The sequence below is a fragment of the Ranitomeya variabilis genome, chromosome 1, assembly GCF_051348905.1.
Source record: "Ranitomeya variabilis isolate aRanVar5 chromosome 1, aRanVar5.hap1, whole genome shotgun sequence".
NCBI lineage: Eukaryota > Metazoa > Chordata > Amphibia > Anura > Dendrobatidae > Ranitomeya > Ranitomeya variabilis.
In genome coordinates this window covers 721,424,883-721,495,018 of record NC_135232.1, presented here as the reverse complement: position 1 = coordinate 721,495,018, position 70,136 = coordinate 721,424,883, and the positions used below count along the sequence as shown (strand labels likewise).

The 70,136-nt window shown below is 45.5% G+C and overlaps 2 protein-coding genes across 6 annotated transcripts; one reads left to right on the top strand and one right to left on the bottom strand.

The window, feature by feature from the left end:
- Nucleotides 1-10,613: 10,613 nt before the first annotated feature.
- LOC143780714 (G-protein coupled receptor 65-like) lies at nucleotides 10,614-23,514 on the bottom strand. Of its 4 annotated transcripts, none has more exons than XR_013216513.1 (2): nucleotides 23,125-23,514; nucleotides 10,614-12,673 (listed from the first exon to the last, which is right to left on the bottom strand). XR_013216513.1 is itself a non-coding variant. In XM_077267572.1 (2 exons), the coding sequence occupies exon 2, from the start codon at nucleotides 15,293-15,295 to the stop codon at nucleotides 14,285-14,287; it is 1,011 nt and encodes a 336-aa protein (XP_077123687.1). In that variant the 5' UTR covers nucleotides 15,296-15,443; nucleotides 20,470-20,545; the 3' UTR covers nucleotides 13,284-14,284. The 4 variants fall into 4 exon arrangements, 3 of the variants coding, with proteins under 3 accessions (XP_077123687.1, XP_077123686.1, XP_077123685.1); XM_077267572.1 differs by lacking the exons at nucleotides 10,614-12,673; nucleotides 23,125-23,514 and adding exons at nucleotides 13,284-15,443; nucleotides 20,470-20,545; XM_077267571.1 differs by lacking the exon at nucleotides 10,614-12,673 and adding an exon at nucleotides 13,285-15,443.
- Nucleotides 23,515-31,626: 8,112 nt separating this feature from the next.
- Nucleotides 31,627-58,282, top strand: GALC (galactosylceramidase). 2 transcript variants are annotated; one of them, XM_077267568.1, is made up of 17 exons: nucleotides 31,627-31,786; nucleotides 32,510-32,578; nucleotides 37,785-37,848; nucleotides 38,867-38,980; nucleotides 39,048-39,187; nucleotides 39,705-39,743; nucleotides 42,582-42,712; nucleotides 43,829-43,984; nucleotides 44,123-44,247; nucleotides 44,391-44,518; nucleotides 54,117-54,206; nucleotides 54,287-54,376; nucleotides 54,448-54,592; nucleotides 54,856-55,036; nucleotides 55,309-55,472; nucleotides 55,553-55,629; nucleotides 57,002-58,282. In XM_077267568.1, the coding sequence occupies exons 1-17, from the start codon at nucleotides 31,670-31,672 to the stop codon at nucleotides 57,155-57,157; spliced, it is 1,986 nt and encodes a 661-aa protein (XP_077123683.1). In that variant the 5' UTR covers nucleotides 31,627-31,669; the 3' UTR covers nucleotides 57,158-58,282. The 2 variants fall into 2 exon arrangements, with proteins under 2 accessions (XP_077123683.1, XP_077123684.1); XM_077267569.1 differs by lacking the exon at nucleotides 42,582-42,712 and adding an exon at nucleotides 40,209-40,336 and having other exon boundaries at nucleotides 31,629-31,786.
- Nucleotides 58,283-70,136: the final 11,854 nt, after the last annotated feature.

Below are 70,136 nucleotides of genomic sequence, written 5' to 3'. Positions count from 1 at the left end.
CTTAGGGGGTCTACTTTCCAAAATGGTGTCACTTGTGGGGGGGGATTCAATGTTTAGGCACATCAGGGGCTCTCCAAACGCAACATGGTGTCCCATCTCAATTCCAGTCAATTTTGCATTGAAAAGTCAAATGGCGCTCTTTACCTTCCGAGCTCTGTCATGCGCCCAAACAGTGGTTTACCCCGACATATGGGGTATCAGCGTACTCAGGACAAATTGCACAACAACTTTTGGGGTCCAATTTCTTCTCTTACCTTTGGAAAAATAAATAATTGGGGGCGAAAATATCATTTTTGTGAAAAAATATGATTTTTTATTTTTATGGCTCTGCATTATAAACTTCTGTGAAGCACTTGGTTGGTTAAAGTGCTCACCACACATCTAAATAAGTTCCTTAGGGGGTCTACTTTCCAAAATGGTGTCACTTGTGGGGGGGTTTAATGTTTAGGCACATCAGGGGCTCTCCAAACGCAACATGGCGTCCCATCTCAATTCCAGTCAATTTTGCATTGAAAGTCAAACGGCGCTCCTTCCCTTCCGAGCTCTGTCATGCGCCCAAACAGTGGTTTACCCCGACATATGGGGTATCAGCATACTCAGGACAAATTGTACAACAACTTTTGGGGTCCATTTTCGCCTCTTAATCTTAGTAAAATAAAACAAATTGGAGCTGAATTAAATTTTTTGTGAAAAATGTTAAATGTTCATTTTTTTTAAACATTCCAAAAATTCCTGTGAAACACCTGAAGGGTTAATAAACTTCTTGAATGTGGTTTTGAGCACCTTGCGCGGTGCAGTTTTTAGAATGGTGTCACACTTGGTTATTTTCTATTATATAGACCCCTCAAAATGACTTCAAATGAGATGTGGTCCCTAAAAAAAATGGTGTTGTAAAAAAATTGCTGGTCAACTTTTAACCCTTATAACTCCCTAACAAAAAAAAATTGGGGTTCCAAAATTGTGTTGATATAAAGTAGACATGTGGGAAATGTTACTTATTAAGTATTTTGTGTGACATGTCTCTGTGATTTAAGGGCATAAAAATTCAAAGTTGGAAAATTGCGAAATTTTCAAACTGTTTGCCAAATTTCCATTTTTTTCACAAATAAACGCAGGTAATATCAAATAACTTTTACCACTATCATGAAGTCCAACATGTCCCAAGAAAACATTGTCAGATTCACCAGGATCCGTTGAAGCGTTCCAGAGTTATAACCTCATAAAGGGACAGTGGTCAGAATTGCAAAAATTGGCCCGGTCATTCACGTGCAAAGCACCCTTGAGGCTTAAGGGGTTAAATAAAAAAGAACCTAGACATGTTTGGGGTCTGTGAACTCGTAATAACCTGGAGAATCATAATGGCAGGTTAGTTTTAGCATTTAGTGGACATGTTAAAAAAAATTGTGGAATTGCACTTTTTTTTGGCAATTTCACAGCAGCTTTGAGATATTTCCCAGTACACTATATGGTAAAACCAATTGTGTTCTTCAAAAGTACAACTGGTCCTGGCAAAAAGCAAGCACTCATAAGGCCATATGGTCAGAAAACTAAATAAAGTTATGGCTCTGGGAAGAAGATGAGCAAAAAAACAGACACGCAATAACCCCAAGGTTGTGAAGGGGTTAACTCCTCCCATCCTCTGTCTATCTGCAGAATTGTCAGTTTTCCCAGTGTAGAGAACAGAGCAATGCTGCCATCTAGTGGTTATCATGTACAACAACAGACTGCTCAGCCATAATACAGGATCATTTATTTAACACGTAGTTCACTCTGCTTCTTATTGCAGTTTCTTTACAGTGCATTTTTTTCCCAAAAGTAGGAACCAAGTGTACAGCCCACACAACAGTACAGCAAAGCTCCAAGGGGGTGAAGGGAGACGTGTTGTACAACAGTTTGTCTAAGGATTTCCTATGGGGATGCACGGAGATCTAAAACTTACCACAATTACATCACAATCTGCAAATATTTCCAACTGCCACAGCTACCATGAAATCTTTTCTTGAGCGCGACTTTGGTTGGGACACAGGCTAGGTGGTCAATAAGCAATATGAGCGGCAGCTACAACGCAGGTAAATGCTTCATTGTATCTGGCACTGACTGCACTGTGGCAAAAAGCAAAGAATTCAACTTGTTTTATGTTACCCTATGTGAGATATGGGAAAATATATCTAATTGATATTATTTTGATATCTGATGGAATTCCCTATCAGATACAGTTTGGTCCAAAATACTTCCTCACAAACTCAGCCCCCACCTCACCCAAGCAAATAGGCCTTTGAAACGCTCTTGGAGGGAGGGGGCAAAAGGCATAGACCCTGTGTCCCCCAGCACCAAGTCCAGCAATTATCACAGTGGTGTGAACTCTTGTGCAGTTACCAGCCAACTGGGTTCCTTTGTTGGATGCAGGCTGATACGCAGACATATTGGCACCGCAGATCCCAAGGCTCTTAAATATTGAATCTAGAAAATGATCTATAATAAAAGTATGCAATATCTCTGAACTTAGCCGAGCACATAATCAGAATCTGCATTCCTTTCCCCACCAGCCCATACTATGAAGCCACCTCTAAAACACAGTGATATTGAGTTATAAAGCATAGCTAAAAGGAATTAAATATGGTAGCCGTATTTGGTGTCCCTGTACAGATAAAATGCAGCAGAACCCAGTGGCGCAGTCGCTGTCCCATGTCTGCCAGAGCTTCAGGCAGAAAGTTATGGGCATCCACGGTTCTGGTCGGAAAACCATACTGACGGTAGTAGATTATGTCACCCGGTACCCGGACTTGGCCACCCGTGGAGTGTTGGTCGTTGAGTACATCGTGTGCTTCTGGGACAAAATAAATGGCCTTGTGGCAGCTGGTGCAGGACAATATGGTCCAGGCTGACCAGAAGCGCTGGTATGACCAGAATGCTTGTGGAAGGACCTACCAGGTGGGTAAGAAAGTGTGGGTACTGGTCCCCATACCACAGGACAAGCTTCAGGCAGCATGGGAAGGCCCATACCTCGTGCACCAGTAGCTCAATGACGTTACATACCTGGTCACCCTAGACCACGCCCGTGAAGGAGGAAGGCCTTCCATGCGAACATGATAAAGGCTCATCATGAGCTGGAGGCCAGTGCCCATCCCTTGTGCAACATTCCCAAGGAGGGGGAGGCAACTTTCAAAAGGAGGCCACCAGCTCTCTGAGGACCAACGGTCCCAGCTGGTGGTTACTCTACACCCCTTCCAGGAGCTGTTCAGCAGCCTTCCCAGAAGGACTGAGTTGACAGTCCATCACTTGGACACTGGGGATCACCCCCCGATCTGGAGGTCAGCATATATAGGTCTCTCTTGAGGTGCAGCAGCAGATGCGCCAGGAGATTGATGAGATGCTGAAGCAGGGCGTGATTTAGGCATCCAACAGCACGTGGGTGTCGCCCGTGTTCCTTGTCCCCAAAAAGGACTGAACAACCCAGTTCTGCGTGGATTACTGGGGGCTCAACGCTGTCACGGTCACCGATGTGTTCCCTATGCCATGCATCAATGACCTGCTCAATCAGTTATTAGTTGAATAATAAAGATGGGAAACTGTGTAGTGTTTTATTTCATTAAAATACTTTATTCTGGCTGTGTTTTTTTAACCCCTTAACAACTACAGGATTAGTAATGGATAGGTGTCTTATTGACTTCTCTCCATTACTAAGATAGCTTGATGTTACCTTACAATACAAAGGTGACATCAATCCCACAAATATTACCCCATATGACACCACTACAGGGCAGTGGGAAGAGCGAGGCTAAGTGCTGGATTTGATGCATCTTAGAGATGCGCCATTTCTGGGGTGGCTGTGGGCTGGTGTTTGTAGTCGGGGGGGCAATATCCATGGCCCCTTCTTAGGCTATTAATATCATCCTGCAGTTGTCTGCATAGCCTTTTCTGGTTATTAATTATAGGGTACCCCACGTCATTTTTTTGGGGGGTCCCCCTATTTTAATAGCCAGTAAAGGCTAAATATACAGCTGCGGGCTGATACTCATAGCCTGGGAGGATCCATGGGTATTAACCCCTTCCTAGGCTGGTATCTCAGCCCCGGGGAAAATTCTTCCTGGACATGACATGACTCTGAGTTGTGTTACGCACCAAATCCAGCATGTTGGAGCCGGGAATTACAGTTCCTTTGAATATAAATTCACTTTTGTCATTCCACGATGTAATATTTTGGTTCTGTAACAGTCTTCTTAGTAAAAATTCTGCATTCTTTTTATATCGAGGATTTACATGACTTACAATTTCAAAAACATCTGTATTTTTATCAGCTTCAGAATTCAACAATTGTTGGTGATCAGATTCAGGAGTGCTAATGATCTTTAAAGTTGATAGTTCCTCTGCATCATGTTTAACATGACTCAAGTATCTCTGAAGTACATTACTATATTTTTTTTATTTTTCACATCATCCGGTATATCATGACGTTGTAAAATCTCAGCAATTTCTCCATCAAGATGTTGGATAACGCTCTGGCGTATGTTGGTTGTAATAGGGGGTCTTAGTTTAATTAGTTCCTGCTTGGGAACAAGATACATTTTCTCGTCGTGTTTCATTAATTACCGCTGAGAAGACTTGTTAATATCGGAATCGCAAAACCTAAAAGAGGCCCTATAAATCCTCAGGTCTGCTTTAGTAGACGCTTCTTTTTCTTTATGCTGTGGGATTTATTACTCATGGTTCTTATAGCATTACTCCACTTTTTTAGTATATTTTTTTGTCGCTCTTTCAGAGGAATTCGACCTTTTAAGATATTTAAAGCGATTTCCCCTATCGCTGTAATTAAATCATGACTGGCATAGCACAAAACAGATTTTCTGACAGAAGGAGATGCCTTCACCAGCGTTTTCAAGAGATCCCAGTTACGACGTATTCTCTCAGACATCTTTGCAACACTATGGCTACAGTGTAGAATGTCTGATTTTGTGTAAATTCACTTTTTAGAGGGATTTTTCTTTTTAACGTACACAGCTGGAAAAGCTGGAGGAAACAGACCCGTCCTCAAGCGAAGTTCCTCAGGGGTATCGGCTCTTAAGTCAAGCATCAAATACCCATAAGGTTCACGTATGGCATCCTCAAAAGATTCTAAGAAAAAGCAAGTTTTTCCCGGGTACATTTGTCGCACTAGTGTTTGTAATTTATCTCGAGGGTTATTAAAAAGGACCATCTTGTAGGATCGCTACTTCCTTCTGCCACAGGATGTTGCTTGGTTCCAACCCAGTCAGCTTTCTGTCTCACTTCCTATCTGACCCCCAGTTTTACCAGATTGTGAGGAGTGGCCTAATACATAGCACCCTTAGCTCCCCCTGGAGGCCAGACTGTGAAGTGTATTGGTGTCTGTGATACCTGGTCAGGTGAACTCCTTCAGTGTCATCAGACGTACCAACACCCCCCTTAGCGGCGTAGCATCAGTACTGCAACGACCAGGACTCTGGGGCGCTGCACTAGTGTCTTCGGGTATCTCACTGGTCAATTCTCCCAGGTAATCACCTAAAGGAGGACTCCACTCACCTTCTCTATGCACAAAAATAACGGAATCTGTGTGGTGATAAAGACACCTTTCCTGCACCTTGTCCAGTAGAGAGTAAAGCTCTAGTCTGGCACACGCTGTTGTAAAGCAGGCTATAAAAATGTTTGTGTTTCTGTTGACGGTGTGGTGTTCTTCTGTATATTTCCAATCAATTGTTGCGGTTTCATCATCAATAAAATGCAACATTGAAATGTCATAGTACGGTAAAAAAACATGTTGAAAAAGCTCATCGGGATTGCTAATAATGCTGGTACATGATAAATTAGATCTCTGGGCAAACTTTCCCCATAAAGAATTTAAGTAAAGTTTAGAGATCTGCCTCTTTGCAGGATTCAATCTTATATTTTCAGGTCGTAATTGAACACCTTCTTTTTCAAGAAAGGCGTCAATGTACTGTTGTTTCTTGTTGTCATCAGTGCACCAGCTAGGATAACCCGAGGCCTCCTGCTTATCCCTAAGATGTAATTTAATGTACGGCGCAAACAGATCATCACTGGTACTAGGAAAATCCCATATTTCATAGATGTGGGCTATCCTGTACCCTTTTTCTACGGCCATCTCAAGCTCTATAGTACACCATGTACCTGTCAGAGAGCGCTCTTCATCACTATGGCTGCATTCCTCTGTCTGTGAATTTACAGCGCATGTATAGCAAAGGGGGAACATTCATTTTTTGTTGAGCTTTACCGGAAGAACCGGAAAAAATAAATCCCTCGGTGGGTAGACCTTGACTTTGGCAATACCAAAATAATTTTTAATGAACCCAAACCCCTCACAGATAATATGAGGATGGCCTACAGGATATGTTTTAGTTTTGTTTACAAAGGGATACAGACTGGTGAAATGTAGTAATGTAGGGTCTCTCCAGATTTCAGGCTGTGATAGAGTTTAATGGCACTAGTACGACCTTCGTAAAGTGCATCGCGGGGGGTCTAACGGCTTGGGGAATTCCATTTGGAGGAGAAATGTTTGAAGATTAGAGTCTTTTTCAACCATTTCATTCCACTCATGTTCCCACATAACTCTCACTGTGTAACCGCACCACTGCAAGTAACGCTTTTTAGCTAAAAAGAGGTAATATAACTGTCCGTAGGTAGTGCTTGTGACCTTATTTGCGTCATTTTCATTATAACATACAGGGCATCCGTGGTAAAAACATCCCTGAAATTCAAAGGCAATAACCATCTAAAAAATATTTCCCGACTTGTTTTTCACCACCTCTCAAAGGGTGTTGAATGACTATGTTCTCTGTGTGGGCTACATACATGAGCCATTGTATATAGGGTAATGAGAAGCTTTTTTTGTCTTGTGATACTTATCAACCGGTAAAATAGCAATGGTCATTTTTGGTAGAAATTTAAACCTATACATCGTCATGCAAACAGATGCCAGGGTAACGAGTTGAAAGGGATCAATGCATCTGGACACTTTAATTTTTTCTTTTCTCGCTTACAGTATATTTTAACATTTTTCTGCGTCATGTCCATTACACGCTCCCTATAGAGTACACATGAGCGTCTCAGAATCTCAACATCTTGTTTACAATAAGCTTTTAGTTCAGACTTAAAGTCAAAAATTGTATTTACCTGGGTCTCATACCATTCCATTAATTCTCCTTTCTCACTAGGCGACATGTACTCCACCCCATAATATTTTACAGCTGGTAGAGGACCCACATAGTTTTGATTTTCTTCAGTGTTAAAAAAGTGTGGAAAATGCCCTTTTGAATCTGAAAAGCCCATAGCCTTCGGCAATTTACTAAGTTTCATGGGTATGAAATTTAGCGAGTCTATAAATCTTATTTCCAAATCAGACAGTGTCACACACAAGAGACGCCCACCTCGGGAAATCAATTTCACGCTGAGTTTTTCAGAAATCAGTTCCTTAACAATAAAGAATGAGTCGTATCTTTCACCATTGTGGGCAATAAATATATGACCTGAAAATTTACCGCTTGTAAAGAACTGTACAAAGTCATGTGTACATGATTCACCTTCAAATTCCCAGGAAGGCATACCATACAGCGTTGTAGCATAAATGTAATTTGGGATGTGCGTACCTGTCTCCTGCATACATTCAAAGTCGTAAAATATATATTGATCAGTTTCCTCCTTTGGTACATACCGCCGCATGTAACAAAGATGCCCATCAAATTCATTTAGGCGTATGTGACAAACAGGACAACACATCCCTTTACATTTATGTTCTGTTTCACCATCTACGGTCACAAAATGACATTTATCATTTATTTATAAATGTGTGTGGTGAACTAAGCACTCGCTCGAATGGCAAAACCCCCCGCAAATAGGACAGCGAGGTATTTGCTATACGTCACTGCTCTCCACACAACTCTCTCTTTGACAAGCTTTACAAAAATATTGACAGGAAAATGATTAAATTTGTGATGGAACGTGGAATTGCACCTTTCACAAAAGTAATCAGCCCTGATAAATCCCAAAAACTTTGAATAACTAAAGAAATGTGTCCTATGTAACACCTGCTTTACCTAATGACTCTACAAGCTGGGATTCTTCAAATGCCTGTGGCCTGTCTTGCATTGTATAGCGGCTTCTCCATAAACCAGTGTTTGCTGTGTATTGCTATAAATTATTATGTAAGAAATATTATGTTTTCATCTATATGATTGTAATAGCGAGTGTTGAGTGATAATTGATTTGATTAAAATAAAAATAACTTTTATCTGAAAAAAAATTGTTTAATTGCTCTGAATTGTGGATTTCAAGAAATGTGGTATAACTGATTGATTATAATTGAACAATGAAATTTATTCATACGTCTTTATAAAACGTCGTTGATTTTGTTCAATAAACATTATAACTTTTATCTGAAAATCGCGTCTCTCGTTCTTTATTTTACTCCTTTTTAGCGTATCAAATTGATAATAAAAGCATAATATCGAAGCTATACATAATAGAACCTATATAAATAATAGCTGCAGCAAAAACCTATATAATTATTGTCCCTATAAAATAATAGGCACAATCAAATTCTGATTATCGTATCAATCGCACTTTGTTTCACTTTGGAATAATTATTGGCCCTATAAAATAATAGGCACAAGGAAACAATTCTGATTAACGTATCAATCGGCTTATAAAACAGTGCACTTTGTTATCAATTTGTAGGAATCGTGCCAGTAATCAATTTAATACACTTTCATACACTACGATCGCCGTATAATATCTATTTTATTCCCTTTAATACACTACGTTAGCCATAAGATCAATTTGATACAATTTGATATCACTTTGATATCAATTTGAGGGCGGGGCACCCGTCAGATTTCTTTTTGATGAGACATCCATCCCCTTTACTACTCACATGCATTCAAAACTTGGTTATAACAGCATGTTATGCTACATTACATTGATTTATTAATGATTTACAAACGTGGTACCTTCCCTTTAATGTACGCCACCCCGGGGTTGGTTTCTGACCAGATATAAGCCTGTTGTCGGACGGGACTTATATCTAACGAGAAAGTGGTGGCAGCATAACACACTGATAGGCAGGTTTCACACGTCCTGATATTTCCGGTACCGGTAAACACGGTACTGGAAATATCCGTGTACATTTGATACATTCGTGTGGCACACATGTGGCAACTGTGTGCTGCCCGTGTGCTGCATCAGGACCACACGGACAGCTGCCGGGAAGCAATGCTATAGTAAGCGCTGTTCCCCTGCATGTGGTGCTGAAGCTGGCTGTCATCCGTTCTCCCCTGCTCGCCAGTCGAGCAGGGGAGAATGAATGAAAGAAAAAACGACATGGGGTCCCCCTTATATTTTACAACCAACCCGGCAAAACTCACAGCCCGCTTTTTTCAGCTGGCATTTTCCCACACTGAAGAGTTCAGTTTAGTTCAGGCCGCCAGGGAGCGCAGCTTCGGAGACATCACCGCTATTCACCAAAGCTCCTTTCCCAGCATTTCATTCATTCACCAGTAGTTTACAGCCAGGAGCGGTTGCATTAGCAGCACTCCCAGTTGTAAACTGTACATTCCCCTAGATGTGGATTACTGCGTGGGACTGGTATGGTATGTTGTTGGTTTATTATTTTTATATCTTTTCCAGGAGATCAAGGGCTTTGCTTGGAATGGCACACTAATACAGATGGAAAATTGTGTATATTGTTTTATTTCATTAAAAGACTTCTTTCTGTGTGGTGTGTTTGATTAACCCTTTAACTATAGGATTAGTAATGGATAGGTGTCTTATTGACACCTCTCCATTACTAAGCCGACTTAATGTCACCTTACAATAGGAAGGTGACATCAACCACTCATTACCCCACTTGCCACCTCTACAGGGCAAGTGGGAAGAACCATGCAAAGCTCCAGAATTGGTGCATCTAATAGATGCGCCTTTTCTGGGCAGCTGCGGGCTGCTTTTTTTAGGCTGGGGGGGGGGCCATATCCATGGCCCCTTACGAGCCTGAGAATAGCAGCCCGTACCTGTGAGTTTTGCAGGGTTGGTTGTAAAAGATAGGGGGGACCCCACGTCATTTTTGTCTTTCATTCATTGTCCGCTGCTCACCGGCCGAGCAGGGGACAATGGATGAAAGCCAGGTTCAGCACCACACGCAGGGGAACAGCGGCTTACAGTAGTGCTGCTTCCCCCGCAGCTGTCCATGCACACAGAGGACAGTGTACATTGTTCTACATGTGCGGAATGTTGGTGGACCTTGTGTCCGGGTAAAAAACGGACATGTCTGCGTGTTTTGCACATGGATACACGATCAGTCAAAACACGCTGACATCAGCATAGATCCATTCATTTGTGTCAGTGTCTTGAGAAAACAGTCAGTACGCATACCGGAGGCACTGTCGTGTGAAACTGGCCTAAGCGAGGAACTCTGACAGTGATGGCCGGGAGGTTTATATATATCGCCAGCCTGGATTGGTGATATATATCCCCCCTCATTGGGAGCACCTCAATAACTAAGGGAAGCCTCTCCAGCGATTATTTGACCTCGGTGCAGTTCCCTGACTGACCTGGGGTAAGTGATAGTGCCAGAGTGCCGATCCCTGCTGGGTCCTTCTCTCCCCTCCCCAGAGGTGAGTGAAGTTGACACACCACTTCCCTTGTGCGATCTGTCACAAGCCTCCTCCATGAACACATGCTCTCAAATGTTTATTTATGTGACCCCCCAATGGGGTTGTATCATTCATAAGCAATTCTTACATTCAGAAAGTCCGAATTTAAGAGAATGGGAACAAATGCTGTAAAAAGAGGCTTTATTTCATCTGGGTATCAGTGGCCATGTGAATACTGAAAGTACGGGCGCAGTCAGATAGCCGAGTAAATCGGACGTAGATTGGACTGCAATGCACTGACTGGCTGGTGGCTCTCCCAACCCAAGGGTGACACCTTCTTGTTGATGCAGCTGTCAAGTTAGGGCCAGGAGAACCGCCGGCCAGTCCGTTCACTGCGCTCCCATCTCGGTCCGATTTATACGGCCGTCTGACTGCGAAATAAGTGTAAGCTCAGCTTTCCGAACACCTGCCTGTTCATTGTACCGCAATGCATCGACTGGCTGATGGCTCTCCCGACCCAAGCGTGATACTTACTTGTCTATGCACCTGTCAAGTTCGGGCCAGGAGAGCTGCTGGCCAATCCATGCACTGCGCTCCAATTTCTACAGCCGTCTGATTCACAAACATATGCATGTTTCTTGGACCGCAATGCACCAAATGGCTCATGGCTCTCACGACCCAAGCGTGACAACTTATATTTCTATGCAGCTGTCAAGTTTGGGTCAGGAGAGGTGTCACGCTTGGGTCAGGAGAGCCGCCAGCCAGTCCGTGCACTGCGCTCCGATCTTGGTCCGATTTATATGGCCATCTGACTGCGTACTAAGTGTAAACTCAGCTTCCCGAACACCCGCCTGTTCATTGCACCGCAATGCACTGACTGGCTGGCGGCTCTCTCGACCCAAGCGTGACACCTTCTTGTCTATGCAGCTGTCAAGTTTGGGCCAGGAGAGCCATTGTCCAGTCCGTGCACTGCGCTCTGATCTCGGTACAATATATGGCTGTCTGACCGCGTCCTAAGTGTAAGCTCTGCTTCCCGAACATTCGCCAGTTCAACTCGGAGACTGATCTGATAAATACTCTTCACACAAAGATGAAGCTGTGGAGGGGTTCAAGACTGAAGTGAAGGCCCGAAATACCTGAACGAGTAGTCACCTGGCCCTGGGTGATTATGGGCCTGCATTGGGGTATCCCCCGATCTCCACACATTATGGAATCAATTGCAACACAAATCTACATTTAAAAGAATGAGCGTCAGGCGAAATTATTATTTATTTGTGATGCTGATCTCTTGAATCATCTTTTCCTACAATGACGCTCTTCTCTGGTGAATCCAGTGAAGCAGGAAAAATCCACAAATCCTGTTTTTCCTAATTTTTCAGCTGATATTCCAGAGCAAAATCTGAAAATCCTAAATTAAATTAAAAAAAATAAATAAAAAAGATATTAATATTCACCTCTGTTACCAATTTCTCAGCTCCCAGCAGGTTTCCACTACGGTTTTGGGGTCTCGCAGCCCCAGAATCATGTGACTGTCCCAGTGAATCAGAGGCCGACATGGAAACTCTGCTGGGAGCGAGACGTCAGCAGCGGATGAGATTTTATAAATGTCAATAGCAAATTTAAAACACGTGAACACGGCCGTAACAGTGATACGACCGCTGACAATTTTTATCCCCCAGACAACACTCCATTTTTCACTCCTGTTGGATGTTAGGACACAACATTAGTGCAACTTGCGCACCTGCACTTTGCATGGGCACTAGCGGCAACGGGGCCACTTCTATCTCCATGGTAGGTGAGATTGTGCATTATCAGGAGCTAAGGGCCCATATACTATTCTTACACAGGGGCCTTTGCCTGTGTCCGCCAGCGCATGCAGCCCTCACCGCATGGCTGAGATGCTGCTCAAAACCAGTCTTCAATCCGATTGGTAACGTGTGAGAAGTTTACAGACAGAACTGCTGAGTGACCACCGCCTGCGGCTCGACTGCTTTCTACACACTGCTCCTCCTCACTGATGTTTTTGTCATTTCCTTCTCTGTTTGTGGTTTGTGAATCATCTGAAAGCAGAATTACAAATGTCAAAGTCTCTAATATTACAACATGATAAAAAGAAGTTTTGTACTTACAGCTCTGTGAGCTGGGAATGGACCTGGTGACCGGCTATTGGTTCATGCAACTCTACCACAAGCATACTGGAAGCGTGCCCTACATATATAGTATATCACTGCCACACTCACTTTTCTGCTGGTGCAGTCACTGTATATACACTACAATACTGATCGTGTGCTGATCCTGAGTTAAATCCTGTATTATACTCCAGAGCTGCACTCACTATTCTGCTGGTGCAGTCACTGTGTACATACATTACATTACTGATCCTGAGTTACATCCTGTATTATACCCCAGAGCTGCACTCACTATTCTGCTGGTGCAGTCACTGTGTACATACATTACTGATCCTGAGATACATCCTGTATTATACCCCAGAGCTGCACTCACTATTCTGCTGGTGCAGTCACTGTGTACATACATTACATTACTGATCCTGAGTTACATCCTGTATTATACTCCAGAGCTGCACTCACTATTCTGCTGGTGCAGTCACGGTGTACATACATTACATTATTTATCCTGTACTGATCCTGAATTACATCCTGTATTATACTCCAGAGCTGCACTCACTAATCTGCTGGTTCAGTCACTGTGTACATACATTACATTACTTATCCTGTACTGATCCGGAGTTACCTCCTGTATTATACTCCAGAGCTGCACTCACTATTCTGCTGGTGCTGTCACTGTGTACATACATTACTGATCCTGAGTTACATCCTGTGTTATACTCCAGAGCTGCACTCACTATTCTGCTGGTTCAGTCACTGTGTACATACATTACTTATCCTGTACTGATCCGGAGTTACCTCCTGTATTATACTCCAGAGCTGCACTCACTATTCTGCTGGTGCTGTCACTGTGTACATACATTACATTACTGATCATGAGTTACATCCTGTATTATACTCCAGAGCTGCACTCACTATTCTGCTGGTGCTGTCACTGTGTACATACATTACATTACTGATCATGAGTTACATCCTGTATTATACTCCAGAGCTGCACTCACTATTCTGCTGGTGCTGTCACTGTGTACATACATTACATTACTGATCCTGAGTTACATCCTGTATTATACTCCAGAGCTGCACTCACTATTCTGCTGGTGTAGTCACTGTGTACATACATTACATTACTGATCCTGAGTTACATCCTGTATTATACCCCAGAGCTGCACTAAATATTCTGCTGGTGTTGTCACTCTATTCCATACACTGTACATGACTTATCCTTATTCCATCCTTTTGTGCCTTTTCTGCTTTGACACCCAGGAGATATTGCTGTGTACAATGGCTGCTTGTTATGGGAGTAGAACGCCCCTTGTTAACCCTTGATATGCGGGATACGGTCTGCGCTCTGTGGACCCCAGTGACTGGAATGGTTGCTCTTATAGCTGTGCTGTGCTATGTTGGCTTTTTTTTTCCTGAGATGCCTCCTCTGCAGATGTGATCAGACCTGATTTGTCACTATCAGTACTCAGATTCTGTTACTACAAGTGTCGACATGCTACAGGTTTATTACAAAACTATTACGTGGCATTAAATACGATTTTTCTAGACTTTTGTGACATAAAACTCTTTGCTCCTCTTCAACCTCTCAGATGCGGTGAACGTCTGCAGCTCGGAGCTGGGCGCAGACGGGGTCTTGGCTTGGCAGCATTGCATTATGGTCCTTGCGTCGGCCCTCCCGGCCTCGCTCATGAAGCAGTAGAGCAGGGGATCGGCCAGGCAGTTGATACTCGATAATGCGATGGTCACTTTGTAAGGGATGAATATTGCCTTGGCAAAGTCGCAGTTGCCCGGCTCCCATATGCTGCGTATGAAGAGCACCACGTGGTAGGGGGTGAAGCTGACGGTGAACATGACCACGATGCTGAGCAGCAGCTGCTTGATCTTCTGCTTGTCTGTGTCCACCGTGGCCTGGTTCTTCTGCACTGCCACGTAGATCCTATAGTAGCAGAAGATCATGATCAGCAGTGGAAGGAAATGGCCGATGATGACATTAAAAATGCTGAAATATGATTGCCACGGCACAATGGGGAAGGTGTCGTAGCACAAGGTGTCTTCGGAATTGTTGATCGTCTCGCTTTTCACCAGGATGATGATGTTGGATGCGCTCTGCATCGTCCACACGCCCAGGCTGATACAGATCGCTATTTTCCTCGTCCTGAGATGCTGAAAATACAAGGGATACACCACGGCCAGGTATCGGTCCATGGATATACAGGTCAGGAAGCCTGCGCTACAGTATAGGTTAGTGTGCTGACTATAGGCACTCCAGGAGCACAACCATTCTGAAAACTGCCAGCTGTTGTGATTGAGACTGAAGTCGATCCACAGGGGGAAGGTGAGAGCGTAGAAGAGGTCGGCGCAGGACAGGTTGAACAGGTAGATGCCCAGCTCGTTCTTCTTCATCACCTGCTGGTAGGAGATGTACATGGAGATGATGTTGGCCGGGACACTCAGTACGAACACCATGATGTAAGTGATGGGGAATAGGTACTGATCCAGATTGTGGTCCGGGGTGCAGCTGAGGTTGGCGGCTGCAGAACTGGGAAACATCATAATAGTGATAGCAGTCGGTGATGTCTCCGCTCATAGTCAAACATCTATGGATGGCGGTTTATTTGTGACATTACTTTGGCGCCCTATAAATCCCCTGCATTGTCTGGTGTTGGGTCACTTGAGATTTCTCCAGGTTTCCTCCAAATTTCTATAATAAAATAAAGATAGTCAGCACTTATCATATAGTGACCGCACAGACAAGACAGCTCGTCATATGACGTATGCAGCGTAAGGCACTGTGTAAGGCTAAGTTCACACTTACATGTGGCTGGTCTGCATATGGCTGCGTAGTTCCTCCCTTAAGCTCCGCCTACTTCCGCATGCGTCCTGCGTACCTATCTTTAACATTGGGTACGCATGGACATGCGTTGTATGCGGATGCTTCTGCATGCGGCGTTTAGACGTGTGGAGCTTAAGGGAGGAACTACACTTAAGGGAGAAACCGGCCTAAAGCAATTAGATGAACACCATATGACAGTATTATGTGCTAAATGCATGGTATGACGGGGATATTTAAACACTGTGTGGAACAAGTATGAGAACAGCTTAGGGCAACAATTTATTATGTTAGCACAGTATGGCAGTGTTATGTGGTCAATATGGTACAATTATGTTAGCACACTATGGCAGTTTTTTCTGGTCACCATGGTACAATTATGTTAGCACAGTATGGCACATTTCTTTAAAAAAGTCTGTGCAGGTTTATTTGCTCCATAAACCCCTGAGCAACAACAAAAAGGTAAATGTCCTTTAGAGCAGGAAAAACAACACAAAAATGCCCTAGTCGGGTTCTGCTCCCTCAGGCCTGTGGACACACATATTGGGCAATGTCCAGTACGCAGGCTTGCTCTGGAGCCACACACACAGGAGGGCTATTCCCTCCTCAGACACAGACCATATGCCAAAACACAGCCTCCATTTTGTAGGCTGTAACCACACCCACAGGTGAGGTATGTGGGTAGCCAGACCCGCCCATGTCTCATAGCTACCCGCAACCCGGACCCAGGTGCACTAAACGACATCTTATTGCTTACATGCACTAAAGCAAAATACTCCGGGTTGCATCGCAGGGAGCAGCCATCTCTGCGACACATACCTCCCATTGATTGCACGGCCATTAGCCTCCTTACAATGTATAGTTGTAATAGCTTTCTGGGCCTATCAGTATCGGTGCAGACTCTGTCACTGTTGCTTGTGTTCCCATAAACACGACATTGTACGTGGTGGCAGCTGCTGATAAATGATAATTATATAGTGAGCTAATCTGCTCGAATTACTCCGATCTGTCATCCACATACAGCATAGTCATAGCAATTGGCACAGAGGAAAACGCTTATGGGGGTGGTCACTATGGAGTGGGTCACAAACGTATGATAGGACCTCAGGGAGATAGTGCTTTCCTTATGTTATAGATTGATCCTAAATGGATCATCAGCAAGTTGTGATTTCCAAATCTGCATTGTCCACTCGCTGCCTGTTGACCTTTATGGACTCATAGGATGACAAGCAAGAATCACCACCATGGTTTGAAGCTCTAGCTTAAGCGCAATCATTTTGGGAGTGAAATGATGCCTCTCTCCCTCTCGTCTGCCTGGTGCACCTGTCGATTCCATGGTCGAGCAATAAATATTCTCCATACATGTCATGGAAAAAGGGGCTTTGGTGGAGGCCTTCTAAGAAGAAACAAATCAAAGATGAAATAGCGGTTTGTGATATTCCGCAAACACCGGAATCCTTGACCGCCACTTCTGAAATCTCCATGTCATCTCCAACAGCGGATCACTTTATTCCTCATGGTCAGGTCCGTCACCAGGTCCTTCATCCTGAAGTTGTTTTCTTACAGGTCCTTCAGTGTTACCAGTTTCTTGTATTGTGGTTGTCTTGGTTGGGATTCCAACTGTCCTACAAATATTGTCCACTGCAGATCTCCTGTTTTTGTCACTTTTTCTCCCACCTGGTTTGTGATCTCCTGCTGTCACTCTGGTCAGTGAGAGTGGATTTTTCCACAATTCCACAGAGCTATTTCCAAGAAATAGAAGATTCTGCTGCATCGAGACTATAACCTTCTAGGACAGGGCCGGTGTTAGACAAAGTGGGGCTCCAAATGCTCACATATTGCACCATCACATAGAAACATTTTGGTTGTATTTACCTTCACTGATCTCAGGCCGCTAAACGAGCGTGATCGACAACATTGAAGTCGTTCTACGCTTGTTCCCGAGTTTCTTTACACCGGCTGAGGAAGACTGATGGGGACAGATAGTCCTCAATACAGTATAATGCAGGTTCCATACAGTATAATGCACTCTCCATTGTCCTTTATAGAGAATAATGCAGCCCCCTCAGAGTATAATGCAGCACTCTCAGGGTATGATGCAGCCCCCTCAGGGTATAATGCAGCCCCCTCAGGGTATAATGCAGGCACCTCAGGGTATAATGCAGCACCCACAGAGTATACTGCAGCCCCCCTACACACACACACTATAATGCAGACACAAACACAGTATAGTGCAGGCACACACACAAACACACTATAATGTAGGAAGACACACACACAGTATAGTGCAGACACACACAGTATAATGCATACCCCTCAGAGTATAATGCAGTCCCCTCAGGGTATAAGGCAGCTCCCTCATACAGTATACTGCAGCCCCCCTCGTATACTGCAGCTCCCCCCACACACAAAGTAGAATACATCCCCCTCAGGGTATAATGCAGCCCCCTCAGGGTATAATGCAGCCCCGTCAGAGTATACTGCAGCCCCCTACACACACACTATAATGCAGACACACACAATATAGTGCAGACACACACACAAAATAGTGCAGCCCCCACACAGTATAATGCAGCCCCCACACACAGTATAATGCAGCCCCCCACACACAGTATAGTGCAGCCCCTCCCACACAGTATAATGCAGCCCCCACACACATATTTTAATGCAGCACCCCCTAAGAGTATACTGCAACCCCCCTACACACACACACACACACACACTATAATGCAGGCAAAAACACCCAGTATAGTGCAGAAGCACACACACAGTATAATGCAGGTAGACATACTGTACACACAGTATAGTGCAGGCACACAGTATAATGCAGCCCCCTTAGAGTATAATGCAGCTCCCTCACACAGTATACAGCTGCCCCCCCACACACACATTATAATACAACCCCTCAGGGTATAATGCAGCCCCTCTACACACACTATAATGCAGACACACACACAAAGTATAGTGCAGACACACACAGTATAGTGCAGCCCCCCACACAGAGTATAGTGCAGCCCCTCCCACACAGTATAATGCAGCCCCACACACATAGAATGCAGCCCCCCACACACATAGCATAATGCAGCTCCCCTACTCACAGTATAATGCAGCCTGTTAAATATTAATTATTGATTATTGACTCAATTCTGTACTGAGCCTCGTGGAAGGTTTCGCTGACATTACAAATGCTATTCCTGTATATTTAGCTCAGAGTAAAAGTTAACACCATATAGAGAGAACACATGCTTTATGGAACATATATAATCACGACTCTTAGGAGGGGGGCGGTCATTTGGGCCTTCTCCTTCACTCTCTACAGGTTTCAGACTCCAGACAGAATGAACAGCTGGTATGTGAATTTACAATGATGACTTCTACCATATTCTATGACAGAGACAGACACCATTTACCATTCAGGATCTCAGGAAAGATGGGGAACAAACTTTGATATGGGCAAATGGACAATCTCTTTGTAACTATTTCACCTGTTTTATGTTTTGCTGTAATGATGTTTTTGGTGAACAATCCAATAAACCACTACATTTTTTATGAGGCATCTGGAAAAGAGTCTTGATTAAATAAATATACGAAATAAGTATATTTAACACAGCCCCTACACATAGTATAATGCAGTGCCCCACTCACAGTATAATGCAGCCCGCACACATGGTATAATGCAGCCCACACATACACACACACACACACACACAGTACGCATATACAATACTCACGTCTCCTTTCCTTTCCTGCGCTGCTGCAGGCTCTTCTCCGGTCTCATCGGCTCCACTGCTAGCACAGCATGGCGCATGATGATGTGACATCATTGTGCACCCACTAAGTCACAAGTAGAGTAGGAATGATGGGAGAGGGAGCGTCAGGCGACGCTCTCTCCTCCATCACTGGTTTCCACTGTATCGGCGTCTATGATGCCGATAAGTTGAATGCGTGATGCGGGGGGAAGGCCAGCAGCTCCAGCGCCAAACAAAAGTGTTCAACTCAAGGAACAGTTCACACTGAACAAGCTGCAGCTTCCACACATTACTCCCACACACAGACTGCTCAGCTTTCCTAGCTGACCCATGCAGTCTCCATTCAGAGAGAGACCTTGGTTTGTCTCTCCCAGCTACACTCCACTCTGCTCAACATCCCCAACAGACTGAGAGCTCCCAGGTGAACACGGGCCCTGATTCTTAGTCAAAACTAACCAGGTGCATCTAATCGCAATCTGTAGAGGTAGGATTTAACCCTAGCCCACCTGGGCTTGCTACAGCCATCATGGTGTGAACATGCTATGCTATGTGATCAAGGAGACTGTAAATTCTACAAGTCCGATCTGCACTCACGGAGATTTCTGTTGACTTACATAGGACTGCAGGTGACATCTACTACATTATCTGTATGCAGGGAGTTATCACTGTGTGATCTGTGGTGTTACATAGGACTACAGGTGACATCTACTACATTATCTGTACTCAGTTATTGTGCTATCTGTGGTGTTACATAGGACTGCATGTGACATCTACTACATTATCTGTACTCAGAGTTATCATTGTGTTATCGGAGGTTTTACACGGGACTGCAGGTGACATCTACTGCATTATCTGTATTCAGAGAGTTATCACTTTGTTATCTGTGGTGTTACATAGGACTGCAGGTGACATCTACTACATTATCTATATTCAGAGAGTTATCACTGTGTAATATGTGGTGTTACATAGGACTGCCGGTGACATCACAATGGGCGTTAATTGTTATTACTGTCGGGGGGGGGTGGATCCCCGTGGCATATGAGTCCGACAGCGCATGCGCCGTCGTGTTCCCGTATTTACATATATTAATCAGCGCCTCAATGGCCATACTGCTGGGATGCTGTCCCTTAATATATTTAAATTTATACCTTATTACGGCTCTCACTGCGGTATTTTATTTTACAAGTGGGCACTTCCGCTATTGCGCACTTTCTACATTAGGACAGCGTTGTTACGTATCTTGGTAACGGCCCCATATGGACCTGTGATGTCACAATGGGCGTTAATTACAGCGCTTATATGCGCGCTTTGGATTGGCCGCTTTGTATTTAAATAGACGTCCCTCTCCCTCCTCACCACATACCCCCGGAAGAAGAATTCGTTTGAAACGCGCGTTGGGGATTCAGCAGGTCTCGTGCAACCTCCACTTTGGTAAATTTATCAGGAGATTAATAGTAGTAGCCACAATAACGCTTGATCATCATTTTACTGCGGTCATCTCTATTTGGCATTCTAGTATAGTTACAAGTGTAACAATGTAGTAAGCCTAAGCATATTCTATCTAATGATTGATATATGTGGTACTTTCTTATTTATATGTTTCATGGTTATAGGCTTATCTCCTTGACAATAATTTTCCATAGCCATTATGACATATACTATTTGTGTGTTAATTTATTAGGCATTATGTGGGGGTTCGCTTGAGCCCTGTTCATTACGATCGGAGGCATTTTTATATTTTTGGTATTGAACCAATATTGGGTTTTATCTTTGTAATAATAAAGGTTGTCTAATTTTGAACTATACATTCTGGTGGTTTGTCTAATTTCATTGGCAGGCCTTGTGTATTCACTGTGTAATATGTGGTGTTACATAGGACTGCCGGTGACATCTACTGCATTGTCTGTATTCAGAGAGTTATCACTTTGTTATTTGTGGTGTTACATAGGACTGCCGGTGACATCTACTGCATTATCTGTATTCAGAGAGTTATCACTGTGTAATATGTGGTGTTACATATGACTGCCGGTGACATCTACTGCATTATCTGTATTCAGAGAGTTATCACTGTGTTATTTGTGGTGTTACATAGGACTGAAGGTGACATCTGCTACACTAGCTGTACTCAGAGAGTTATCACTGTTATTGGTGATGTTACATAGGACTGCAGGTGACATCTACTACATTATCTGTACTTAGTTATCATTGTGTTATTGGTGGTGTCACACAGGACTGCAGGTGACATCTACTACATTATCTGCACTTAGTGTTATCAGTGTGTTATCTGTGGTGTTACATAGGACTGCAGGGGACATCTACTACATTATCTGCACTTAGAGTTATCACTGTGTTATTGGTGGTGTCACACAGGACAGCAGGTGACATCTACTACATTATCTGTACTCAGGGAGTTATCACTGTGTTATCCGTGGTGTTACATAGGACTGCAGCTCACATCTACTACATTATCCGTATTCAGAGAGTTATCACTGTTATCTGTGGTGTTACATAGGACTGCAGGTAACATCTACTACACTATCTGTAATCAGAGAGTTATCACTGTGTTATCTGTGGTGTTACACAGGACTGCAGGTGACATCTACTACATTATCTGTACTCAGAGTTATCACTGTGTTATGTAAGAGGGAGTTGCTGTTATGGACAGTAAGGAACACGCTGTCACTTTAAGAGGCTGCACCCCCTTGTGTGGCGTGATGGAATGTTCTGCTTCTCCCCTGCAATAGTCGGTTTGATGAACTAGTCTGGCAGAGTGCAGGTGTGGAGCTGGAGCAGCGTGTGTGAGCTGAGGCTGCAGCAGACAGGACTTTTTGTGCCGATAGGTGAAAGAGAGAAGAACTGTGTCCTGATATAGCTGCAAGAGAGCCACGAAGATACAGAGCAAGGGATTTACAGTTTCCAGGAGCATCCCTAGGATCCAGAAGCAAGGAGAAGACCTTTCTTCACAGAGCTGACAGAAAGCCGTGCGCACCACCGTATCAGACTGCTTGGGGCCCCCCCTGGGACTGGATCTGATTCTCCAACATCACCGTGAGTCTGTTCCTGTTTGGTGCACCTGTTAGGGCCCAGTGTAGGCTTCAATAGTCAGTACACGGGAGCCTTGTGGCCTGCTTAGTAAAGGCCAGGGAGGTTATATGTAGAGTAGCATCATCACTTGGTTATTGTTTACATTTGCTTGTTAGACATATTTTGAGTCTGTAATAGTTGGAGCACCGTGTTATTTTACGGGAAAGATAACGTTTATAACTCTTGTAAATTGTCTGTTGCCATTGTATACCCCTGTTTGCATCTTCCTCATTCACTTCATCCCTTGGCTTCCAATAAATCTACCCTTTGTTGTTTGCACCTCATCTTGTGTACAGTAGTCTTCCTGCACCGTGGTGGTCCCCCGGCCATCGCTTCTAGTACACAGGACTGCAGGTGACATCTACTACATTATCTGTACTCAGAGAGTTATCACTGTGTTATCTGTAGTGTTACACAGGACTGCAGGTGACATCTACTACATTATCTGTACTCAGAGAGTTATCACTGTGTTATCTGTAGTGTTACACAGGACTGCAGGTGACATCTACTACATTATCTGTACTCAGAGAGTTATCACTGTGTTATCTGTAGTGTTACACAGGACTGCAGGTGACATCTACTACATTATCTGTACTCAGAGAGTTACATAGGACTGCACATTATCTATACTAAATATCGCAGTGATTATAATACAATCATCTCTGCTACAAGCGGTAGGTCTCAGGTTTCGGTCATCTCTCAGTGGGCTCAGCACTCACCCGTCTCCCGAGTCCGCGGTGTCTGTGTGAAAGCAGAAACTATCAGTTTCCTCTTAAATTTCAATGTCACAAAAGTGAAATAGTTTCTCACATCTGTTCCTTATTGTGACAACTCCTCGCCATGCACATTAGTCACTGACCTCGCACACCGAACAGTCCTGTACAGTCCAGAACCTGCTGCTCCGGAGTCGGCGTTGGGCGAGCTCTGCTACATCACCCGGCACATGTGAACACACACAATCTGCATTGTGAAACCTCCGCCCCTGGACCGCAGAGTCATGGAGGACGGCCAAGAGATCAGACATCAGACAGAAATAAAGCTCTGGAGCCTGCCATCATCTGCTGACAACCACTGTGCCACTGCTGCTCCTTCCGAGGTTGTCGCTCAGGTTCTCCAGTGCACTAAATGAGGGAACTGTTCAATGCAAATGTGCAGAACAAGCAAATGTTCCCGACATCCTCTTCTTGGATTCAATGATTCATGTTTCCTGTATTTAGCTTTATAACTTTTATTTCTCTCCATTTCAAGATGGCTGAATGCTGTCAGTAAATGGAATTACTCTCAGTAAGTGATACATTGTAGCAAGCCCTTCATAGGTGGAGGAGAAGGAAGGAGCCCTGCATAGATGAGGAGGAGAAGGAAGGAGCTCTCCATAGGTTAGAAGGCAGGAGCCCTTCATAGGTGGAGGAGGAAGGGACCCTCCAGAGGAGGAGGGGGCAGGAGCCCTTCATAGGTGAGGAGGAGGCAGGAGCCCTTCATAGGTGGAGAAGGAAGGAGCCCTCCATAGGTGAGGAGGGAGCAGGAGCCCTTCATAGGTGAGGAGGAGGGAGCAGGAGCCCTTCATAGGTGAGGAGGGAGCAGGAGCCCTCCACAGGTGAGGAGGAGGCAGGAGCCCTTCATAGGTGGGAGGAGAAGGAAGGAGCCCTCCATAGGTGAGGAGGAGGGGGCAGGAGCCATTCATAGGTGAGGAGAGGGGGGCAGGAGCCCTTCATAGGTGAGGAGGAGGAGGCAAGAGCCCTTCATAGGTGGAGAAGGAAGGAGCCCTCCATTGGTGAGGAGGGGGAAGGAGCCCTTCATAGGTGTGGAGGAAGGGGATGGAGCCCACCATAGGTGAGGAGGAGGGGGCAGGAGCCCTTCATAGGTGAGGAGGAGGCAGGAGCCCTCCATAGGTGAAGAGGTGGAGCCCTCCATAGATAAGGAGGAGGAGGCAGGAGCTCTCCACAGGTGAGGAGGAGGAGGCAGGAGCTCTCCAAAGGTGAGGAGGAGGAGGCAGGAGCCCTCCACAAGTGAGGAGGAGGCAGGAGCCCTCCATAGGTAAGGAGAAGGCAGGAGCCCTCCATAGGTGAGGAGGAGGGGGCAGGAGCCCTCCATAGATGAGGAGGGGGCAGGAGCCCTCTATAGGTGAGGAGGAGGGGGCAGGAGCCCTTCATAGGTTAGGAGGAGACAGGAACCCTTCATAGGTGAGGAGGAGGCAGGAGCCCTCTATAGGTGAGGAGGAGGGGGCAGGAGCCCTTCATAGGTTAGGAGGAGACAGGAACCCTTCATAGGTGAGGAGGAGGCAGGAGCCCTTCTTAGGTGAAGGAGAAGGAAGGAGCCCTCCATAGGTGAAGAGGAGGAGGCAGGAGCCCTTCATAGATGAAGAGGCAGGAGCCCTCCATAGGTAAGAAGGAGGAGGAGGCAGGAGCCCTCCACAGGTGAGGAGGAGGCAGGAGCCATCCATAGGTGAGGAGGAGGAGACAGGGGCCCTCCACAGGTGAGGAGGCAGGAACCCTCCATAGGTAAGAAGGAGGAGGAGGCAGGAGCCCTCCATAGGTAAGAAAGAGGAGGAGGCAGGAGTCCTCCATAGGTGAGGAGGAGGTAGGAGCCCTCTATAGGTGAGGAAGAAGGAGCCCTTCATAGGCGGAGGAGGAGACAGAAGCCCTCCATAGGCAGAGAAGGAGGCAGAAGATCTCCGTAGGCGGAGGAGGCAGGTGCCCTTCATAGGTGGAGGAGGTAGAAGCCCTTCATAGGTGCAGGAGGTGGAGGTAGGATCCCTCCATAGTTGAGGAGCCCTCCATAGGTGAGGAGGTAGGAGACCTTCATAGGTGAGGAGGCAGGCGACCTTCATAGGTGAGGAGGCAGGAGCCCTTCATAGGTGGAAGAGACAGGAGCCCTTCATAGGAGAGGAGGAGGCAGAAGCCCTTCATAGCTGAGGAGGAGGCAGAAGCCTTTCATAGGTTGAGGAGGACGAGGTAGGAGCCCTCCAAGCTATGTATATATTGTCACCGAGTAGCAGCGGACACAGAACAGGGCCCCTGTGTAAGAACGGTCATCATCATGCCCCATTATGTGACCCCTCTGGGCCCTGGATGGTCTCCGCACTGCCCAGTCATCGGTCAGGCTTCTTTCACACTAGCGTCGGCACGGGGCCGTCGCTATGCATCGGCCCTACGTGCCGACGCGCGTTGTGAAAGTGATGCCCGACGTGGGCAGCGGGAAGCAGTCTTACGACGCTTCCGCTGCCCCATTGTAATGTCCGGGGAGGAGGGGGCGGAGTTTCGTCCGCGCATGCGCAGTCGAAAATGGCAGACACGATGCGCAAAAAAACATTACATGTAACTTTTTTTGTGCCGACGGTCCGCCAAAACAATAAGGAATAACAGTGACCGATCCTTATCTGAGAAATCAAATCCAACCAGACTGTTCACTCCTCTGGGGTCCACAGTCCGGAGGGATAATAGCCGGGGGGAAGGGGGGTGTATAAGGGTCATATCTGTGCAGGACTCCGCTTACAGTAAACTACAGCCGCACTGGGGGTCCACCCTGAGAAATGAGAGGGTCCTCACTGCATGTCATCTACATTCCAGCACTCAATCTTAGATTATGCTAACCCTCTATTACTCTCTGTTATCATCAAATACATGCTGGAGTGTGACTGATATCAGCCCCTCTTATAACGCTCCAGTACTAATATAACCTCCAGACATTACACCATATGTGACTGATATCAGCCCCTCTTATAACGCTCCAGTACTAATATAACCTCCAGACATTACACCATATGTGACTGATATCAGCCCCTCTTATAACGCTCCAGTACTGATATAACCCCCAGACATTACACCATATGTGACTGATATCAGCCCCTCTTATAACGCTCCAGTACTGATATAACCCCCAGACATTACACCATATGTGACTGATATCAGCCCCTCTTATAACGCTCCAGTACTGATATAACCCCCAGACATTACACTATATGTGGCTGATATCAGCCCCTCTTATAACGTTCCAGTACTGATATAACCCCCAGACATTACACTATATGTGGCTGATATCAGCCCCTCTTATAACGTTCCAGTACTGATATAACCCCCAGACATTACACCATATGTGACTGATATCAGCCCCTCTTATAACGCTCCAGTACTGATATAACCTCCAGACATTACACTATATGTGGCTGATATCAGCCCCTCTTATAACGCTCCAGTACTGATATAACCCCCAGACATTACACCATATGTGACTGATATCAGCCCCTCTTATAACGTTCCAGTACTGATATAACCCCCAGACATTACACTATATGTGGCTGATATCAGCCCCTCTTATAACGTTCCAGTACTGATATAACCCCCAGACATTACACCATATGTGACTGATATCAGCCCCTCTTATAATGCTCCAGTACTGATATAACCCCCAGACATTACACTATATGTGGCTGATATCAGCCCCTCTTATAACGCTCCAGTACTGATATAACCCCCAGACATTACACTATATGTGGCTGATATCAGCCCCTCTTATAACGCTCCAGTACTGATATAACCCCCAGACATTACATTATATGTGACTGATATCAGCCCCTCTTATAACGCTCCAGTACTGATATAACCCCCAGACATTACACTATATGTGGCTGATATCAGCCCCTCTTATAACGCTCCAGTACTGATATAACCCCCAGACATTACACCATATGTGACTGATATCAGCCCCTCTTATAATGCTCCAGTCCTGATATAACCTCCAGACATTACATCATATGTGACTGATATCAGCCCCTCTTATAACACTCCAGTACTGATATAACCCCCAGACATTACACCATATGTGACTGATATCAGCCCCTCTTATAACGCTCCAGTACTGATATAACCCCCAGACATTACACTATATGTGACTGATATCAGCCCCTCTTATAACGCTCCAGTACTGATATATCCTCCAGACATTACACCATATGTGACTGATATCAGCCCCTCTTATAACGCTCCAGTACTGATATAACCCCCAGACATTACACTATATGTGGCTGATATCAGCCCCTCTTATAGCGCTCCAGTACTGATATAACCCCCAGACATTACACCATATGTGACTGATATCAGCCCCTCTTATAACGCTCCAGTACTGATATAACCCCCAGACATTACACCATATGTGACTGATATCAGCCCCTCTTATAATGCTCCAGTACTTATATAACCCCCAGACATTACACCATATGTGACTGATATCAGCCCCTCTTATAACGCTCCAGTACTGATATAACCCCCAGACATTACACCATATGTGACTGATATCAGCCCCTCTTATAACGCTCCAGTACTAATATAACCTCCAGACATTACACCATATGTGACTGATATCAGCCCCTCTTATAACGCTCCAGTACTGATATAACCCCCAGACATTACACCATATGTGACTGATATCAGCCCCTCTTATAACGCTCCAGTACTGATATAACCCCCAGACATTACACTATATGTGGCTGATATCAGCCCCTCTTATAGCGCTCCAGTACTGATATAACCCCCAGACATTACACTATATGTGACTGATATCAGCCCCTCTTATAACGCTCCAGTACTGATATAACCCCCAGACATTACACCATATGTGGCTGATATCAGCCCCTCTTATAACGTTCCAGTACTGATATAACCTCCAGACATTACACCATATGTGACTGATATCAGCCCCTCTTATAATGCTCCAGTACTGATATAACCCCCAGACATTACACCATATGTGGCTGATATCAGCCCCTCTTATAACGTTCCAGTACTGATATAACCTGCAGCCTATACTCCTGACATTCCAGGAGAGGTAAAATAGGATATGTAACGCCCTTCATCCTCTTTATCAATTTCCAGATCTCCGGAGCAGCGCTCCCAAGGTCATCATCACTCTGTTCCTCCCCATTTCCAAATTATCCGGGCTAGGGCCTATAAGAACCTGCGGATTATCTGGACCTAATGACCTCAAGCAGAGAATATCACTCATCTACCAGTCATTTAGCTGCTGGCGCAGAGGAGGGACTGGTGTGCGGAGTAGGGAGGGGGTCATCACGTGTCAGAGCTGATACCTCCGCAGCGCCCCCACTAGGAACCCCATGCGCCTCATCAATACATCTGCATTTAAAGGTCCCACTCCTCCTTGGAAAATACAGGAGATCACTGCTTACAGTCAGTGAACAATAACATGGTTATTTCCAAAGGCGCAGACAGATCGATACAAAAGCTGCATCTGATTTACTTCAATAAGTGTCAGATGGATCTCTGTTCAGTGACAGCAAGCAGAGACCCTGACAGTGGGGGGACTGAAGCACCAAGTGTGTCAGAAACCTGCAGGACAATTCTCTAGACAGTGAACTTTATAAATCTGGGAAAATCCTCTAACAACTGGACCCTAAGAACCGTGCAGCTCAGGAGACTTCGTCCGCCTCCTCCATGTACATTACTTCTTAGGGTATGTTCACATGACCCGTTTTTAAGATTTGCAGCACATACTCTCCAAAACTCGCCTGAAAAATTGCTAGCGCTCAAAACAAAGACCATATTCATGTGTAAGTACTAGAGACTCGTTCACATCTTCAGGCTTTTTAGCGTCTCTTAAAAGAAGCAACCAGACCATTCTTCAGGGGGACCACTAAAGGCGCTACGTTCTTACAAGTCAATGGGCAGGCTCTAAAGACCCCCAGACAATTTTTTAGCATTTTGGATTCAAAAACCACTAGCAATTTTCTTACTTTTGAAAATAACTAGTAAAAAGAAGCCACAAAAATGCTGGAAAACTACTAAAAAAAGCAAAATGTTCCAAAAAAAATCAATAAGGGGCTTTGGAAATGAGAAAAAAAACCTCTTCAAGATCCTGAACACAAGAGGAAAGAAGGTTTTGGAAGCTGAGCAGTGACTTTTGTGGCCGCCTGATGTGGTGCGCCCAGAGCTTACAGGTATCAGGGGGCGAGCACAGAGATGTGTGGGAAGGGGTGCACAACTAGTGCGTCCTGCAGAGCGGCAGCAGCGGCTTGCCCTGAATACATGTACACCTGGTCACTGGGGGGTCACCACTCACCGGCTGTTCTGTCAGCAGGACAGGAGTTTTGTGGACATTTAGTATTACCTAGAACGTGAAAAGAAGGAAATCATCCTGTGGATCCGGAGAGCAGCCCACCCCAAACACAAGCAAGATAGTATCATAACCTGTCACTGTAAAAATGGCCATATACACAGTATGGGGGAGGGGAGAAAGCCGTGATCAGACTCATCCGTCCCCGTCCAGACTCATGTTTCTATCTTAAAGCCTAACGGTCAAACTCCAGAATCCTGTTTCCCTCTAGACCTCTCTGGACACTCTCCTCTGGACCCCTCTGACCTCCTCCAGACCCTTCTATCCCTCTCCAGACTCCTCTTTGTCCTTTCCAGATCCCTTAATCCTCTCTAGACTCCTTTGCCCCTTTCAAGCTCCTTTTTGTCCTTTATCCTCCTCCAGACTCCTCAGTCCTCCTGCAGATTCATCTGTCCCCATTACACCGCTGTGCTCCAAGCCATTGTCCATCTCCTCCAGACTCCTCTCTCTCCTCACATGTCTATCCTCCGACCTCAGAACTATGATCCCTCCAGATTCCTCTGTAATCCCCCCAATGGTCTCTGCCCCCTACCAGACCCCCAGTAAGTCCCCAGGCAGGCCCTTCTCCCCATCCAGAACCCTCTGCTCCCTCTAGACTCCTCTCTTCTATCTTCCTCCATTCTCCACTGTGATCAGTATGTGATATCAGAGGAAAGGCTATCTCACAGCAATCTGAGGTATCACACAGGATAGGATTAGATACACGGCTCAGCAGACAGTATCACAGGAGAGGATTAGATACACGGCTCAGCAGAGAGTATCACACAGGATAGGATTAGATACACAGCTCAGCACACAGTATCACACAGGAGAGGATTAGATACACTGCTCAGCAGACAGTATCACACAGGATAGGATTAGATACACAGCTCAGCAGAGAGTATCTCACAGGATAGGATTAGATACACGGCTCAGCAGACAGTATCACACAGGATAGGATTAGATACAGAGCTCAGCAGACAGTATCACACAGGACAGGATTAGATACACAGCTCAGCAGACAGTATCACACAGGATAGGATTAGATACACAGCTCAGCAGACAGTATCACACAGGAGAGGATTAGACACACGGCTCAGCAGACAGTATCACACAGGATAGGATTAGATACACGGCTCAGCAGACAGTATCACACAGGATAGGATTAGATACATAGTTCAGCAGACAGTATCACACAGGAGAGGATTAGATACACGGCTCAGCAGTCAGTATCACACAGGAGAGGATTAGATACACAGCTCAGCAGACAGTATCACACAGGAGAGGATTAGATACACGGCTCAGCAGACAGTATCACAGGATAGGATTAGATACACGGCTCAGCACACAGTATCACACAGGATAGGATTAGATACACAGCTCAGCACACAGTATCACACAGGAGAGGATTAGATACATGGCTCAGCAGTCAGTATCACACAGGAGAGGATTAGATACACGGCTCAGCAGATAGTATCACACAGGAGAGGATTAGATACACAGCTCAGCAGACAGTATCACACAGGAGAGGATTAGATACACAGCTCAGCACACAGTATCACACAGGAGAGGATTAGATACACAGCTCAGCACACAGTATCACACAGGAGAGGATTAGATACACAGCTCAGCACACAGTATCACACAGGAGAGGATTAGATACACAGCTCAGCAGACAGTATCACACAGGATAGGATTAGATACACAGCTCAGCAGACAGTATCACACAGGATAGGATTAGATACACGGCTCAGCAGACAGTATCACACAGGATAGGATTAGATACACGGCTCAGCAGACAGTATCACACAGGATAGGATTAGATACACGGCTCAGCAGACAGTATCACACAGGATAGGATTAGATACACGGCTCAGCAGATAGTATCACACAGGAGAGGATTAGATACACAGCTCAGCAGACAGTATCACACAGGAGAGGATTACATACACAGCTCAGCAGACAGGATCACACAGGACAGGATTAGATACACAGCTCAGCAGAGAGTATCACACAGGAGAGGATTATATACACGGCTCAGCAGCCAGGATAGGATTAGATACACTTCACAGTATCACACTGGTGATTTGTTGCCCCTCCTCTCCTGACTCTTCCGGGTGTCATGTGACCGGTCAGGTGACTCCGGGTCAGGTGACAGCAGTCATGCGGCTGTTGTTGGCTGCGCTCTGTGTTCTCGGGGTCCGGGCGGTGTATGAGCTCAGTGACCGGGGAGGACTGGGCCGGGAGTTCGATGGGATCGGAGCTGTCAGCGGAGGAGGCGTGAGTGTCCCGGAGACGGGGGAGGAAGCGGCCGGGTGGGAGGGCTGTTCTGGGAATGGAGGTCTCTGGCCGTGGGGGGCGCTGGTATCGGAGGGGAACATGTGGGCACAGGTGTGCGAGGAGTGGGCACTGGGAAGCTGTACAGGCATGTGAGGAGGGGGCAGTGGGGGCTACACAGGTATGTAAGGAGGGGGCCTATGGGGGGGGTGCAGGTATGAGGGTACAGGTATGTGAGGAGGAGGTCTATGGGGGCACAGGTAGGTGATGAGGTGACTGTGAGGGGGGCCGTGGGGGGCACAGTTAGGTGAGGAGGGGGTCTATGGGGGGGTACAGGTATGTGAGGAGGAGGTCTATGGGGGGCACAGGTAGGTGATGGGGGTGAGGTGGGGGGACAAGTAGACACAGGTGTGCGAGGAGTGGGCACTGGGAAGCTGCACAGGCATGTGAGTAGGGGGCATTGGGGGCTACACAGATATGTGAGGAGGAGGTCTATGGGGGGCACAGGTAGGTGATGAGGTGACTGTGGGAGGCACAGTTAGGTGAGGAGGGGGTCTATGGGGGGCACAGGTAGGTGATGAGGTGACTCTGAGGGGAGCCGTGGGGGCACAGTTAGGTGATGAGGGAGTTAGAGTTGCTGGGGGGATTGTGTTGGGTGTCACTTTGGGCTGGCTGTGCCCCCCGTCTGCTCTTCTCGGTCTCCATGCTCTCGTTTTGTGTTCTCAGGCCACCTCCCGTCTGCTGGTGAATTACCCGGAGCCGTTCCGCTCCCAGATCCTGGATTATTTGTTTAAGGTAAAGCCATCTACTGCTTTGTGAGCGGCGGCGTCTTCACCTAATGGTACATTCTGTAGCTTTCTAATCTTTAAAGGGAACCTGTCGTGGGGTTAATCTCTAGGACAAAAAAAAGTTCTGAACCTGCCTTGTGCCCGCACCTGGAGCCCCGCTGCCTGGAGGAAATTAACTTTGTTCTGCCCGGCAACTTTTGGCGCCCTGGCACTGACTGACAGCTCATCATTAGGGTCTTCTCAATGCCAATGTCCCCCCTCCCAGTAAAACCTAGAATAGCTTCTGGAGCTGGCGTCCCACCCCGCTGATGAATATATGAGTATTATTATTTTCCTGGGGGGAAATAGTGATTGATAAGGGGTTGTCTGAGTAGTTTTCAGCCTCTTTAATATGTGCTTATTTTTGTACTGGTAGTTTGGCACAATGTATCAGGCGGGGGTCCTACTGGGACTGTCTAGATTGGAGACAATTGATACAAAGTATCAGCTGTAAGCAGGGCCAGGGCAGGCTGGGGTTTGAAGTTTGGCATGTTATCAGGTGTGTCCATTGTTTACTAACTGCAATCAGAGATCCTCCATGTTGTGGGGCAGAATGTCATGACGGAGGGGCCTGGATGCAGCATTTATTTCTCATTTCCTCTAGTGTGGGCTTTGGTTTGGTCTTTCTTTAGTAATATTCTATGTTACAATCTGCCCGTGATGTACTGATCGCCATGACTGATAGCAGAGGTATTGATGTTATTGTCACCCGCACATTTCACTGTTATCACCGCTTGTTCGGCTGCAGATCAGGAGGAAATAGACTGCAAGGAAATGTGACTTGTAATCTGGATGGATCTACGGGACTCTCCCCTTATTAACCACTTCTCTGATTGTGATATGAATGAACGTTGGGCTGAGATCTGCGAGTCTGGATGAGGCGCAGGAGCTGAACTCCCTCCATATACAGCTGTTGCTGGCTACATGGCACAGCTGGTATCATTGTCTATCAGTCGGACTCGAGTTCTCGCGCTGTCAACCAATGACGGCGAGTTTAAATGGAACGGGTGCCAGAGCTGACACACACTGGCTTCCATTGGGCCCATGTGGCACGATCTTCATGGTCCCTCACGGACCACTGAGTTACCATGGCAGACTGTGTCCTGCCGAAGGCCCCCATTGCTGCAGTGTTAGTTCTCCTGTGAAGTTCAGCCGCAGGCAGAAAAAATAAATATATATATATATATATATATATATATATATATATATATATATATATATATATATATATATATATATATATATGTGTTTAATAAAAGAATACTAAATAAGCCTGGGAAGAAATCAAATATTTAACCTATTCAGAATTAGAAAAAAAAGAAACACCGAAATGATAACCCTACACGGGCCATGAAGGTATGAGCATAACAAAATACCAAAAAAGAACCCTCACACAAGAGCCAAAAAATAAAAGAATATAACCTTTATTGATACATAAAACCAATGACAACACATAAGGCAGTAACCACTGATACAGCAGCAACAGTGGGTCCCACACAGGAAAACCCCCTCAATATAAACAATAAAGAGCCAAAAATTGGTACATAAATGCAGCTAAATATACCTGTAAGCATACATGGGATGCACAATAAGTGCACATATAGCATAAACAGAATCAAAGTGATTATATACTTATTAAATGAGACATGTGTCTGTGCAGTAAACTAGCACGCCCCAATGCAAAAGTGAAAAAGTCAGCTAGACAGCCTAACAGAATACACTTGTAAACACTGCATAAATATATAGGTATAGTTACCAGTAGGGAGACCCCGGAGACCCACCACACCCGACGCGCGTTTCGCACCGAAATGCTTCGACCCCTGGGGAAAAAATTATAGAAATTCAATTTACCCCCTTTCCCTACATTTAAAAATAAAGTAAAAGAAACAATGATTTGGTATCTTTCGTTCATGCAAATCTAATCTATCAAAATATAGGAATAATGAACTCAGAATTTTTTTTTAGTCATCTTCCTTGAAAAAAATGCAATAAAAACATGGTATGTAACCCAAATCACTGGAAACGTCAGCTCAGCACGCCAGAAAGCAAGCCGTTAAACGGCTTGTGAGATAGCGCTTACTGCATGTGTTGTGGGTCACACAGGCACGTTTTTTCACTTAACCAGTCCATCCGGTTTATTTTAGGCAGCATAAACTGCACTGCAGGCCATGTTGCACATCACAGGCCTAACACATAGTTCATTTATATACATTTTAACTTTGATACTTCATATACTCTTTGAAGCGCAGTCACTAAACACGCCGGACCACTTTGCCAGTTACCGTGGCCGACTGCACGCCGAACAGTTCATTAATGTCCATGGAGCACAACAGGCACCAACACACGACATTAGGTTGCAGGCACTACACCTGCTGGACTTTACTCCGTCCAGTTACCATGGGTGACCGCACAGTTCATTAACCCCTTCACGACATGCGCCGTACTAGTACGGTGCATGTCGTGTTTCCCCCTGTTGTGTACAGTTGACGTGTGCAATAGCGGCAGGTGGAATCGCTATCCACCCGCCGCTATTAACTAGTTAAATGCCGCTGTCAAATGCATTGCCGACCCCCGTCACATGATCGTCTCCTTGAGACCTCTATGGTTGTTGATGCCGGCTTGCTGTGAGCGCCACCCTGTGTTCGGCGCTCATAGCAAGCCTGTAATTCTACATAGGGGCGATCTGATAATCGCTCCTATGTAGCAGAGCCGATCAGGCTATGCCAGCTTCTAGCCTCCCATGGAGGCTATTGAAGCATGTCAAAAGTAAAAAAAAAAAAAAAAAAAAAAAAAGGTTTTAAAAAAATATATAAAAAAATAAGTTTAAATCACCCCCTTTCGCCCCATTCAAAATAAAATAATAATAAAAAAAAAAATCAAACCTACACATATTTGGTATCGCCACGTTCAGAATCGCCTGATCTATCAAGAAAAAAAGGATTAACCTGATGGCTAAATGGCGTAGCGAGAAAAAAATTCAAAACGCCAGAATTACGTTATTTTGGTCTCTGCGACATTGCATTAAAATGCAATAACGGGCGATCAAAAGAATGTATCTGCACAAAAGTGGTATCATTAAAAACGCCAGCTCGGCACGCAAAAAATAAGCCCTCACCCGACCCGAGATCACGAAAAATGGAAACGCTACGGGTATCAGAAAATGGCACAATTTTTATCTATTTATTTATTTATTTATTTATTTATTTTTTAGCAAAGTTTGGAATTTTTTTTCACCACTTAGATAAAAAATAATCTAGACATGTTTGGTGTCTATGAATGACCTGGAGAATCATAATATCAGGTCAGTTTTAGCAGTTAGTGAAACTAGCATAACCCCCCCCCCCCCCAAAAAAAAAAAAAAAAAAAAAAACAAGTGTGGGATTGCACTTTTTTGCAATTTCACTACACTTGGAATTTTTTCCTGTTTTCTAGTACAAGACATGGTAAAACCAATGGTGTCGTTCAAAAGAACAACTCGTCCCGCAAAAAATAAGCCCTCACATGGCCATATTGACGGAAAAATAAAAAAGTTATGGCTCCGGGAAGGAGGGGAGCGAAAAACGAAAAAGGGCTGCGTCTTGAAGTGGTTAACTGACCCCCTGTCAGTGCTTACAGTTCCCCATACTCTGGGTTACATTCCAGGAGCTCCTGCTCCACACGCTGACTCCTGCCAGTCCTCTCTCCTCCAGAGAAACTGCCGAACCTGGATCACCAACTTGCCTGGCAGTCACATATCAGTTAGTCCAGATCCTCAGACGGGCTGTAGCTCCCCCAATACAGCGCCATCACAGACTCTGCATACACTCCTTCCATGTGCTCTTCAGGAAGTCCTACTCCCAGGACTTCCAACACAGGCCACTCAGTGCGCTATTCAGGACGTCCGTCTCCACCTGGGACCATCCAACACACAAGTCTCTAAGTGCGCTTAACAGGGATCCAATCCTACTCCCAGGATCTCCCAACACACAGGTCTTCAGATCCATGGCCTCCCAGTGCGCTATTCAGGGATCCAGTCCACACTCAGGACCTCCCAACACACATACCGTCCAGGATCTACGCAGTCTCCATTACAGAGACCACTCGGATCCATACACAGGAGCCACTACAGACTCCATTGCAGAGCCCACTACACCACCATGTGACCACACCATGGTCACATTATGTAATTGTAACCACTCCCATAGCTTAGTGGTGTGTGTCTAGTCCAACCCGCCCAGCTCTCGAACTAGCCGAATAAGCCTCCCTTCGTAACTATACAAACACTTGTGGGACTACAGGTCCCAGAACAACATTACATCAAGCTTACAGCGCAGACTCCCTCTGCGACACACATCGGCCATTGCATATCCTGAGGAGCGCACACAGCGCCCCCTAGCTGCAAGAGGGTTCACTGCATCACAGGCTCAATAGATAAAAAAGCAAAAAAAATACACATAGTAAAACTTTTTTTCCACAAAACTGAATTTTTTTTCATCACTTATTAAAAAATAAAATCTATGTGGTTCGGTGTCTCTGAGAGCACAACCTGGAGACTTGTGTTTCCAGATAGTTATTACAGCAATATGAACACTGGAAAAACACCCCCCACATACACAAAAAAAGTTGTAATTGTATTTTTGACCACTTGTAATTTTTTTCACATTTTCACTACATTATTTGGCAAAAATGAATACAGTCATTCAGAAATACAACTCCTCCCACAAGAAACTAGCCCTCGCTTATACGGCTCCGTCAGTGATAAAAATAAAAGTTCTAACTCTTGGAAGAAAGGAAAGAAAAGGATTTCCCAGAACTTGGAACCCCAATATACAGTGCAGCAGAGCTGGAGCCACTGATCAGAGCTGTGTGTGAAGTGACTAAAGCTGCAGTATAAAAGTACCATCTGACAATATGGAGTGGGAGTCAGACCACCATAGACTCCAATAGACAATGCAGCTGAGCCACAGCTGTGTCCTAGTGGAGCAGAGCTGCAGTGAAAAGCAGGACGGACAGAGCCTGGATCTCTGAGGGAGCAGGAGGCTTGACTACAATGCAGTGGCACTGGAGCCGCTCCACGCGTGTCCTTTTGGAGCAGCAAACTTTACTCTGACTTGTATGTTTTGTGCCTGCCGTCCCTCAGTATATCACTTGTATACTGTAGTTTTCATACAAAAGGGTGTTTTTCTTTTTTGCAGCCGAACTTTGGAGCTTCTTTGCACATCTTTAAGGTGGAGATTGGAGGAGATGCACAGACGACAGGTAACGTTCCCAGCGCCTCCTGTTTTTGGTTGGGTGGTCCTTTGTTCCGGGTCTCCCTCTTGGTTATAGTGAGGACTGGTCCCGTTGATGTGAATTGATTTACCGCCTGGTTTCCGGCTGCCGCTAACATTGTTGGTACTTTGTGATCAGCTTACTGCATAGGAACCTTCTGACAGTCACTGCTTGTTAACAGTGGTGCCCCCACGATTAGGGTACTACATCCTCAATAATGGTTCTGCCAGCAGTGCATTACCAACACAACCTATTGATGACAGCCCTACAGATATGATTATACAGGGGAGGAGTCTTCTCTCCAGAAACCTCCCCTTTAAGTCTGTCATCCATATTATGGCTCCTTCCCTTTTGTCTATGTGCTGCAGTTTGCTGATGATAATTTACTCTCTGCGAGTTGAGATAAATATAAAAATTTATAATCTCTAATTTCTGTAATGTGATAATCTGACTTCTGCTGACATGGTGTTAAAATACACAGAAGCCAATCTGAAAAAGCAGAGCTGCAGTGTAAAACCATAGAATGTAAGTCCGCAAGGACAGGGTCTGTCACTGTAAACCTGTTTACTGTAAATGATATCTATAACCCTGTATGTAACCCCTTTCTCATGTACAGCACCATGGAATTAATGGTGCTATATAAATAAATAAATAATAATAAAACATGGGGGGCATGTTGATGGAGATGGAGTAGCACAGCGCCGTTTGCTGTGTAGTGGTCTTTCTTGGTACTGCAGCTCAGCTCCTGTTAATGATATTGATCTGAGCTGCAGTATTTCTGCCCCCTGCTGGATTGTCAGGATATTTTCCCCCTTATCTTTTGGAACATGGGGTGCCAGATTATAGACATTTTGGTGTAGTGCCCTTACATGGGGGCTTTTAGATTGAGGCCAAAAAAGATATACAGACTAAATATGTATGGCAGGTTTGGTTAGATTGTATCCAGTCCAAACTAAGCCGTCTGGACTTCGTTACCTGCACTGATACATTGTAACAAACTTCTCAGATGGCACAGAACCGTCCCATATGCACTATCCGGACGACCAGAACTACTTCCGGGGATATGAATGGTGGCTGATGAAAGAAGCCAAGAAGAGGAACCCGGACATTAAACTTGTGGGTGAGTCTTATCCCACACACCCTGCTGTGGCCCTGGTCCCACGCTCATTGCCAGTGTCTGTTCTCAGGGTTGCCCTGGGCGTTTCCTGGTTGGATCGGTAATGGCAAGAACTGGCCATATGACTTCCCGGATGTCACCGCGTATTACGTCGTCTCCTGGATCATTGGCGCGAAGCAGTACCATGACTTGGACATAGACTACGTGGGGGTGAGAGAGGCTGAGCTATGCAGAGGGTTTGTTACAGTTGTATCCAGGCTGATGTATTGTAACCAACATAGAGAAAAAAAGGGGGTGGTTGGAGCTTACCTCGCTTGTATGATTAGAGACCAATGGAGGCCAAACCGATGGGGGCCATATCTGGGCCAGCACAGCAACAGAAGGAAAGCGAGGGAGGGCGGCACAGATTCTATTTACAAGCCATCACTAATACTATGATTAAGGGCGTCCTGGACGCGTCAGTTTTTTAACCCTGTTTGTCTTTTTCATGGCTTGCAAACACAATCCTTGTTTTATTGAGCCGCTGGAAGTGCCACTCTCCCTCTTTTTTTTCTTTTTTTTATTGTAACCAACACTCAGGGCAGGAGACAGATCTGTGCTGCAGATATATTTTAGTTTCTGAGCCGATACATTGATACAAACCCTCAGCTGTGAGAACTGTTAAACGCCTGTACGTTGCTGTTACACTGGGACGTTGTTCTTACTCATCCTTCTGTTTAATCTTCAGATATGGAACGAGCGTGCCTTCGATGCCACCTATATAAAGGTAGGTGCCCAGCCTTGGGCGGCGCTGCTTTTGTCTTTTTCACTCCTTTTGCAATGTTGTATCATCATTAGCAAATATCCGGACTCCCTTAACCTGAAGAGCTGACAATCATCATTTAATTTCATAAGCGACAGTTAAAAAGCCACCGGGTGCAAAGACGCCATGATGCCAGTGTGACATTTGACTTTGGGGTTCTCCAGAGATGACCCCCGAGGTGCACCTCATCCTCGGGAAATGCTGCAGATCTGAAGCCCCTGGCTGATACTTGGGGTCATTGGTTCCAGAGCTGGTGCCAGGGCGGCCATGTTTGTGTGCTGGCACAGCAGTGGCGCTGTAGGTGGACGGATTAACACTTAAGGGCCAGTGATCTGGAATTTTATTTAGCCACATCTGCGCTCTGTAGAGACGAGTGGGAGCCTGCATTGCCTCTGTGGTAACGGCTGACATGTACGCTTTGTCCCTGAGGTTCTTCGGCACACCCTGGACAGGCTGGGGTTAAACCACGTCGGTATCATCGCTGCGGATGGAAACTGGGAGATTGCACATGACATGGTAGTTGATCCTTATCTAAACAATGCTGTGCAGATAATAGGGTAAGTGAACGTTTACATAGGACTGCCATTCTCGTCTTCTGTATTGATCACCCCCATCGGACCTGCATTGTAGGACTGTGCTGTGGCAGTCCTGCTCCAGGGGCCTATAGGTGGGGGTGGCCGTCTGCCGACAATCCGCAATATAACGTGAATTACATGTCATCTGCCACTATGTAATACAGCGTGGAGGTTGTCGTATCAAGTGACTCAACCTGTGGGGTAATATGGCAGAATAGTGATCGCAGCTCTGCAGGTGACTGAAATATACCAGCGGATGTATCTCCCGATCTGGACAGCACTGGCTGATACATTGTTAGCTCTTCAGGTCAGGGATGTGCCGGTTTATTTCGTTTTTTTGACGTTTCCCAGCAGAGGACTCCTATAACGTGAATGTTGCAGGGGAGGGGAGTGCTATCACTTTTCATTCTTCTATGTATGCTCTCTCTCTGCTCAATCCTGTGCATTTTTGGCTTTCAATAATCCATTACTTATCCTGTCAGTCTGCAGTCAGGGTCACACAGGACAGTTGTCACAATCCTGTAACTGGGCTTCCAGGGGTAATGGGCTCCTTCTCTATCCCTAGTGTTAGGGGAGCCCTAGCTATCCCTGCTCCCCGGATTACCTGTAATGCTGAAGATGCTTCTTACTGATCTCCTAAATGCACAATGAACTATTTCCTCCCCCACCGTGGCAGGTATGAGACCAATGTGAATAGGAAATACACACAATCCAAAAACCATGCTCTCACTCCTAGAGATCACACCACAACCATAAGCTACAAATAAGGACTACTCCTTCACCAAACTGGGGCGTTGTAAGCCATCCCCAGCAGGGACCAGAGGCAGCAGTGAGATTTAAATAGAAGCCCCTCCAGAGTGATCGGATAGGCCAGATAGCAAAAGGCAAAGGGTAATCAGCACCTGCACAGCGCAGGATCTCCAGCGGCTCAGCGGATAGAGACGCTGGAAGACAAACCCAACGCTGCCGGATCGAATCCTGAGGTGTGACAACAGTAGTGGGATCACAACACATGCACTTTCCCCTCTCCCGTCCTGATCCTCATTGGACTACCTCCAGGGGTATGTTCACACCGGGTGTTTTTGCTGCTTTTTTGCACATTAAAAACGCTGCATACATTACACTTGTCTTCATACTTCATGTATTATTTAGACAGTGATTTGAATGGATGAAAAATGCTGAAAGACTTTGAGACGCTGCAGATCTGATAAACACATTGATGATTTACAAAAGCAAGGAAATGAGACTAAAACATGGACCATATAAATTGTGTAAAATACGCAGTAAAAACACTGCTTTTATTATTGGATAAAGGCTTGTTCACACACGGCACATCACAGATCCATATCTTCACATGCACTCCTCATACACCAGCTGCATGTACAGTACAATCCCTGTGTAATCCTCACTGCGTGTCTGCATGTTGCATGCCCCTCCTCTCCCCGGCTCCTCCTGGCCTCTCCTCTACTCCTCCTCCTCTTCCTCCTCCTCTACTCCTCTTCCTCCTGGCCTCTCCTCTACTGCTTCTCCTGGCCTCTCCTCTACTCCTCCTGGCCTCCCCTCTACTCCTTCTGGCCTCTCCCTGGCTCCAACTCCTGGCCTCTCCTCTACTCCTCCTCTCGTCCTCTACTCCTCCTGGCCTCTCCTCTACTCCTCCTCTCGTCCTCTACTCCTCCTGGCCTCTCCTCTACTCCTCCTCTCGTCCTCTACTCCTCCTGGCCTCCCCTCTACTCCTCCTCCTGGCCTCCCCTCTACTCCTCCTCCTGGCCTCCCCTCTACTCCTCCTCCTGGCCTCTCCTCTACTCCTTCTGGCCTCTCCCTGGCTCCAACTCCTGGCCTCTCCTCTACTCCTCCTCTCGTCCTCTACTCCTCCTGGCCTCTCCTCTACTCCTCCTCTCGTCCTCTACTCCTCCTGGCCTCCCCTCTACTCCTCCTCCTGGCCTCCCCTCTACTCCTCCTCCTGGCCTCTCCCTGGCTCCAACTCCTGGCCTCTCCTCTACTCCTCCTCCTCTCGTCTTCTACTCCTCCTCCTCTCGTCCTCTACTCCTCCTCCTCTCGTCTTCTACTCCTCCTCCTCTCCTCCTCTTCCCGGCCTCCCCTCCCCCTCCTCTCCGGCCTCTTCTCCCCCTCTGGCCTCTACTCTGCCAGTCAGTTCATCTCTCTGGAGGATAGTTGGTGATTTCCGCTTTTCCTTTTTCCTCTTTCTGCCTCCCTCTCTTCTACCAAGTTACTGCGCTACACCCTGGATAAAAGCGGTCTGGAGCGGGTGAGGATCATCGCCAGCGATAACATGTGGCAACCGATCTCCTTCCAAATGCTGCGGGACACCGAACTCCTCAGGGTCATCGATGTGATAGGGTAGGAGACTGCTCCATCCGACTCATGTGCCCGATATGTAGGACGACAGCCAGGACAGTTACATCCATTATTGGGCTACATGCACACATCCATGAGTGTCACCATCCCAGAGAAACTTACTATTTTTTCTAAGGTGTCATATTAGTTGCATCAGGTTTTTTTTCCCAGTGAAGCAGGAGATTGTGTGAACTTGACTCATCCATTGACTCTTAACTAGAGATTAGCAAATTTGTTCGCTTTCCTCTTATTCGGCAAGCTATAGTGCTTACCGAATAAGCTGCAGAGGGAACCTGGATACCTGGATCGCACCGGCCGATCAGCTCCGCAGCTGCATGTGTCGTGGTTGTGTGACAGGCATGACACATGCATGGATAGCCTGTTTGTTGGGCTTTCCATGCATGTGTCGTGACTGTCACACAGCTGCAACACATGCAGCTGCGGAGCCGAACAGCTGGCGGGAGCCGGGTTCCTTCTGCAGCTTATTCAGTAAGCGCTGTAGCTTGCCGAATAAGAGGAAACCCAACAAATTCACTTAACTCTACTCTTAGCAACATATCGGTTGAGAACTCAGTCTGTCCTCCTAGTTTCATGCCTGAATCACAAATCCCCATAGACATTAATGGCCGATTATGATCTTCAAAACTGCTCTGAATAGGACGAGCTCAGAGTCTCACATGGACCATTTCTTAAAACTGATGTGTATGGATCAGTTTACTAGGAAGGGCGATACAGATCTGTGAATGTAGCTTTATACTTCAGATCTGCACTCACTATATATATGTATGTCACTGTGTACATACAAAACTGATCCTGAGTTACATCCTGTATTTTACTCCAGAGCTGCGCTCACTATTCTGCTGGTGCAGTCATTGTGTACATACATTATATTACTGATCCTGAGTTACATCCTGTATTATACCCCAGAGCTGCACTCACTATTCTGCTGGTGCCATCACTGTGTACATACATTACTGATCCTGAGTTGAGTTACATCCTATATTATACTCCAGAGCTGCACTCACTATTCTGCTGGTGCAGTCACTGTGTACATTGCTGCATGCTCAGTGATGTGACTGATGATATCTAGGTCACATCACTCTCTGCTCTCTTTTCCAGCGCTCACTATCCCGGCACTCACACTATCGATGACGCAGTATCCACAGGGAAGAAGCTCTGGTCTTCGGAGGATTACAGCACATTTAATGATGAGGTCGGAGGTGGCTGTTGGGCGCGAATCCTCAACCAGAATTATGTGAATGGGAACATGACCTCGTGAGTGTACAGCCGGGACAGTCACCTTATGGGATGACCTGGGTGATAATTGCCTCCTGTATCAGAGCGCCCTGTCTGTCTCTCCGTTGGTCTCCTGCGCAGTAACACATTTGTCCCTTATGTGGGCTCTTCTTTCAGGACCATTTCTTGGAACCTCGTGGCCAGTTATTATGAGCAGCTTCCGTTTGGGCTGGAAGGGCTGATGACTGCTAAGGAGCCGTGGAGTGGGAACTACGTGGTGTCCTCTCCCATCTGGATTACGGGTATCGATTTAAAAAAAAAAAAAAAAACAGCAATAGATTGTATTTGTTTGTAAATGTGCACACAGCTGAGTGTAATCATAATCATTGGCACACGATGCCAGTATCAGCCTGGAGTGTCCATTCACGTGTCTCATCTTTTCTAGCTCACACCACCCAGTTCACGCAGCCGGGGTGGTATTACCTGCGGACAGTCGGTCACTTGGAGAAGGGTGGGAGCTACGTGGCCCTGACTGACCGGAATGGGAACATCACAATCATTATCGAGACTATGGTAATAAGCAGGAGACGTCCAGTGGCGGAAGCACATACAGCGCTGTGGGTGCGGGGTGCGATTAGATTTTGTTGTAACGTCAGAGTTGAGTGGTGTGTTCTGATCCAAATCAGGAGCCTCCTCTGTTTGCTTATATGAGGCGCTGCTGCATCTCCCTCCTCTCCCCACTCTATTGCTTATATGAGGAACTGCGGTTGCATCTCCCTCCTCTCCCCACTCTACTACTTATATGAGGAGCTGCGGTTGCATCTCCCTCCTCTCCCCACTCTACTACTTATGAGGAGCTGCTTTTGCATCCATGTCCTCATCCCGTTCTGCTTATAAAGGACGAAATCAAACCTTATACAGGAGTCTATAATAAGCAAATCGTATAACTTTATTAATTACATAGAGATAAAAAAAATTAAATGGGGTGGGAGAAATAACCAGATAAAAAGCGGATGTGAGAGCCGGGAACAATTACATAGTTTAAATTAAATAAATTTACATTGAATTATGATGGTAAAGATACAGATGCAATTTGAATGATAAGGCAAAAAATATTAGTGTAGGGTATATAAAGTGCATAAAGGTAAATAATTAGCTTAAATGCCCAAATATAGAATTGCTGACGGGGTGTTTTAATGTCCAAATGTATAATACATCTGATTGTATATTATGACACAGGTAAATGGGATGGTAAAGTGCATGTGCATATAGTGGGTATCCTAACTAAGGTGCATGTGCATATGGGCTACTTTGTCTATAGGATCACCCAGTGGTGTATATAAGCCCCATATAAAATGCCAACAAGTTGGGGATAAGCGTATAAAACGCTACATTACCTGTATGTACGCATACACTGGCTATCCCTGGATGCCTTCACCCCGACGCGCGTTTTGGTGTCTGCCTTTGTCAGAACTTGTTGGCTTATATACACCACTTGGTGATCCTATAGACAAAATAGCCCATATGCACATGCACCTTATTTAGGATTCCCACTATATGTACATGCACTTTACCATCCTACTTACCTGTGTCATATATTATACATTTCGGACACTAAAACATCCTGTCGGCAATTCTCTATGTAGGCATTTAAGCCAATTAGCTACCTCCATGCACTTTATGCAATTTATATAAATATACCCTTCACTTTATTTAATATTTTTTGTCTTATCATTCAAATTGCATCTATATCTTTACCATCATATTTCAACGCAAATGTATTTAATTAAAACTACCGTACATACCGTATATAGTGTGAAGAGAAGAAGGAAAAAAAAAAAAAAAAAGCGGAATGCACTCACCGATCTCAAAAGACAGCTTTTATGCAGACCCGTTGAAGCGCAAGCATTGTGCGTCTCCTCCTGCTCGCCTGAGCTCCACTCCTCTTCCCCTGGCCCTGAAGTTTTATTCATGAAGATTCAATAAAAGCTGTCTTTTGAGATCGGTGAGTGCATTCCGCTTTTTTTTTTTTTTTCTTCACACTATGGAACAAATCTGATCTTCTATGGAGTTGCACCCAGGATCCTATAATGTGGCTGTTTTTTGGACAAAAATGACTTATAAACACCGGCTTTAATGTAATCAATAAGTTTTCGGGCAGTGCCGTTCACTTTTGTCTTTGTTTCTGCTACATACCGTATATACTCGAGTATAAGCTGACCCGAGTATAAGCCGACCCCCCCTAATTTTGCCACAAAAAACTGGGAAAACTTAATGACTCGAGTATAAGCCTAGGGTGGGAAATGCAGCAGCTACTGGTAAATGTCAAAAGTAAAAATAGATACCAATAAAAGTAAAATTAATTGAGACATCAGTAGGTTAAGTGTTTTTGAATATTCATATTGAATCAGGAGCCCCATATAATGCTCCATAAAGTTTATGATGGCCCCATAAGATGCTCCATTTTAAAATATGCCCCATATAATCCTGCATAAAGGTTAATAATGGCCCCATAAGATGCTCCATAGACACATTTGCCCAATATAATGCTGCACAAATGTTGATTATGGCCCCATAAGATGCTCCATAAAGATATTTGCCCCATATAGTGCTGCACAAACGTTATGGCCCCATACCGACACTTGTCCCATATAGTGCTGCACAAACGTTATGGCCCCATATGATGCTCCATACAGACACTTGCCCCATTTGCTGATGCTGCTATAAGAAAAAAAAAAAAAAAAATCACATACTCATCTCTCCGTCGCTCAGGCCCCCGGCACTTTCAATATTCAGCTGTTCCTCGTTCCAGCGCCGCTCCATCTTCAGCGTCTTCTGCACTGACGTTCAGGCAGAGGGCGCGCACTAACCACGTCACCGCGCCCTCTGACCTGAGCGTCACTGCAGAAGACGCTGAAGATGGAGCGGAGCAGGTGAATATCGCGCAGCACTGCGCTCCCCCTCCCCATTATACTCACCTGCTCCTTGTTCGGTCCTTGCAGGTCCCTGGCTTCCTCGGCGCCGGCAGCTTCGTCCTGTACTGAGCAGTCACCGTTACAACTCATTACAGTAATGAATATGCGGCTCCACCCCTATGGGAGGTGGAGCAGCATATTCATTACTGTAATGAGCGTTACTATGTGACCGCTCCGTACAGGAAGAAGCCAGGCGCCGGGGAAGCCAGGGACCTGCAAGGACCGTGCCAGGAGCAGGTGAGTGTAATTAGACAACCCCCGCTCCCCCTCCCCTGCCGACCTCTGGGTATGACTCGAGTATAAGCCGAGAGGGGGACTTTATTCAGTCGTCATGACAGCACTAACGAGAGAGGGGATCCGCCCTTCAGGGACAGGAAACCTACAGAGATAAAAGGGCGGCACCTCTCTCCCGCATCAGTTGGTTTCCTGTCCCTGACAGGGGACCCTGCAGAGGCCTTTTGAAGAAAGGCGAAGAAATTGGGACCCAGGTCCGACTCACCGATCCTGGAGGCGGGATGGCCCCTTCCCCGGTGTTGATCGCGACGCTGGAAGTGCCGCACCACAGAGGGCTGTGGGGGTAGGCAACAGCACGGCAGGAGCAGCCTTCAGGGGGAGTGCTGTCTCGAGTGGTGTCCCATCGCCAGGTGCGGGTGAGTATTGTGTGGGAGGCCCTCCGAAACTAAGGATGTATCTAGTATTCCCGGCTGGTGGCACACATCGCAGCAGCGGTACCTTTGCGGCCGGCACTGTGCGCTGGAGCGTCCCCTCTGCACCGGCGTACTAAGAGGCACGGGCACATTTTTCCGCTGGTAGTGCACATCGCAGCGGCGGTTCCCTGGCTGCCGGCGCTGGGGCTGGAGCTTCCCCTCTGCACCGGCGTCCTAAGCAGCACGAGCGCTGCGCTCAGCGTCCCGGAAGCGTCGCACCGGAGGTGACGCGCATAGGGGGGCGGTGCTTAGTTCGGCAAGAGGCAATGACGCCCGGCGCATGCGCAGTGCGTTTCACTGAGGGAAAACATGGCGGCGCCCGGCGATCTTCCCTGAATAGTCGGCGTGGGGGTGTTTTCGGTTGCAACTTGCGGCGGTACTTCCGGACGGATGTCGTGAGTACCATTGGCGGGGGTCTTGGGGAAGGGAGGGGCCTCCCACACGCCGGCTTGTACCAGGCAGTTCACCAGGATTGGCCTGCTGTCCCCCATCAGGGGGAGGTACCTTTAGGGGGCCGGCTACTTAAGGATTCAATGATGGCTGCCTCATGCTTCATATCCATTGTTACAATGGAGTCTCAGGAGCAGGAGCAGTTGCCTTCTGAGCAGCAGTGTCAACCCCTGGAGAAGCCCCATGCAGCAAACACCCAGCGACGTTCTAGTGGCAGTAGTCGTCCTGGAGGTAGAGCTGATCAATCTGCTAAAGCCGGAAAGTCCTCAAGCCGGATGGATATTGCTTCGGTGGAGAGGGTCCCCCCGCAATCTTCGGTACCACTTGGACACTGTAGGGGTAAGTGATCATCGTGAAAGTTCACTTAGTGATTGGTGTCCCTCCTTATTCCCTTTTTTTACATCAGGGAAAAAAGCGGTCCTCTAAATCCAAGCACAAGGAATGTGCAGAATGTGGTATTCCTCTCCCTGACGAATACGTTAAAAGACTATGTGGTCCGTGTATCCAGCGTCTAATAGCGGAAGAGACACCAGATTTCGCTTCTAGTCTAAGACAGATTGTTAGACAAGAGATTAGAAGCTCTACAAGATCTCAATCTCATAATAGGGGGTCTAAAATAATAGACCCTGGATCCCCAAGTTCACACGAGAGTGACTTAGGAGATCTGAAGTCGGAAGCCTCTCTCTCATCAGTATCCTCCTCGGGCTCTGAATACGAACATTCTTGTTTTTCTTTTGACCGCATAGACCGCCTCGTTAAAGCGGTAAATAATACAATTGGAATTGAGCAGACGCCGCCAGAGAAATCCATGCAGGATGTCATGTTCAGAGGTCTGGACCGTAAATCCCGCCGATGCTTTCCGGTGGTGGAGAAAGTTAGCGCCCTAATTTCCAGAGAATGGAAAAAACCGGAAAGAAAAGGTTCTCTTCCTCCATCCTTTAAACGGAAGTATCCGTTCGAGGAGTCTGCATCGGCCACGTGGGATAAAGCCCCGAAGCTCGATGCTGCTGTAGCCAAGGCTTCTAAAAAATCCTCTCTACCGTTTGAGGATCTGGGGACTTTAAAGGACCCACTGGACAGGAGAGCAGATGTGTTTCTCAAAGGAGCCTGGGAAACTTCAGCAGGGGCTCTCAGACCATCAATTGCTGCCACCTGCACGGCACGCTCTATGATGGTGTGGTTGGATAGCCTGGAGGGTCAGCTGAAGGACAAAACCCCGAGAGATGAAATATTATCCTCCCTCTCTATGATTCAGGGGGCTGCGGCTTACCTTGCTGATGCTTCAGCGGACTCAGTTAAATTGGCGGCTAGGTCGGCCGCACTCTCTAATTCAGCCCGTAGAGCAATCTGGCTGAAATGTTGGCAAGGAGACATGCAGGCCAGATCCAAATTATGCAACATTCCGTGCGTGGGAGAGCACTTATTCGGTCCGGTCCTGGACGAATTATTAGAAAAAGCGGGAGACAGTAAGAAGCGTTTTCCCTACCTGGGTAGGCCCACTTACAGAAGAGGCACTAATAGGAGGTGGTTTGATCGAACAAGACCAAATAGAGAAAGATCCAGATATGACGCCAATAAAAAGAAAGGTAGAGGCTACATGTTTAATTCCTTTAGAGACAACAGGAAGCCACAATGACTGGCGGACCGGGTAGGAGGCAGGCTTCTAGCCTTCTATCCGGCATGGCGTATTATTTCCAATAGCCCGTGGGTCCTGAACATTGTTGAGTCTGGACTAAAGTTTGACTTTCAATTCACTCCGGACGACAGGTTTCTAGTAACACCAATGCGTTCTTCCTCCACAGAACAGCTGGCATTAGAGACTGAGGTCCAGGAACTCCAACAGAAAGGCGTTTTGGTGGAGGTTCCTGAAGTACAAAGGGGTAAAGGATTCTATTCCCCCCTCTTCTTGATTAAGAAGCCAGATAATACCTTTCGCACAATTATAAACCTTAAGGGCCTAAATAGGTTTTTGTGGATCCCGTCATTTAAAATGGAGTCGGTCAAGTCTGCAATAAAGTTATTGTTTGGCGGGTGTTTTATGGTCGTCTTAGATCTGAAAGACGCACATTATCACGTCCCCATACACGTAGACCACCAGTGTAATTTAAGAGTTGCAGTCCTCTTAGGGGAAACGATAAGACACTTCCAATACAAGGCACTCCCCTTTGGTGTCGCGGTGGCCCCTCGGGTGTTCACTAAAATAATGGTGGAGGTTATGGCGCATCTCCATGAGCAGGATATTCTCATAGTTCCATATCTCGATGACCTATTAATAATAGGAAACTCTGAATCACACTGCACGTCCCAACTACACAAAGTAATTGCAGCCTTGCAAAGGTTGGGGTGGATAATCAATTTTAAAAAATCGCGGTTGCAGCCTCTAGAGGTTCAAGAATTCCTGGGTCTCATATTGGACTCGAGGTTACAAGAATGCCGTCTACCGGACGTTAAGTTGGAAAAAATCCAACGACAGAATCTTAGAGTGATTGCTAATCCGGTAATAACATTGAGGGGAGCAATGTCACTGTTAGGCTCACTCACGTCGTGTATCCCGGCAGTACGTTGGGCCCAGTACCACACCAGGGTCCTACAGTGGGAGGTTCTGTACAACACTCGTCTGTTAGAGGGTCACTTGGATAGTTTTCTTTCCTTGTCGGATTCCACTATTCAGTCCTTACGTTGGTGGTTACACGCTCCAAACCTGCGTAAGGGGGTTCCCTGGATAAACCACATATCGCGAGTATTAACCACAGATGCTAGTCCCACGGGATGGGGGGCGCATATGGGCGAGATGTGGGTCCAGGGGGTTTGGTCACCCTCCGAACAGAACTTGTCATCTAACCTCAAAGAGTTGTTAGCCGTAGAACGAGCTCTGAGACATTTCCTTATATCCTTACAGGACCATCACGTCAGACTATTCTCAGACAATCAGGTAACGGTAGCTTACATTAACCACGAAGGGGGAACCCGATCCAGGTCCTTAATGGAGGTATCGGGTCGTATCTTACAGATAGCCGAGAATCATCTACGGTCACTCACATCACTGCACATAAAAGGGAAACACAACGTTGTAGCCGACTTTCTAAGTCGCAGAAAGCTCGGGCAAGGAGATTGGGTGCTCAATCATGTCATCTTCGATCAGATCACCCATCGTTGGGGGTACCCACAGATAGACCTCTTCGCCAACAAAGAAAACAAAAAATGTCGTCGATTTTGTTCCCTAAACCCCAGAGACAATCCGGTGGCGGTGGATGCTCTCCTGATTCCTTGGCACTTCGAAATAGCCTACGCCTTTCCCCCGTTGAACTTGATCCCGATAGTCCTCAGGAAGATTCGGGAGGACAAAGCTCATGTAATTCTGATAGCGCCGTTCTGGCCCAAGAGACCGTGGTTTCCTTGGCTGAGGAAAATGTCCATTTCTCAACCGTGGATTCTCCCAGAACTCCCAGACCTCCTCTCACAGGGTCCGGTCTTCCATCCACGAGTGGCCAGTTTACATCTGATGGCGTGGGATTTGAAGGGTCATTACTAAGAAAAAAGGGTTTTTCAGAGGGACTTATTAATACCCTATTAAAAAGCAGAAAAAACTCCACAACAAATATTTATGTAAGAATCTGGAGAAAATTCCTTTCGGTCTCAGGATCGGTTATCAGTCAGAAAGCTAATATTCCAAAGATCTTGGAGTTCCTGCAGAAAGGTCTCGAGATGGGGCTAGCTACAAGCACCCTTAGGGCTCATTTCCACATGCGAGAAACACGTCCGTGTCTCGCATGTGGAAACCAAGCTCTGGCGCCGGCACTTTGGAGCGGAGCTGTGCAGCTCCATGTGTTCCTATGCGGCCGCACGCTCCGCTCTGGAGTGCCGGCTCCACAGCTTGGTTTCCACATGCGAGATACGGACGTGTGCCTCGCATGTGGAAATGAGCCCTTAGAGTCCAGGTTTCAGCCTTAGGGGCGCTGTATAATTGCGGGTTAGCTAAAAATTATTGGATTGCTCGTTTTATTAAAGCGGCCGCTAGATCAAGACCCATCGTTAAGAAAAGACTAGCCCCGTGGGACTTAAACTTAGTCCTCTCAGCGTTAACGGAACCCCCCTTTGAACCTTTAGAATCTGCATCTATAAAGATCCTGTCCTTAAAAACAGCTCTTTTGATTGCTCTTACGTCGGCTAGGAGAGTTAGTGATTTACAGGCCCTCTCTAGACTGACTCCATATATGCAGATTAGAGAAGATAGAGTAGTATTAAGAACTGATCCCCTCTATCTCCCAAAAGTAGCGTCTAAGGGTACCGTCACACAGTGCAATTTTGATCGCTACAACGGCACGATTCGTGACGTTCCAGCGATGCATTTACGATATCGCTGTGTCTGACACGCTACTGCGATCCGGATCCCCGCTGAGAATCGTACGTCGTAGCAGATCGTTTGAAACTTTCTTTCGTCGTCTAGTGTCCCGCTGTGGCGGCATGATTGCATTGTGTGACACAGGTTGTATACGATGTGCGCACAGTAACCAACGGCTTCTACATCGCAAATACGTCATGAAATTATCGCTCCAGCGCCGTGTATTGCAACGTGTGACCGCAGTATACGACGCTGGAGCGATACTTATACGACGCTGCAACGTCACGAATCGTGCCGTCGTAGCGATGAAAATGGCACTGTGTGACGGTACCCTAAGTTCCACAGACTCCAGGAGATAAATCTCCCCACCTTTTGTCCTAATCCTAAAAACCCAAAGGAACTCAAACTCCATACATTAGATGTCAAAAGATGCCTTCTTAAATATATTTCTTTAACAGATCCCTGGAAAAAAGATAATTCCCTGTTTATATCCTATCAGGGAGTCAAGAAAGGGTTTAGAGTATCCAAAAACACCTTAAGTAGATGGATTAGGGAGGCAATTTCTCTGGCTTATTCAGCAGGTGGCCTAGAAGTCCCGGAAGGCGTAAAGGCTCATTCCACTCGTGCCATGGCATCTTCCTGGGCAGAGAGATCGGAGGTGTCAATTGAGGACATATGTAAGGCGGCCACATGGTCATCTCCGTCTACTTTCTTGAATCATTATAGATTAGATCTTGGTAGCTCCAACGATCTCACATTTGGTAGAAGGGTGCTGGAAGCAGTAATCCCACCCTAATACTCTTTTCTCTGTAATTCTCTCGTTAGTGCTGTCATGACGACTGAATAAATACTCAAGCTACTTACCAGGTAGCGGTGTTTTTCAGGAGTCCATGACAGCACTCCTATATTCCCTCCCTTTCTACTGGTATGGGTTTCATCACGATAAGTATATTCTCATGTAGGTTAATTTTCTACAAATTTTAGTCACAAGGTGAAATGTGTTAAGATATTTATGTGTTACTAATCAATGGAGGTCCTCTCATGCTCTGTAATCCAACTGATGCGGGAGAGAGGTGCCGCCCTTTTATCTCTGTAGGTTTCCTGTCCCTGAAGGGCGGATCCCCTCTCTCGTTAGTGCTGTCATGGACTCCTGAAAAACACCGCTACCTGGTAAGTAGCTTGAGTATTTCAGCCCCCAAAAATGGGCTGAAAATCTCGGCTTATACTCGAGTATATACGGTAATTGTTCCTGGATATCAGGTCCACTTTTTATCTGGTTATTTCTCCCACCCCATTAAATTTTTTATCTCTATGTAATAAAGTTATACGATTTGCTTATAGACTCCTGTATTCAGTTTGTTTTCTTCCTTTTATATTTATAGTCTCACCGCTGGGTCTCTACTTATCCTATATACACACATGTGTTGGTGATCTGGATTTTTTTTTCTCACCCTTGGGTATCCTCATTGTCAGCCACTTTTTATTTACCACGTGTGTTTACTTTTGAGATTCTCTGCCATTCTGCTGCTTGTAATTTCACTGCACCACTTGTATGAGAAGCTGCAGCTGCCTCCCCTCCTTTCCTCCTCTGATAGAGGAGCTGCCCACTCCTCCAGAGGATTAGGAAGTCTCCCCCATATACGTTTTTGGCTGGGTTATGAGAACGAGTGTAATCCTGTCCTCCAATATATCTTCAGACTCATGACAACTCTGTCTGTATCCGGCCTCCTCTGCCTAAATTTGACGTCTCTGCGCAGAATGCCACCTTCCAGCTGGACGGCTCCTTCGTGAGTATCAGGGCATCGGAGATGCAGTATAATGTCCTTTATAATGGCGGACCATTAGAACATTTTTCTCTGCTCCATAGAACGATCTGACATCACTGCAGGTCTGGTATACCAAGCTGTGCGCCAACTCCAGCAAACCCGCCCTGTTCACCAAGAAATCCACCATAGCGGTAAAGCATGAAGCGGGGGAATGGGTCCTGGACACAGGACTGTTAGTAATGGTTGACATCTTCATTTTTAGGTTACAGGAGGCTCATTTACTCTGGAGCTTGATGTGGATGAGGTGTACACGTTGACAACTCTGACATCAGGGCACAAAGGCTCTTATCCCAACCCCCCAGCGTCTCAGTCTTTCCCTAGAAAATACAAAGATGACTTCAATGTCCGTGAGTTTCTTTCAAGTCCTGACTCCTGTGTCTTAGGGGAGTTCTCGAAGATTAAGATTTGATGATATTTAGTCTCTAGGTGGCGCTAAGGGGCAGCTCACTGTAATGTTTCCGCCATTGTTGAATACAAGAAGTATATAGGATGATTGTATTATAGGGGTATTCTGGCATTTATCAGCTATCGCCTTAGATCAGTATGAACCCCACAATCCGGGCAGGATATCTGTAACGTCTCTTTCCTTTGTGTGTCCCCCCGTGTCCAGGTAATCCTCCGTTCAGTGAAGCCCCTTGTTTCGCTGATCAGTCCGGCGTCTTTGAATACTTCACAAACGCCTCGGACCCCGGAGATCACGTCTTCACCTTCCGTCAGGTCCTGACTCAGCGGCCGATCACTTGGGCATCTGACCCCAATCAGGCCATCAGCGTGATCGGAGACTACTCCTGGTGAGAGATATGTCCGATTATCACAGTCTGATATGTTTCATCTGCACTGATACACTGTAGCAAAGTCTCCAGCGAGGAAGGTATGTGCTGCTAATGATATGAGCTCACAGGCTTGTCTACACCAGATACAATTGTGACAGCACCACATCTATGAGCTGGACTGAGATCAGGGTGGATTTTTGGTGTCTGGAAATATATAGAAATGTTTATTCACTGGAAGCAAGCAGTGATCTTGAAAGTCTTATTTTCCATGAGATTGTTTCTCTGCACAGGTCTAATATTACCATCACCTGTGACATCTACATCGAGACCCCGGGCTCAGGAAGCGTGTTCATTGCCGCCAGGGTGGACCAGGGAGGGTCGCCAGCATACTTGGCCAAAGGAATTTATTTCTGGGTGTCTGCGGACGGCACTTATAAAGTCACAGGCGATTTGCGTAAGTTCTCAACACTCAGATAATACAAGACTTATTACATAATGGATTGAAGTTCCAATACCTGTAATTGTCATTATCAGAAGGGACGATTATCCTGCGGAAGGGGATGGCAGGGGTCCGGGCCAGAGATTGGCACACATTGACCCTCCATGTAAAGGTAAGACACCTAAGTGCCCATACAGGCAGTGACATCACCGCTCTCCAGATATCAGTTATATTATACAACAGTGACATCACTGCTCTCCAGATATCGGTTATATTATACAGCAGTGACATCACCGATCTCCAGATATCGGGTATATTATACAGCAGTGACATCACCGCTCTCCAGATATCGGTTATATTATACAGCAGTGACATCACCGATCTCCAGATATCAGGTATATTATACAGCAGTGACATCACCGCTCTCCAGATATCAGGTATATTATACAGCGGTGACATCACCGCTCTCCAGATGTCAGGTATATTATACAGCAGTGACATCACCGATCTCCAGATATCAGGTATATTATACAGCAGTGACATCACCGCTCTCCAGATATCAGGTATATTATACAGCGGTGACATCACCGCTCTCCAGATATCAGGTATATTATACAGCGGTGACATCACCGCTCTCCAGATGTCAGGTATATTATACAGCAGTGACCTCACCGCTCTCCAGATATCAGGTATATTATACAGCGGTGACATCACCGCTCTCCAGATGTCAGGTATATTATACAGCAGTGACCTCACCGCTCTCCAGATATCAGGTATATTATACAGCGGTGACCTCGCCGCTCTCCATATATCAGGTATATTATACAGCGGTGACATCACCGCTCTCCAGATATCAGGTATATTATACAGCAGTGACATCACCGCTCTCCAGATATCAGGTATATTATACAGCGGTGACCTCGCCGCTCTCCAGATATCAGGTATATTATACAGCGGTGACATCACCGCTCTCCAGATATCAGGTATATTATACAGCGGTGACATCACCGTTCTCCAGATATCAGGTATATTATACAGCGGTGACATCACCGCTCTCCAGATATCAGGTATATTATACAGCAGTGACATCACCGCTCTCCAGATGTCAGGTATATTATACAGCAGTGACCTCACCGCTCTCCAGATATCAGGTATATTATACAGCAGTGACCTCGCCGCTCTCCAGATATCAGGTATATTATACAGCAGTGACCTCGCCGCTCTCCAGATATCAGGTATATTATACAGCAGTGACCTCGCCGCTCTCCAGATATCAGGTATATTATACAGCAGTGACCTCACCGCTCTCCGGATATCTGTTATATAGGAAGTGGGATCACTGTTCACTAGACACTGGTTACACGGGAGGTGATATACCCGCTCTCCCGATATTGGTTATACATGGGGTGACAGCAACGCTCTCCTGATATTGGTTATACAGGGGGTGACACCTCCGCTGTCCTTATGATTTTACAGGTTGTAATTGACTTGATTCCTGTAGAGTGTAATAATTGCGCTACTTTCTATTTTTCTTCATGTTTTAGGGATTTTTTGCCTCCGGTCTGCTGAACGGTAACCCCTTGTGGACTGATGTTATCACGTTGGGACCAGTCCACGGCTGGGCTGCCATAGGGACAGGCGCTCTGGAGTTTGCTCAGTTTGACAACTTTATGGTTGAAGCTGAAGCAGCCGACACATAAGGAAAACCTAATAGCGGGATCTGTATTTTATAAGGATGTGAACTAGCCAGTCTCCCGATTGGCAAGGGAATGTTATAATGTCCAGGTCTTTTATAAAGCACTGATTACTGCACTACTATGGGTGGGGGGCTCGGTACGTAACACTTATAAGTAATAATGAGCAGCTCTAAGACTCCCCACGTATGCCCATCACTTACTACAGGGACGATTAATGCCCCCCATAACCTCTAATTATAAGTACTACTACAGTAGGGGGCATGCAACAGTGACTGTTCACACAAATTTATGCAAAGAAAATTGCAATTAAAATGTTTTCCACTTCTGTATAAATGCAGCGTAACTCTTATATCCTGACGCCGAGGGTTTGGAGCAGTTGTGTCCGCTCTAGACATTAAACTGCAGACATTTTCCCCACTCTGATATTTTATTTGCACTGATAAAGTGTAAAAAAAAAAAAAAAAATAGCAGTCTGGAGTCCTAGCCGTTTAGATCATACATTGTAACAAAACCTCTACTTTGTGAGCACCATGAACTAATGAACTACTGAATGTATAGGAGGAAGTACCTTTATTCTGTCACCTGGAAGACATTTAAAAAATGGAAAAGAATTGAAACCAAAGTATATGAAACAATTGGGAATCTGTTTTCTATGTGGTGATTGTTCTTCATTCCCATCAGATGGGAAGAGCCTTGTACATATAATACCAGAGATGTGTCCTGGATGGGTGCATATATTTATTTTTACACAGCTTATTAATTTAGGAAACTTTTATATCAAAATATGGAGCTGATATAATATTGAGAAGACGAAGCATCAGATGATGAGTTCACCACAAAATCTCTATTTAAGCTCCAGAATGTATCACAATGTGACGCTGGGACTGGAATCATTTATCACGAGTCAAAGTTGTTAATTTGGCTACAATGGCAGAATGGAGTCACCGTAGGGAAGATATTGAAGGATTGAAGTTCTTACATGACCACACTCCGGTTATATAGCAGCCAAACAGCTTTATCCCCTACAGATTGACAAGGGACAGATCAGAGATCACAATATTCACTTTTATGATCAAATGTTCAACCATTTTGTGTGACTTTACATTAAAAATAATATTTAACTGTTAATGTGTGTATATTTATTTCTTTTATGCTCCACTTACATGACGGTACTGCATATAAAATTGTAAAATTTGATCTTCATGTATTAAACTACCCCACCTATGTACAAGAATACAACTACTATAATACTGCCCCATGTACAAGAATATGACTACTATAATACTTCCCTCTATGTAAAAGAATATAACTACTATAATACTGTTCCTATGTACAAGAATATAACTACTATAATACTGCCCCTCTGGACAAGAATATAACTACTATAATACTGCTCCTATGTACAAGAATATATCTACTATAATACTGCCCCTCTGGACAAGAATATAACTACTATAATACTGCCCCTATGTACAAGAATATAACTACTATAATACTGCTCCTATATACAAGAATATAACTACTATAATACTGCCCCTATGTACAAGAATATAACTACTATAATACTGCCCCTATGTACAAGAATATAACTACTATTATACTGCCCCTATGTACAAGAATATGACTACTATAATACTGTCCCCTATGTACAAGAATATTACTGCTATAATACTGCTCCTATGTACAAGAATATACAGTGGGTACGGAAAGTATTCAGACCCTTTTAAATTTTTCACTCTTTCATTGCAGCCATTTGGTAAATTCAAAAAATTTCATTTTTTCTCATTATTGTACATTCTGCACCCCATCTTGACTGAAAAAAAAACAAAAGTAGATTTTTTTGAAAATGTCATAAAATAGAAAAACTGATATATAACATGGTCATAAGTATTCAGACCCTTTGCTCAGACACTCATATTTAAGTCACATGCTGTCCATTTCCTTGTGATCCTCCTTGAGATGGTTCTACTCCTTCATTGGAGTCCAGCTGTTTTTCATTAAACTGATAGGACTTGGTTTGGAAAGGCACACACCTGTCTATATAAGACCTCACAACTCACAGTGCATGTCAGACCAAATGAGAATCATGAGGTCAAAGGAACTGGCCAAGGAGCTCAGAGACAGAATTGTGGCAAGGCACTGATATGGCCAAGGTTACAATAGAATTTCTGCAGTACCCAAGGTTCCTGAGAGCACAGTGGCCTCCATAATCATTAAATGGAAGAAGTTTGGGACCACCAGAAGTCTTCCTAGACCTGGCCGTCCAGCCAAACTGTGCAGTCGTGGGAGAAGAGCCTTGGTGAGAGAGATAAAGAAGAATCCCAAGATCACTGTGGCTGAGCTCCAGAGATGCAGTAGGGAGATGGGAACAAGTTCCACAAAGTCAACTATCACTGCAGCCATCCACCGGTCGGGCCTTTATGGCAGAGTGGCCCGACGGACGCCTCTCCTCAGTGCAAGACCTATGAAAGCCCGCATAGAGTTTGCTTAAAAACACAAGGACTCCCAGACTATGAGAAGTAAGATTCTCTGGTCTGATGAGACGAAGATAGACCTTTTTGGTGATAATTCTAAGCGGTGTGTGTGGAGAAAACCAGGCACTGCTCATCACCTGCCCAATACAATCCCAACAGTGAAATGTGGTGGCAACATCATGCTATGGGGGTGTTTTTCAGCTGCAGGGACAGGACGACTGGTTGCCACTGAAGGAAACATGAATGTGGCCAAGTACAGAGATATCCTGGATGAAAACCTCTTCCAGACTTCAGACTTGGCCGAAGGTTCACCTTCCAACAAGACAATGAAATGCCGGGACCACACTCAGTCGGAGCAGCCTTTGGAAGTGGGGAATCACCAGAAATAATACACAAGACACGTCTCGTATAGTATATCACTGGGATGCCTCTGAAGCACGCCTGCCTTCAAGGTGCTATCCCCTCTTTATATAGTTGTACAGGTAGTTTCAGTGGTTATACAAGTTTTGCTTGTTTAAACAAAGAGAGAAAAGAGAAGACAAAAAAAACAGTTTCGGCTATGTGATAGTTTCACAACAAACAAAACAGTACAGTTTCGCCTAAGTGGCAGTTTCACAAACAAAAAATAGGATTTCACACTATAGCTAAAATGTCCTTGAATGGACAGGTCAATATTGATCACAAATTCTTTTTGGTTCATTGAGGTAACCATTTTTGTTCCGCTCTTCACAATCCCCCCTTTGACATATTCCATTCAAAACCTTGTCATATAGACGATTATTTTAGTCATTCTTTTTGTGATATTAAAAAAAAAAACAAAAAAAACTTTATATTCTCGCATCCATTACACAAAATTTATTTGTGCATACCGAGATACCCTTGAGTACAACCTTGAATAATACATATATAATTACAATAACTATAACTATGTATTAGGCTTTGCATAATCCCGGTAACCCACCCACCGATCCCCCTGAACCAATTGGCCGGGTTAAGAAAAGAAAAGGTATCTGACCACCAGCTATCCTTATTTTGGTCATTGTCTTTGTCATACTGATCCCTGAGTCGTTGTACGTCTTCTAATTTAAATCTCATACTCATAGTACTATTCGGGTCTATATAATGACAGCAGGTGGGTCCGATGATTTGACACATACCCCCTTGTGAGGCAGTTAGGTAATCCAATACCAGGGTATGTTGGTTAGTGACTATTATAAGCTGATTCTGTACAGCTATACTAGTATTTAATATGTCCAATATATCCCAAATCTGGTCATCTAGATAATCCGTGGCACATCTGTGTTAACATAGGATAAATAAAAATGGTACTAGCAATTTTGTTGGGAATTCCCATTTGTACTATATGTGGCCTCCCCGAGGGACGTGGTGAGTTATCTGCAGCTCTTTTATACAGTGTGTGCTTGGGCACGGCTTGCATATTCACTTGTTTGTTCGAAATTATGAAAGTAGCCGGGGTTAGGCGTCCTAATGTACAAGTACCCTTTATACCTACGGGAAGCCATTTATATGCTCCTTCTCCGCATATCCAAAATGTACCCTCAGGCAGATCCCGCAAAGCTGAGTGCTGCAATACCAATCTGTGAGCCAAATCCACAAAACTAGATACATTCTGAAGCATACACCAAGAGGGTTTTTGTCCCAAGGGGCTACAGTACCCGGCTGCGGGATTCCCACATACATGCATTCCGTTGACATACTCATCGGATTCATTACAAACCAGGTTCCCCGGCTTACTTGTACAACTGTTTGCATCACCTTGGGGGAACAACTCGGAATGTTCCCATTTTCTATTATGTATGTACCTTTCCAATACTGTAGGTTTGAAAGCATCAGAGGAAGGGGTGGTTGTACTGAAACTGAGCTGTAGATTTTCAGTGGGGACCTGTCCTAAATCAGTTAATCCAGTCTTATTCCTAGGTACCCATGCTCCTCCTCTGAGTGCTAAATATTGTAAGTTGCCTATTTTTCCTGTAAGATTGCCCTGCCACCAAGGAAATTCTACCCATCCCACAACTGGTATGGCGATTGTAGTATTCCATAGTCTAGTATTGCCAGGTTGGTTGTTGGCCAGGTTGTCTGAACAATTAGGCCAAGCGAATATTTCTTCAGCTGACACGGGAACTGCTAGAAAAGGTATACTTGTGGCTGATACTGGTGAATGGGTACAGATCCAACAATCTGCCAGGGGTTGCGTATTATTTAACAAATCATGCACTCATTTTCTATGATGTTGTACGAATCTATTGTTCAAAGGGGCTAGAGAATTCAGTCTTTCCCATGCCTCCGTTGAGGTTAACATTATTAACATCAATATCATGAGTCTTATACTGCTTTTTTGCAATGGCTTGCATGTATCCATGATGCCTTTCCTTCAAGCTTGACTGCTGTTGGAGTTGTTAACAGGACTTGGAAAGGTCCGTCAAATCTCGGTTCCAGAGTCTTTCTGGTGTGTCTTTTCACGTAGATTTGATCACCAGGTTCCAACTTGTGGCCTCCTTCGAGATTTTCTGGATCTGGAAGGGAAGCAAAAACTTGCGAATGCACTTTAGTTAAACGTTTTTGTAATTCTTGTACATAAGCAGTTAAAGTCTCAGTATTCAACATCAGTTGTTGTGGAAAATAACAACCCAAATTTGCTGCTCTACCAAAAAGAATCTCATGTGGTGACAGCTTAGCCTTCCCCCTTGGGGCGTTTCGGATGGAATACAGGGCAAGTGGTAGACACTCGGTCCAAGGCTTTCCTGTTTCTGCCATGGCCTTCTGGATTTTTAATTTTATTGTTCCATTTAATCTTTCCACTTTACCTGAACTCTGTGGGTGATACGGAGTGTGAAACTGGTTTTCTACTCCCAACATTTTCATAACATTCTGGAATATTTCTCCAGTAAAATGGGTACCCCTATCTGACTCGATCACCTCAGGCATGCCGTAACGGGGTATCAGTTCATGTGCTATTTTAATGGCAGTAGTTTTTGCTGAGGCTTTACGAACTGGATAAGCCTCTGGCCACCCTGAGAACATGTCCACACACACAAGCACATATTCGTATCCGTTGTACCTAGGAAGCTGGATGTAGTCGATCTGGAGTCTTTGAAAGGGATACAGTGGTCTTACATGATGCTTGGTTGGGGTTTTAATGGTCTGACCTGGATTGTGTGCCAGGCATATAGCGCATGCAGCACACATGTTCCGAGCGAAATTACCAAAGCCTGGAGCCAACCACCTTTCTTTTACCTTGAGCGTCATACCGTTTGCCGATACATGCGTAGGTAGGTGGAGGTCACTCGCCACTGCGGGGTACCAGGCTCTGGGTAAACACAACAAAGTTCCTTTTTTCCATAATCCTTGCTGATCTTCTGCCCCTTTTTTCTGCCACTGCCCTCGTTCTTCGTCGTCTACCTGTTTCTGAGCTTCCTTCAATCTCTCCTCATCATCTTCAGAGCTATCTAGTGTGTGGGCATGATGTAAGGGTTTACGTGCTGCCTGTTTTGCTGCTTTGTCAGCTTTATCGTTACCCCTGGCTTCCTCGGTGTCGAGTCTCACATGTGCAGCTACCTTTATCACCGCTATTTCTTTAGTTTCTTGTGCTGCCTCCAGAATCTGTCTAATGAGGGAGGCATGTTTAACAGGTTGGCCTGAAGCAGTCATATAACCTCTGGCTCTCCATATTACGCCAAAATCGAAAATAATGCCATGTGCATATCTAGAATCAGTGTATATGTTTGCTGTCTGATCTTTGGCTATTTTTAGAGCTTCAACTAATGCCGTAAGTTCTGCTTCTTGTGCAGACTGATTAGCAGGGAGAGGTTCTGCTTTCAGCACTTCATGCTGAGTTACTACCACATAACCTGTATGAAATTGTCCATTCATATCTGCATATCTACTGCCATCTATGAAAAGTTCAAATGTAGCATTACAGAGTGGCTTGTCACGTACATTACGTAAGCCCTGAGTCTCTTGTTCCATTAATTGTACACAATCATGCATTGACTCTGATGGGTCAAAGGAGTTGGAGAGTGCAGTTTCCTCAGGTATGGTACCCCCCTCAGACTCTAAGGCCATGTGCACACGTTGCGGATTTCTTGCAGAAATTTCCTGAAGAAAACCGGAAATTTTCTGCAAGAAATCCGCATTTTTTTTTTTGCGTTTTTTTTCCGTTTTTTTCGCGTTTTTTTAGCATTCTGCAAGCGTAATTAGCTTGCAGAATGCTAAAGTTTTCCAAGCGATCTGTAGCATCGCTTGGAAAACTGACTGACAAGTTGGTCACACTTGTCAAACATACTGTTTGACAAGTGTGACCAACTTTTTACTATAGATGCAGCTTATGCAGCATCTATAGTAAAAGATAGAATGTTTAAAAATAATAAAAAAAATAAAAAAATGCTTATACTCACCCAGACATCTCATAAGCGGCGTCCGTTCGTCTTCCAATAGCTGGTCTGTGCGCACAGGGCCTTCCGTGACGTCACGGTCACGTGAGCGGTCACATGACCGCTCACGACCAATCACAGGACAGTGACGTCATCGGCAAGGTCCTTCGCCGCACACCAGCTACAGGAACCGAACGGCAGCGTGCAGCGGTGAGGCGGGAACACTGCGCGGGACATCGAGGGTGAGTATAGGACTATTTTTTATTTTATTTCTTATTTTTTGACCAGTTATATGGTGCCCAGTGCGTGGAGGAGAGTCTCCTCTCCTCCACCCTGGGTACCAACCGCACATAATCTGCTTACTTCCCGCATGGTGTGCACAGCCCCGTGCGGGAAGTAAGCAGATCAATGGACTCCTAGGTGTGCGGAATCCCTGCAATTCCGCATTTTTAATGAACATGTTGCTTTTTTTTCCGCTATGCGATTTTTTCGCGGAAAAAATCGCAACATTTGCACAAAAAATGCGGAATACCTTGTAAATAATAGGAGGCATATGTTAGCGTTTTTTTCGCGTTTTTATCACGTTTTTATAGCGAAAAAACGCGAAAAAAACGCTAAAAATCCTGAACGTGTGCACATGGCCTAAAGGGAGCAAAGACGCGAGATTAAGAGTCTGAACCCTGGCAAAGGAAATGTTGGGCGGCAGTAGTAGGGAACATTGGAGACGGAGGTGTCTGGCCATTGAAATATGTTTAGGTTGGACCTGGTTAAGAATGCCATGTACATCATGAGTGGTCTGAACTAGAAGTGGGTGATCAAGAACAATCTCAGAAGCTTTATCTAATAACAGTGAAATTGCGGCTACTACTCTTAGGGTACTGTCACACATTGAAATTTCCATCGCTACGACGTTACGATTCGTGACGTTCTAGCGATATCGTTACGATATCGCTGTGTCTGACGCGCTACTGCGATCAGACACCCTGCTGAGAATCGTACGTCGTAGCAGATCGTTTGGAACTTTCTTTCGTCGCTTGATCACCCGCTGACATCGCTGGATCGTTGTGTGTGACAGCGATCCAGCGATGTCTTCGCTTGTAACCAGGGTAAACATCGGGTAACTAAGCGCAGGGCCGCGCTTGGTAACCCGATGTTTACCCTGGTTACCAGCGTAAATGTAAAAAAACAAACAGTACATACTCACCCGTCGGTGTCCTTCAGGTCCCTTGCCATCTGCTTCCTGCTCTGAGTGCCGGCCGGAAAGTGAGAGCAGATCACAGCGGTGCTGCGATCTGCTCTCACTGTACGGCTGCACTCAGAGCAGGAAGCAGACGGCAAGGGACCTGAAGGACACCGACGGGTGAGTATGTACTGTTTGTTTTTTTACATTTACGCTGGTAACCAGGGTAAACATCGGGTTACCAAGCGCGGCCCTGCGCTTAGTTACCCGATGTTTACCCTGGTTACCTGGGGACTTCGGCATCGCTCCAGCGCCGTGATTGCAACGTGTGACCGCAGTCTACGACGCTGGAGCGATGATTATACGACGCTGCGACGTCACGAATCGTGCCGTCGCAGCGATGAAAATTTCAATGTGTGACGGTACCCAAGAAGGTGCGGCTCTAGCTACAGGGTCCAGATGAGCTGATATGTATGCCACAGGTCTCTGTTTGTTTCCATGTTTTTGTGTGAGCACCCCTGTAGCATGTGAGGATATCTCAGCTGCCATCAATTGAAAAGGTTTAGTGTAGTCTGGGAGTCCCAAAGCCGGAGCTGATACCAGTGCTGTTTTCAAAGAGGAAAATGACTGTTTAGCCTCTTCACTGAGTGAATATGGCGTGTTGGCAATACAGTCATATAAAGACTGCATGAGTTGACTTGCATGTATGATCCACTGTCTACAGTGTGAAACAATACCCAGGAAAGCACGCAGCTGTTTGTGATTCCTGGGTTCAAGCATGTTACGTATGGCTTCCGTACGTTGAGGTGTGAGGTGTCTGATGCCCTGTGATATGCAGTGACCTAAGAACACGACTGTTTGTTGACAAGCCTGGAGTTTCTGTCTATTTACTTTACAGCCTTCTTGCGCTAGGAAAATTAAGAAATTAACAGTTGAGGTAACTGCCGTCTGCTCATCAGGGCAACAAATAAGTAAGTCATCTACATACTGTAGAATGACTACTCCTGGTTCTGGGGTGAAATTTTTCAGCACGGTCTGCATTGCTTCAGAGTACAAAGTTGGTGAGTGTACCATACCTTGTGGCAATCTTGTCCATGCTAATTGTTTACCCTTGAATGTAAAGGCAAACAAATGCCAACAGTTCTTATGTAGTGGCACAGAAAAAAATGCGTTTGATAAGTCAATTACCGTAAAATATGCAGCAGTGCTGGGAATTTGAGACAGTAAGGTATGAGGATTCGGTACCACAGGAGTGACCGGTGCCAAAACCTTATTGATTTCCCGTAGGTCGTGCACCATGCGATATTTCACCATAGTTTCTTTGGAAGAAACTTTCTTTTTAACAGGATATAAGGGTGTATTGGCGGGTGACCTGATTTCTACCAAAACACCTTGTAACACATAATCCTGAATTTGTTGAGAAATCGCCAGTTCTTGCTGGGCGCTGATGGGGTATTGCCTGAGCTGAGGTAAAATGGTTCCCGGGGCAGTTTCTAACAGTATAGGAGCTACTGATAAGAATCCTACATCAGTGTCTCCTTTTGCCCATAGGCTGTCAGGAACCCGAGACAAGTCAATTTTTGCTTGTTGAGTGTAAATTTCGGGAAAATCCTCCATTGCCTGTATTCTAACATATTGTTCCAGAGTTTCTGCATCTTCAGGGATGGTCAGCATAACTGTGCCATTTTCTCTAAAATGGATGTTTGCGTGCATTTTACTTAAGACATCAGTACCCAGCAAGCGGGTAGGTGCACCTTTAGCAAATAAAAATTTGGATACAAAGGTTTTAGGGCCAAAGCTCACATTTAAAGGTTTTGTAAAGGGCAACGCCTGAATTTTACCATCATACCCTTCTGCATATGTTACCTTTGAGGATATATTGTCAGGATATGGTAAAAAGTCTTGATTTAAAATGGAGGATGTTGCTCCCGTATCTATCAGAAAAGGTACATTTTTACCCTCAACCTCAACTTGTATTATTGGTCTTCTAGAAGGAAGAGAGACCTGCATAACCTTCAGTCATTCTGAGCTGTCTGTTTGATCAGGCGCTGGGTTATTTATCCTATTTTTGGGTACAAAGGTTCCTGAATCTATATCTGCTTTTCTCTTCCTACATTCCCTTTGGAAATGTCCTGGCTTCTTACAGTAATGACAAGTAAACTTTTGATTAGCAGAGCCAGTATTAGCCTGTGCAATTCTTACTGGCTTAGAATTTTCTCTTAAGTCCATTTCTATCCCTACAGCTTTCTGTCTAGCCAGGTGTGGGTCTTCCAAGGTTCTCCAATCAGGGGTTGCGGCCTTAAGCTTTTCCTTCACTTTTGGAGACAATCCATCTATAAAGGTTTTTGTAACTAACCTCATCATTCCTGAAGCGGTTAGATCCATGCCTTCATCTCTGAAATTATTTTCTACACTTAGATAATATTCGTCTACTGATTGTCCAGATTTCTGAGCCACCACTCCCGTTGTTCCTCTCTGCCTCTGTTTTTCCCTCATGAAAACCATTAAGTGATCTACAAATTGCGTACCTGATTCTATTGTTTGTAAGGCACCATCTCCTGCCTGGGGCCTATGTACCTGTAGATTTGCTAATAGCTCCTGGAAGAGTCCAGGAGTCATTTTCATTCTACATAATTCTTCTCCATCTGCCCAAACTCCAGCGTGAGTCTGCATAATTTGCTGTATATATTGTGCAAATCTAACTGGACACTGGGTGGGATTGGTGCGTTATGCAAGAGAGACATGCCTTCAGCGGGGGACCAAGGGAAATATTGTCGAGTTTGGTGATATCTAGTTCCCATTACTCCGTCAGCACCAGGTTCCCTAAAGGGTCTTGGTACTACCCTAACAGGGGCAAGTACAGCGCCATGTCTAGGTGTACCACAGGCTAGGCAATCATTTCTCCAGTCTGGATTTTGTTGTCCACAGTGCGGACATACCCATCCTCCTGGTCCGGCTAAACTTTGAGGTGGTGTTTGGAGAAAAGATGGGGCATGTGGGTTAAGGTATGGGGGTGGGGTGTTCTTATATTCCACATTTTGTTTTTCTCCATAGCCTGCGGGTCTAATGCACCACTTTTTATTCTGTTGATTATATGTCCATCCCTCTTTTTCTGCTACCCTAGAGACATCAATCAACGCTTGGATCTGATCTATCCATTTCTTGTCTCTGATTATGCCTTTTTTTTTTCCTGAATTCCTTCCCATTTTTTTCTACTAAAGGCTTCTGCCTTAGTAACTCCAAACTTACTAAAAATCTTTCTCAGCCCCTTAGTGGCATCTTCACCACTTCTCTCCTTTATGATAGTATAGATATCTAATTCTTCTGGTTCCGACTTTGTTTGCTTATTCCCCATTTTCTTATCCTGAGCTTTTTTCTTTTCTTGCCCTAGGTGGCGTTTGGGTATGAGAATACCTCGTTACCTTCTTCCTAAGGAGCTAGGATGTTTAACGGCTTCTGCGTACCGTGTTGATGTAAGAAAATCCTGATTCCTACACCTATAGCAAACAACACAAATGCAACCAGACAGAGGATCAAAATACAACGTATCTTGTCCCAGGCTAATTTATCTGTCCTGGGCTCATACTATCATACACTTATCCGTCACCAGGTTTTCGTCAAAGACAGGATCAGAGATTGAACATAGGCGCGGAGGTCTCCCCGAAAGGACGCAACCACGTTGCCCAGTGGGACAGTCACTTCTTCTGTTTCAACACCCTGGGCGGCTTATAGGGCTATTCCCAACTTCCACACACCTTCTATTCACATTCACTCTCATTCAATGCCGTACTCCGTGAGGTGGTCAATTCCTAAGTAGTTCAAGAACCCGAGCTATAGGTATCCTCCTCTACTAGAACTACCCGCTAAAGGACACGACACAGAAAATCTTACGGACAGTGCAGGGCAGATATAAGAGATCTAACAGTGTCTCTTACCTGGCCAGGTTTTTATTCATCTGCCGTCCATTATCCCAGATTCTCTTTTCGTTCGTATTCTGCCGGTGTTCTTGAAGGAGTACACAGACCTCGGGTCCGCCAGGAAATGTCGGGACCACACTCAGTCGGAGCAGCCTTTGGAAGTGGGGAATCACCAGAAATAATACACAAGACACGTCTCGTATAGTATATCACTGGGAAGCCTCTGAAGCACGCCTGCCTTCAAGGTGCTATCCCCTCTTTATATAGTTGTACAGGTAGTTTCAGTGGTTATACAAGTTTTGCTTGTTTAAACAAAGAGAGAAAAGAGAAGACAACAAAAACAGTTTCGGCTATGTGATAGTTTCACAACAAACAAAACAGTACAGTTTCGCCTAAGTGGCAGTTTCACAAACAAAAAATAGGATTTCACACTATAGCTAAAATGTCCTTGAATGGACAGGTCAATATTGATCACAAATTCTTTTTGGTTCATTGAGGTAACCATTTTTGTTCCGCTCTTCACAGACCCTAAGCACACAGCTAAAATAACAAAGGAATGGCTTCAGAACAACTCTGATCATTCTTAAAGGGAACCTGTCACCCCGTTTTTTCAGTATGAGATAAAAATACCGTTAAATAGGGCCTGAGCTGTGCTTTACAATAGTGTATTTTTTGTCCCCTGATTCCCCACCTATGCTGCCGAAATACCTTACCAAAGTCGCTGTTTTCGCCTGTCAATCACGCTGGTCTGGTCAAAAGGGCATGGTGAAATGGCTGTTTCTCCCCCACCTCTTGCTTATCTTCCCGGCGTTGGCGTAGTGTTTTGCGCATGCGCAACTGCCGAATGCACTGCACAGCGGCAGACAAAGAGTGCGATCTGCGCTATTCACCGGCTTTTCCGTGGCGGCAGCCATCTTCCTGAGGCTGCGCGTGCGCAGATGGAGTGCTCTGCTGCCCAGGGCTTCAGGAAAATGGCTGCGGGATGCCGCGCGTGCACAGATGGAGATCGCGGCGGCCATT

Excerpts from the sequence above, each read along its gene's own strand:
- LOC143780714 (XM_077267571.1), bottom strand. The coding sequence starts at position 15,295 with ATGATGTTTCCCAGTTCTGCAGCCGCCAACCTCAGCTGCACCCCGGAC.
- GALC (XM_077267568.1), top strand. The coding sequence starts at position 31,670 with ATGCGGCTGTTGTTGGCTGCGCTCTGTGTTCTCGGGGTCCGGGCGGTG. Across the intron at positions 42,713-43,828 it reads AGGGTCATCGATGTGATAGG|CGCTCACTATCCCGGCACTC; the intron begins GTAGGAGACTGC and ends TCTCTTTTCCAG. Across the intron at positions 43,985-44,122 it reads GTGAATGGGAACATGACCTC|GACCATTTCTTGGAACCTCG; the intron begins GTGAGTGTACAG and ends CTCTTCTTTCAG.